The sequence below is a fragment of the Anguilla anguilla genome, chromosome 8 (genome assembly GCF_013347855.1).
Source record: "Anguilla anguilla isolate fAngAng1 chromosome 8, fAngAng1.pri, whole genome shotgun sequence".
Classification (NCBI taxonomy): Eukaryota; Metazoa; Chordata; class Actinopteri; order Anguilliformes; family Anguillidae; genus Anguilla; species Anguilla anguilla.
In genome coordinates, this window is record NC_049208.1 from 29190190 (window position 1) to 29262278 (window position 72089).

General features: G+C 42.8%; 2 protein-coding genes across 7 annotated transcripts in view; one reads left to right on the top strand and one right to left on the bottom strand.

Annotated features, from left to right (window-relative positions):
- Positions 1-998: 998 nt before the first annotated feature.
- On the bottom strand, positions 999-44566 carry rims3 (regulating synaptic membrane exocytosis 3). Its single transcript, XM_035430801.1, has 7 exons — positions 44326-44566; positions 33494-33776; positions 13765-13906; positions 12380-12492; positions 11470-11571; positions 11158-11297; positions 999-10960 (listed from the first exon to the last, which is right to left on the bottom strand). The coding sequence occupies exons 2-7, from the start codon at positions 33738-33740 to the stop codon at positions 10748-10750; spliced, it is 957 nt and encodes a 318-aa protein (XP_035286692.1). The 5' UTR covers positions 33741-33776; positions 44326-44566; the 3' UTR covers positions 999-10747.
- A 15375-nt stretch (positions 44567-59941) lies between these two features.
- The window catches only part of nfyc (nuclear transcription factor Y, gamma), a 26076-nt gene continuing 13928 nt past the window's right edge, over positions 59942-72089 (top strand). For 4 of the 6 annotated variants that reach the window (XM_035428436.1, XM_035428440.1, XM_035428438.1 and 1 more), the window contains exon 1: positions 59942-60085. The gene's annotated coding sequence lies outside the window, so the exon portion shown is untranslated. Of the gene's footprint in view, positions 60086-67957; positions 68201-72089 lie in introns of those variants that run through there. The other 2 variants (XM_035428439.1, XM_035428437.1) reach the window with 2 other exon arrangements.

Below are 72089 nucleotides of genomic sequence, written 5' to 3' on the forward strand. Positions count from 1 at the left end.
AGGCCCTCCAGCAGCTCTACTGCTGCTGCACACTGGCCGTCAACAAAGAGCTGTTGCCATAACATAGCTGTGATGTCATGGAAATGTTCTGCCATGAGTCAGACGCACTGGGTCAGAACATCGGGGGCACTAAAAGCAGTTTACTGTCTTCTGTCATCCCGCAGGTCATCTCTTTCAGCTAGAAGCGTGACTCATTTACTCACACTGTCTTTGTAGTCTATGGGCCTAATTAAGGATTGATTCATGATAAGGGCCAGAGGTGATGATGGGCAGCTTCACCATGAAAAATGCATTCTCCCTGATAATGATTGGGGGTGACCTCTGCTGCGAAAGAATAATCTATAAGGCATCTGCAAGGTCTCGAAAAGCACCTGGAAGCAAGCACTGAGCCGTCACTAGTGTACACACACACTCACTCTCTTCAGTGTCCTTTTTAAAGCCATTCGTTGTAAGCTTAACCTCTTAAAAAAGAAAAAGACATGCTGGGAAGAACAACACCCCCTTGTGGCTCATTGGTGCTATTGTGCGTTATCAGCTCTCTTGTTGCTTACTGCTTGTACTTTAAGGAAAGATGAGGTATGGTTGAAATTTAGATTTTGTTTTCTGCTTCTTTTTTCCTTGTGAAATATCAGCACAAAAATGAATGTAACTTTTTATTGTTCATGCTAATGTTATAATTAACTTGGATTCCATTTTCAGTGGCATTGGGTTTAAGTTTTTGGGCCTGTGTTTATGAATTATCTGTGGATAAGTTGCGATGTGTATTACTTTTTTGCTTTGGTATTTTTGCTTTCTTTTTCTTTTATATATTATATATTGTTTTATCAGTATGTATAAAAGGCTTGTCAATGTGGGGTAAAACAAAAAAAAAGAAATAAAATAGTTTTATTGATACCTGCTGGAGTCTTTAGGATTGTGGCTCTCTGTACCCAAACCTGAGTATGAAAGGTAGTTGATGAAATGGCATCACACATGAAAACAACAAAATATCAGCAAAGAACAGTGATTCAAATAGATCTTTATTGACTTTGTTTCCAGCTGTTCAAATGGCATGCAGATACAGGCTTCTGAATTGAAAAGTTATGTTTCTTTTTTTTCAGAGTTTGGTTTGCTTTTCTTATAAAACTACGTGCACCTTAAGTAATCAATTTTGCAGCGTACAAACCACAAAAATACCAGTTTTACATTTATCAAATACCGCACATAGAAAACATTTACAAAGCACAGGTATAAAAGTACAGCTTCACTGTCTGTTTAATGCATCCCTAATACTTTACACTTTCAAGCTCTTTTTAGTTCACACCAACTTGCTTTCTTTGTTTTTGACACAGGGATTCATTACAATGAATTGACAATCACAAACCAGACCATTAACAACAGAAAGAACAATGCAATTTAGTCCAAGTATCCGATCGTGATCTTACACATCAAAAAATAAAAATAAATAAAACAATTTGGGGACACAACCCCTCCATGGACAGAATATGACAGCAGGGAGTCATACTCCACAGATGCATTCACACCTGTTGCTTGCTAAACATGGACTAGATCAGCGGATCTCAACCCTGGTCCTGGAGAGCCTAAAGAAGATCCAACTTCACAGGTAACTACGAAGTTCTTGTAACATTGCTACAACATTGTTACAGCATCAGCAGTTTAGTGTAACCCTGCTGCCATTCTGTGGAAACATTGTGCCCATCAAGATCCTGACAAACATTTAAATGGACAAAAAGCAAACTCTTGCTTAGTTCTTGTGCTGCAACTAACAACAAAGACAAGAAACTGGAATGTGGACAACAAATGCTGACTCGGCATGATTCTTGCAAACTCCGAAAAGATGTGTCCATCTCGAGGACACTGCTACATGGACAGGCAGCGATACACTCTGCACGTTTTTAAACTGTTTACCCTTCTCTATTGAAAGGTGGATGGGCATTTGTTCATATATTGGCTGATTTGTTCTGATCAGCACATGAATTCTGAAATTACGTTCACAGTTAAAACAAGTTTTGAACAACTATGGTTCTGTCATTTGTTTTTGTGTCAGTGCTTAGAATATACAGACATGACATATGAGGTAACCTGGGCTCCTTTCTGGCAAAGGTCTGGTCACTGCACAGATTCAATCGATCCAAACTTGTTACAGTAAGAATTTATTGCCAAATAAAAACCCTGACAGTAGAGAGCAAGGAAGGCTAAATTTATGCTACAAAGAAATAATGCTTATATTTCTTTCAATGCTTACTGTAGATTTCCCAGAATATTCAATAGCTCGGAGCAGTAAATTCAATGCTTAAGATAAACAAATTATAATAAAGTACACTGTAACTTCATTCTTTTTAAATACTAAATATACTCATGACTATCTGAGTATTTTTACATTTCACCCTCAAAATGTAGACTTACACCAGTCATCCTCCTGGCCACCAACAGCAAGTCCTAAACTCATCAGCACTCAATTTCCCTGAATCCATTACTATTCCTGAAATGGAAACTTGTGACTCATTCTACTGATAGAGTTACAAGGGGACAGGAACACATTGTGATCCATTGTCGAGATGTCTGTAAAAATAAGAAAACCCCAAGGGGCAGCTCTGTTCATCTGAACATGTCCAGATGACCTGCGTGAGTTCTCTAGCAAGACTACAGATCAACTCGAAGAAAATAAATATGGCAACACTTTTTTGTGTGATGTTTAAGAAATACATTCAAGGACCTTACAGGTATAGATACCTCACTACAATACTTTAAGAAAAATATTATTTTTAAGTTCTCAAATGTGCAAAAGCAGAAGCACATTTTAGCAAAGTAAAGTAAGGCAATCAAAAATGCAACAAGCCCTCATTTTATAGAGAATTCCAAGCCAGAATTCCAACCTTAGAAATGCTGTGAAAGTATCTCCCAACACTCCTTTAAATCCATTATATCAATCTCTTTCCAGAAGTAAGAAGTAAATTTCAATATTGTTATATTAAGAAGTGCTATATGTGCAGATGTGAGTAACGTTGTCCAAGGATTTGATTCAAAGGCTCATAAAGAGGATTTAAAATGGCAGACATCAATAAAAGATAGGCAAGGTTATCAACATTCCATTCTAAAGCAGGAATAATTTTTACATGTCAAATTTTATACATTTCAATAAGAGCTCAGCAAATGGAAATACATTCACGTCCAATTCAAGCTAAGCTGCATCTCCGATCAAACAATAATGGAACCCAGTGAAGTCAATCAACGTTCCCACGCTAAGCTTTACCATGCTTGCCTCCTCGCCTCTTAAAAACAGGCAAGTAGCATTCTGTGGCATGCCAGGCAATGAACAAAACAGGGATTCAAACCCATTTGATTGTCAACCTTCAGGTTACCTTTTAAATAATGGGTTGCAGCAAAACATTGTGGGAACATGCCATGGGCCTACATAATGGTTTTTTTCTTCTGTTTTCCTCCCTCTCTTTATTGATTCAATCCCTTCTGAGAACTGGGGTCGTCCGCCAGTCTCAATGTCACCCAGTTACGCAAGTACAAACACACACACACACATACGCACACACACACACATACTCACAGATACACACACACACACATACACACATACGCACACATACACACACATACGCACACATACGCACACATACACACACACACACACACACACACACACATACGCACACATACACACACACACACACACATACACACACATACGCACACACACACACACACACATACGCACACAAAACTTGTTTATCCCTACTGATATACACAACATTTAAGCACACTCATTCCTTTGGGTCCCATCAAGCAGTCAATAAACAGGAAAGTCTTCAGACCAGACAGCCACATCTATCTTGTGCAGAGGTTGAGAAGTATATTTTTTATGGAACGTACAAAACCAGAACCCACAAACTGGCCACATTTACCAGCTACCTGTTTTTGTGCGTTTCTCAGGCATTTAACTCAAGCCCTGGACATTGTCCACTGTTTGTGCCAAAGCTTTTACTTTTTTTACCATTTGATAGTACGTGAAATTGAGCCATGAGCTTCTGCAAAAACATTTTAAAAATGAAGGTAAAGTTGCCTTCAAAATATGCTACCAACACCAAAATACAATGGCTGTACCCCACTGAGCCGTCAAGAGAAGATTACTACTTTCGGCACAACAGATAAACTTTTGAATTTCCGTTTATATCACAGATAATATTAGTCTGAAATTGCACAGTAGCCAGCGTGGGGGCTATTACTAAAATTCAGAGAAAAACAGAGATTGTAAAATTGATGACACCTCTTTACTATTGTATAGGCCACATTTAGTAGGAGTGCTGTCATCTTAAATTTGAAACCTGTTTTGTTTCTCCAAAATAAGAAACTCTGGTCTTACTACAAAGCTTGCCATTTTATTAAATAAAATATTTATAAAGCACTCATTCTTGATTTATTTATTCATATAGCTGGATTCCATTTTATTCACTTTATCCTCAGTCACTGTTGCCATCAGGCTTTCAAAACAGCGTCCACTCCTGAAATGGCATTAATGCTTTCATGACTAGCCCGTACTGACTTTATCATCCTGAAACTTGAGCCTGACGATGCCCATTACACTTGACACAACTCCATTTCTTTTTGGCTTAGAAAGCAGCCCCCACAGAAATTCAACCAAGGCCCTCTACACCTCTACACTCAAAAACCTGGTGAGCAATGGTTTTGCATTCACTCTCTGCTCTTTCAACCACTCGTAATCTGCAAGAACTATAATATTCTGTGGCTACTTCATGTACGGTACAAAGAAATGCACATACAAACAATCTCAAGTTCCCATACGTAAAAACCACATTTAAAAATATTAATATCTAATAGTCATTTTACATTGTGTACCAAGGAAAAAAACATTCAGCTGTGAATAAGGATTTTTTTTCAATACATGTATATAGTTTCCATTTAAAGATTATAGTTGAACAAGTCTTTTTTTATTTTAGTGTATTCCTCTCCTCTTTGCCCATAGACATTTCCTGGTCATGAAGGCGCTATTCATTTCCATCTTGTGCAAAAAATGAAAAAAGGTTGTTTTTTTTTTGTTTGTTTTTTTTTATAGTTCACCACTCTTCCATAGAGACTAAAACACCAAATAAACATGACTGTTCATTCCTAGCTGCTCCTTCACTGGAAGTGGACACCATGCAGAACACTGGAGATTTCCCATCCAACGCTGTGAAGGCCCATGAGCCTCTTGCAGGTTTGGAGGCCACCGCCTTTTTACACAGTAAAGGGGTGCCGGATGTCCGAGCAAAATCAGTATGTCTGTCGCTACAGGACCGGGCTCCTTTCCCTTGTTTTCAACCCTGTAAGTCCCCAGCATGGATCCTTCTGGAACTTAGTTGGTCTTCAGAACAGGGCGAAACATGGGCCTATCCAGGCTACATGAGCTTCACATCCATGACCCCAACGCGAGCCTTAAATATGTCAAAACAGTTAATTGTACAAACTAATACGGCATGAGGGGCACACTGCAAGGGACGCTGCCACCAAGCTAACTTAACATGTTGTCACAAGGCAACAGCGGCAGTGACATCACATTAAGTTAGCTGTATTTCAGATTCTGCCCAGTACATCAGGCTCAAGCCAGTGTCTGAAAGGGATTCTACTGCCAAAATGCTCAACTCATTTTGGTTTGTGGTTTAGCTTTGGCTTCAACAATGACAGACAAACCAAACTCAACTTGCAACTGTACCTACATCCAGTAAGATTATACTAGGATATCATATGCAATGTTATACCCAACCCTTTACTGTATATACTATCATGCCTTACATTTGAAGTTTTTACAGACGGGTTTACAATTCTCTCCTGAAAAGCATCCAAATCATATGTATGCTGTAGTAACATAAACAATTCTGTAAGCTTTAATCCTGACAAAAGACAGAAAAAGCCCCAAACTACAGGGGGCAGCAGAGTCCAAGGTAGAAAAGTTGGTGTCAGCCTGGGGGTACATGCACCCTTGGAAAGAAAAGAACAGACTCAACCCTCCTAGCTCCAAATAGTTCCTTGAAAAGTAGTTCCTGGGACTAAAAGTTCCAGGTAGTTTGGGTGGAAACGTGGCTATACTCTTCTCTGCGCTCTAGGAAAACATAGATTTTGAAAAAGTACCATCATAACCATAAATAAAAAACCGTATGTAAGTGGAGCCAAGCTTAATGTTCTAAAGGAGAGCTATCATCCCTCTAGCACCTCTTTTCCGGTCTGGAAACCACAAGCCGCATCTGGCCTGTGAAAACTGCCACCATGCTGATGCTAAAAGGGTATGAATGTCACCGAAAAGCGTTTTTTCTCCCGACAGTATCCTAAGAAACCAATGCTGAATTCTCTGGGGCAGTTTGCCCTTCCCCCTCGTCTCCCCTCCCCATTACCGTCGGCGCTGTGTGAAGCTACTGAAGCGACCGCGTTGCGTGTAGCAGTCCACCAGACAGGGAACGCTGGCCTCACAGCTACGTCCACAACACGTCCCCGTTAAAAGCTTTTTGGCCTGTCCGCGTATTCACAGGGGGAAGAGGCCCTTTCATGCTCAGCAAGCAAACGCTGTGAGAAATACGAAAAAAAGAGGTCGAAATGACTGACGACACGCAGAGGAAAACAAGCGCTTATGAGGGGCGGCATAGGTTTTCTCGGGTTAAGACTGCCGCAAAGGAAGGCTAGATGCAATGTTAGCATGTGACCAGGCTGTTAAGAGCGATCGCGTGTAAGTGTGGAATGTGGCACTTGTCGCTTTCTAAGTCTGTCCAAAAACCTCCCGGCTGGGAGTTAACGATGCAATGCAGGACATTAATCCTTAAAAGAACAGATTTACTTGGCCCAGCAGTTACTGTGACTTTCCTGATGAAACAGATAAATCTGCGTGAGAGAGAGGGAGAAAACGAATCCAAAATCCCTTGGGGGAAACACTGATTAGTATACTTTTTGAAAGCCTTCCCTTTCATCTTTAAGTGCCTCCCAGTATAGCCGTCCTCGCTGACTTTTCATGCACAACGTGCACGTACCTATGATTTGTTCTGAGACGTCATATGGAGCACATAGACCAATCAGAAGAGAACGTGTGCAACATGCCCTGCACTGACACCACCTTGTCTGGAAAGCAAACTTTCTTAACAATTTTTTTTGCCACTTAAGGGAACCAATTCTACCCGTAAAATAACTAAAATTATAATAGAAAATAGAAAGCATTTTTTAAAGTCATAAATAGAAAGAACAAACAAAAATATTTTGACTTCAAACTCCAGAAACAACTGAATCAACAGTGCTACCAATAATAATAAAAATAATTATAATTATAAACATAATATTCATAATCATATTTTAAAGTTACATTTGATGCAGTATCTGCATGCATAAAGAACATTTTCATTGTGCAGTTTACAATGTAAACACAAAAGTTCTTACTTTCTTATTTGAAATCTTCTATAAAAAAGGAATTCCAAGAAAATAAAACAGTAACAGAAAAATAAAAACACAACTGAGTAAATTTAGTGAGTGTGATACATGCTTTGACTGGTAAACAATGCAGTAACTCCGTGTATATTGGTCTCTACACGAGTCTGGGGGGACCCAAAAGGACTCTTCACTGTACCGGTGCAGTAGGGGAAACAATACCCAGAATGCACCTCTCACACCTAATCCCTGCTGGAGAACCAAACGCCCAATTAAATTAGTGCTGTACACTGTTGCAATGCTCTGGTGATGCAATATCATGATGCTAATGCTCCAGAAACCCTATGTGGTAGTGCGGCACTGGCTGTTCCCTGGGGTGCTCTCTGTGCGTAACAGAGTAGCAGACAGCAGATCAGGGGGAGGGTTTTCTCTTATCCGTCTTTCACATGGGCAAATTTCTGTGGCAGAATCCAACTCCTGTTCCTCAGCATGCAACAGTCCTAATTCTGCGCAGATAACTTTGGGCAATAATAAAAAAATAAAAACTACATGCTGTTTTTAAATTGCTGTTTTTATCCTTCGAGGGGTCTTTTGCAGGTACTCGCACAGTTTTTATAGACATGCTATGTTTCCAGTGAACTTCTGCTAGAATTTGTTCTTAACTGCCAGTGCTGCTGTTTGTATTTCACCCCAGGTGTCACGATGATGATGATCTGATGATTTGCTCCGGATTAGAATAACAAAAAAGAATGTACTGGAGAAGGGGTAGTTGACAGCGACAGAATGTCTGATGACATTAAAGTCTCAAGAGTACTGTCTTTGTAAATGCTGTACATTTATAATGCCTGCCACTATAGTTCTAGAGCAGAGATGCACCAGTCAATAGGACCCAGCACAGCAAAGTTCTTCAAACGGAACGAACGGCAGCATGGTTCAAAAATAAATTCACAAAGAAATGTGACCAAAAATTTTTCTGTAGATGTTCATATTTTGGGTCTCTCAGGAGAAGTATCCAAACAAAAGGGTGAGTTTCGCTTCAACATTGGAGGTCCTGAGCATCTCTTCAGTGACAGTAAGCAGCCTAGAATTAAATACACTAATCTGAGACCTTTCAAAAAACCCTCCTCCCCTTCTGTCTGCTCTAATGTTAGACAGTATTTGTATACATTTTCTTTCTTTTTCAACCTTGTTTAGCCTTGCTCAAAGAAAGCAAATCAAGCTCAGAAAATATACCAAAGATATATCTATTAGATAGAAAGAAAGAATTAAAATCTCCACTTATCAGCTGTATCATTCGAGAAAGCTGATGTTTCAGTCAAAGATGGTTTAACACACAATCTTAAGTCCCTCAGGTGTGTTGGGTTACATTCCTCTGTAGTTTTTTATATGAATATCTCTTTATTCTGGGCTCAGGAAGAGAAAATTGAAAGATCTCAGGATGTTGACCTTTATGTTATAAAACATCCTGAAGAAGATAGGAAGAGTAGGGAAACGCAGCCATATGACAGGGTAAACTGCGAGGCTGGTGGCGAGGAGGAGGATCCTGGGTCCTGGGTGGTGAGGTCCACTGTGGTTCTGTGTCTCAAAAAATAACCTTTCAAGACTACATTTCCCAGAGACCTTTGTGAAGCTTGAAGATCTTGAAGAAGTGGGCCAGTCTTTGTTCGCCAGCAGTGACGCATCTACAGTAACCATGTGCCCCCACGTTAACGTCAAATCTTCATTTTGACAGCAGCTGTCTGTGATGGATGCTGGTAGAATTGTATTTGTCTTACAATGCTATTGGTGGGAATAGCATTCTCTCAACTAATAACTTCTTGGAGCTCTGGAGTGTAACGGAATGTCTATATCCTGTGATTCTTTTCTCAGTGCAGATCATGGCCATTAAACAAGACTGGTAGAGTTAACATTAGCAAAATAAATAAAACATTATCTATAGTCTATCTTTATTTTTAAAGGCAAGCTAGAAATAGCACTTTTTTAAGTTTCAAGAAGGGTTGCAAGTAAAACGTGCAGAACGCAGCATATATACGAACATGAACACAAATAAATCTATTTACCTATCTATATATTTATAAGCTCTGTTCTCTGAAGTCAGTTTTACGCTACAGTACTTCACTCAACCATACTTAGGTGCATTTCAGAACTTGACCAGTGAAAGCTGATTTTGTTTTGTTGTTGTTTTCTTTTCTTTTTTTTTTGGCCGTTTAGGTGTCCTGCTCGTCGGTTGCTATTACGTTTCTTATGAAATCATCTTTCATATTTTGTACTTTTTTGCATTTCATTGAAGTCATCGACTCTGCTACATTTCCGTACGTCTTATTGAGTATAGCAATTCTTAATAATAGTAATAATAATAACAATAATAATTGCTTTGGTTTTAAAAAATAAAGTTTTTTTTAAATCGGGTTTGGCATAGACAGATTAGAAATATTTGAACGGAATAAGAAGTACATTGAAACTTCTTTTGTGGTTGTGTTTCTTTTCTCCAGAAGTGACATATACTAGTCACACAACCAGAAAGCCAAAGACAAATGGCTTCCTGGTTCGTCAGAGGGAGCGATTTGAGGAAGATACGAGAAAATGCTACATCTTCTGTTTAAAATTATTTTTAAAAGATGGAAGTAGGCTGGAGCACATTTAAGCTCATTGCTAAAACTGGCTGGGATGTTTGGCCAAATTTGCTTTGTCTCAGGTAAACGCTCCTTTCTCTGGCTGTGCGTGTGTGATGGTGTGCTTACAGTGTGACAGACAGACTGTTGGCCACCCCTCTCTCCCACACCCTCTCCCACAGTTGTTAATGTATCTCATAAATATTCCTTGTGTTCTTATATCTGCATACAGCACATAGTGATGCTACCATTAGAGGTTGGGGGAATTGTGGACCCCCCTCGGTTGATATCTGTCAGTCTCTCTCTTTCTCTCTGTGTATGTGTGTGTGTGTGTGTGTGTGTGTGTGTCTGTGTCTGTGTGTCTGTGTGTGTGTGTGTGTGTGTGTCTGTGTGTGTGTGTATGAGTGTGTGTGCTTGCATGTCCATGTTTCAGCATCCATCCTGTGATCACGCCATTTTTATGAGCAATCCGATTTCTGCCTGTTCTCTCCATGCTTCCTTTCCTATTGTGTGTGTACGAGCATGTGCGTGTGTGTGTGTTTGTGTGTGTGTCTGCACATGTGTTTATCACCCTGTGGATGTTTCAGACAGTTAAGAGAGACAGGCCGTGTATCTGTGCGTTTAGGTAGGTGCTGGTGTGGGGGAGGGTGTGCGGGCTTGTGGGCGTGTCCGGGTGGCAGGAAGGCGGAGTGTCTGTACAGTTCTGGTCCGGCAGGCCGGCTCTAGGTGCAGGACGGGCTGGTAGCGCTCTCCAGGGAGGACTGGGAGAGCCGGCGGGTCAGGGGCCCGATGGTGGGGTCGGCCAGCGAGGACGTGGGGAACAGCTTGTACCAGCCGCTGACTGTGGAGGACAGGTCCAGCTCCTCCAGCAGGATCTGCGCCATTCCCATGAAGCACTTGTGGTCCATGCGACCATAGTCACCCCACACAATCACCTGTCAGATCGGCAAAGTCCCATAATTATGAAGGGATTGAACCACCACCCAAGTCACTATGAAATGGCAATTTAATCATAGCCCTTCTTTGAAATAAGACATTTCTCTAGAGCTTTACCTGAGTCAGTGAATGACAGATAGATTGGCTGGCTAGATTATCTAATGACTGATTTAATGACTCTATGTGTCAGTCCTACCTGCAGGACTTTCCCCTGTGGGGTCTCGTCGAAGAGCAGAGCTTGCTGGTACACCGGATCTAGAGTCTTCTTCACCACTTTCGTCTTCTTCTTCGCCAGACAGGCCCCGTTCTCCAGCACGTATACCTTCACATACGTCGCTGCCAGGGCGAGGTGAGAGAACAGTTATGCATCGTTAATATAAAATAAGGGATAGACTCCCTGTAACCAAGGAACAGTGATGAGTGATGTGATTGGTCAAAGAAGGGGCTATCATTACATGTATCTTTGTTATGTGCTGTTGGTGCTGTGCCAGATGGCATCATGACATACCTGGGATGTTCTTTGACCCGGGTTTGGGGGTGAGCCCTCTCGCCTGGATGATCTCAACCTCCAGCTGGCCTCCCCTGTCTACCATCCCCACATGGACGTCCCCTGGAGGAGAGGGACGTGCTTGGTGAGTCAGGGGTTTGAGAAACATTGAATGCCCCGTTTGTGACAGAGGCACGCTCAGAAAACAGCCCCAGCATGCCCCAGCACAGAGTCTGTATGCTACAACACTTACTTGCTATGTTGCAATAGACATTCTTATCACTTTCCGTTACTCAGCCTAATGCTTAAGTTAAAACTTTACATTTTTGTCTGGACAATCTTTAGTGATTCAACCTAAAATAAAATTGTTCATTTGAATTTTTACAGACCTGACATGCAAATATTTTCAATATAGCTATCTTATCAATCAAGCTCAAAAAGTATTATTATTTTTAACTGGAAGGTATTATTTTACAGTTCCAGAACCGAACAGCAGATGACACTAGAGAGCTGGGAGCGCTTTTCTGAAAATGGCTAAAGTGATACGTCGAGGGAGCTTCTTTTCATTCTCTGTTTTTATTTGATATTCCTTCTTTCTTCCTCTCTTCCCAAATAGACCATGATGTGTTCCATCAACGCGTATGTGATTGAGCCATTTCAATGACTCACCTAATGATGGGATAGTTAGCCTTTACAAACCCCATAATGGAGCTATAATGTGCTGTCAATTACTGATTCACACTATCAGTCACAACCAAGACCATCTAAGCAATATATGTAATAACCCCATTATTGGTACAAATGAGTGAATGACCGATACACAATGGCTCCACTCATTTTGCGGCCAAGAGTAGGAAGCCTCACTCTCCCATCTCTCTCTCTCTCTACAATGTTCACAGCCCGGCTCCTGAGCAAGGAGGTGGCTACTCACCCATTGGCGGTGTGGCTAAGGTCTGTCGACCTACGATCTGGGCCGGGCCAAGGCCATCCAGGAAGTCACTGAACTGGCTCTCGGCTCCCAAGCGAGTGGTTGGAAAAATGAACCTGAGGGGGGACAGAAGAGTGTTCCATACATAACACAACAGAGAGTAAAGATGTACACCACGGTAATGTAGGGTGTCAGTGGAGCAAAGCTCTGTGGGATTATGGAGGTCTCACACCCTCCTCTTAAATGGTCACACTAAAAGCTTGTTTATCTACTTCCCCCAACCCCGCCCCTATCCACATTTGGCAGAGTTTACTTTTGAGCATTGCAGTGTTTTTTTTGCATTCTTGGTGCTGTTTATCCAGTGCTGTTATAAAGCAAGAATTTGCTGTATATATTATTCAGCATTGTAGACACAAATAATTTTTAAACTGATCTATAGAGGGTTATTACCCTGCAGTAAGCACTGCATGCATAGTTATTATACTGTCTAAATGCTAAATGTACAGTACAACAGTATACAATTTTATATATATATGTATATATATATATATATATAGTACAGGCGTCAGGTAATATATGCGTGTTTATTATTAAGTATACACAATTTGTGTTGCTGTTACACATAGTTGCTCTTTAACCGTAGTCAGGGGAAATGGTTTCTTTCGAGTTGCATTGAGTTCTTCCTGTAGTTTTAGTGCGATTTTACAATGGTTTACTTTGCTAGACACCACAAGATATTTGTCTACAGCCTCTTAATCCTCCTGGTCTTCTCTTGTTAACATTACTGCCCATCAGCTGGACCCTTCTGAGTGTGTACAGAACACTGTGCCAGGAAATCTTAAGCTTCTTTGCAATGTGGCACAAAAAATTTTTTTTTTGTCAAAATATTTACTTGGACACGCATATCTAAGCCTAATATTTGCTTCTTGAAGCTTTAGTGCCTATTTTACTTGCACTACAGGCTAAAGGTATTAGGCTACCTGGGGTTTAAAAAAAAAACTTAAGGTAGATAAGATTTCACTCAATTTAATTACCCCTCCCCTCCCTCCCACCCCTCCACCTCCCACTATGCAAAATTATTGGATAGACTTCCAATAATTCATTTTATTGTAATTAAAGCCAAAGGAGGCTATTTAGAGAGAAGTTGGGTCTAAGATTTGTTTTATGTAAAAGTCATCTTTTTGTGTTATTGTAGGTTGAAAGTGAAAATAAATGGTTTTACTTTGGTTCCTTATTCAATGAATGTGGAAACATAAGTTAAAAAAAAAAAAACGACAGGAGGCCTAATACTTTTGGCCTGTATTGTGTGTATGCGTATGTACTAGTGATGTTTTGGATTCTGTTTAGTTCTCTTTGTCATTCTTGATTTTCAGGGTTTTGAGACTCACGTTCCATCGGAGCTGTTGCTGTTGGTGCTGCCGTCAGTCGATTCTTTGCTACCTTGCCGTGTCACGCGATTCCTCATCTCCACGGCGATGCCTGTCTCCGTGCTTCGCCGAATGGTGCTCCTTAGCTTCTTTGTCCCACCATCTGTACCACGCAAGCAGCCATACACATAAACATGCAGACATGCAGACAGGGGCACACATACATGTTCAGGAATGGGCAAGGAGAGCCACACATACGTGAACATCCACACACATACACAAACACACACGCACAGACACACACACAAACACACACGCACAGACACACACACACACACATGCACAGACACACACACAAACATTGATCCACAGAGCAAGCCATGCAGAGTCATGCACAAAGAGAAAAAGAGAAAGCATTCACAGTTATGTCTCTGCATATAACAGCAGATTAACATTATTATCCAGGTTTCATACACAAGATCAATTGACACTACAGTACACTTCATACAAGCAATTTCATTTATTTATGGCCACATCACTCTGTTGAGCCAAAACAATTCTGAAAGCCAGGACACAAACTGAAACATGCAATATAAAAATGTAATTATAACAGAACAGACCACAGAACCCAACCAAAAATGGACATTGTAACCCCAGTTTACAGTCATCTTCATCTAAACACTGTGGACTGTGTCTGCTTTGTTCTTTGGTACTGATTTATGTAACATCATTACATACACAGAGCCGCCCATATAGACACTAAGCATTTGCACTTCTACGCATTTGATACAGCATGTACATTTGTATCTGCACCTCCTCAGCATACAAAGCTATCTGAGTCTACATCTGTATCTGTTCAGCAAACTAAACTGAATCTGTATCTATATTTGCTTTTGGATAGAAACCCGGACGCGGGTGTGGCATACACAGGAAGCTGTGTGAACAACAGAAATTGCCAATGATCAAGCTAGCCTAATGTATATTTAGGCTATAAAACTGCCATTTTCTGTTGTTTTAAATACAGATAGTGATCATTTTTTTCCACACAGGCTATTATATGTACCTGGTTTTACTCTTTCCACAAAGCGCTTTGTGGAGAGCTGAAACCGCGAGACTGTGGGCAGGCAGACAGAGGCAGCGGTCTGGCGGCTGACCACAGCAGCGGAGAGGAAAAATGAGACCAATGTGCTGACGCGCAGAGAAAGAGGCGTGCCGCTAGCCCCGGGAAGATCTCCTCACACACCCGCCAAAGGAGGCCGCCCCGAAGGAGACACGGGCCGTGCTTTAACATGGAGGGATGGCCTCCCAACCACCTCGTAAATTTATGCACAGAGCTGGCTCCCTGGCAGCCCAAGGACAGCGGGATTGTGGGATACGGTGAAGGCGCCGTTCCCCAGCTCCGGGAGGTTGAGGCTTTCTTTCATATAGGGTTTGAGCCGCAGTCGGCTCGAACCTGGAGCAGTTGCGGGGTGGGTTGCGGGCACCAGAGGTTTGCAGGTTAATGGGCTCGCCCCCACCGGCAGTGTGCTTCATATTCACGCTGTGCTGGGTGGCAGTGACCGCAGCTGCACGTGGCAGGACCGCGGCTGTGCGCTCGCATTAATGAGGTGTCTGCCACTCCGCTGAGCGCAAACGCATTGATTTGGCACGTGAGCCATGGGGGTCTTAAGCTCTTCCCAGTCTTCACTGTCTCTCCTTCTCCCTCTCTCCACTCCCTCTCCCCTTTCTTTCCCTCCCTCCTCTCTCACTCCCTCTCTCACTCCTCCTTCCCTCCCTCCTCTCTCCCTCTCTCTCATTTGCACACTGCAGCAATCCAGTTTCTTGCCTCCTGCCCGCTGTTGTTGCAGTGACGGCAGGATCTATCCGCACAAGGTTGGAGTGGGGGAGCAGCGGGGAGGCTGGGAGCGCACAAGGTTGGAGTGGGGGAGCAGCGGGGAGGCTGGGAGCGCATAAGGTTGCTCCTGGGCCCACAGATCTCCGCTGGGGCGGGGCGCTCTGCTAGGAGGCACAAGCATAAATACCAGGACTGTGGGTCCTCTGAGACACTTTGATAAAATATTAAAGGGCTCAGCATGGCGGGTGGTGGATGGGTATTGGGGGGTGGGGGGGGGTGGTCAGCAGGAGGGCGCACGGTCTAGTGAAATGTCACCTCGTCTGTCGCCTGCAGAGCTTTGGCTCCACACGTGACAGCGCCCTCCCGGGCAGGTCTGCCTGCTGTAGCTGCACCGTGGCCCTTGCCCTCCGCCTCCTTCCGCCCGCCCTCAGTGTTGAAGGGGGAGACAGGTGGCAGCCAGGGGAGGTGAATTTAGCCAAGTCTCAAAATTTGCTCACAGAAGAAGATGGCAAATTTGCAGACTTCCATGTGGCCTCATTTGACCACACAAGTGTAATTAGCTGCTCAGCACTGGTGACTATCTGTCACCATTCACTGTCTGACCGACCCGTGGTTGAACTGAAGCCATTGATTGGAGGGACCGTGAGTGGTCCGTTTGTACTAAGCAAAAGGTATATGTCACTGTGCCACAGATCTACTTCAAACAACAGGGGGAAAGGTTCTCTGTGTGACATTCAAAAAAAGGAAAAGGCTTAACCCTTGCTTTCTTGAGGATTGTAGTTCTCAAGTAGAATGTATTCAATTCAATTTAACTTTATTTGTATAGCCATTTTACAGAGACACTGTCACAAAAATGCTTTACAGTGGTACAAGTACATATAAAACTGAAAGCCACAATCTTCCAGTGAACATGAATAATGTTCTAAGCATGTGTTTTTTCCCCCAAATGATTCTGTTTGCTTACCATTACTGGTTGAAATTTTCCGAAATAAGCCATTTTGGCATAAACATACCCATTTGCATGACAATAATCACTTTTTTATGGGAAACTCCACAGGCATAGGAAACACATCATTTGGTACAGGGTCTAGGGGTGAAGGATCTCAGACAGAAAAACAACGAGCAGACAGTTTAGATTACCTGTCTAAAAATACAGCCGAGATGCCATTATCGCCGAACAAGGCTGTGGTAATCGGAAGAAAGTATTTTTGGGATGTCTAGCTCGTGGGTGGTTTGCTGACAGAACACACCATAAGCTGTCCCCCGGAGATGCACTTAATGCATTTAGGGGTCATAAGAAAGGATAGACATAAAATTTTCAAAAAATAAGAGCAGAAGATTAAAGCCTCCTTAAAATGGCAATGTCATTGTTTTTTTCAGAAAGGTTTATTGGTTTAAGCTAGATTATGATGTTTTTTATACATTACAATTTATGAATATCTCCATATACAGTATATTCATGAAGAGTAAAGTATATTCAAAACATAAACTAAAACCTGAAAACAATGTTTTTTTTGGCTGGACCCAACAGCGGGGCCAGCCCTATAAACGCGAATGTCTGTGACTGAGTGACCAATGAAGTTACACCATTGGTCAGCCGAGTTATGAAGTTACACCATTGGTCGGCTGGATGAAGTGTGTTAGGTCCAGCCATATACTAGGTTTTGACCTGGTCTTGTTTACAAAATTACTGTCAGTTGAGAGCCCACCACTTATGCAAAACACATAATTCTTATTTCGGGTTAAATAAATAATTTTCTTTTAAGATAAAACCTTCAAATGTAATTCAGTGCACGAATTTGCATATCACTGGATGCATGAGAGAGAGAGAGAGAGAGAGAGAGAGAGAGATTTTTTAATTTAAAGTTTTTGGAGTATAATAGAAGAGTAAATGTTGTTACTTTAGCTACTGCCAGTCTCTGAGGGGTATTTCTGGTATTGTTTGCTCTCTGTCCATCACCAGAACCCTTGAAGCTGCCAGGAGTCAAGGATTCATTAGAATCCTCATTTCACCAAGAGCCATTACACAGCCCGGCGGATTGCCATGACGATGAGAATTACAGCAGAAGAGCAAGGCAGGGAGGGAGGGAGGATAGGAAGACATGAGCACAATAGACAAGAGCAAGCGAGGGCGCTCCAAGATTCTATTTTTAAGCCTGTAGTCAGGAATATCTCCATGGCTGGGGAGGAGGCAGAGGCAGAGGCAGGGGTGCAGGGGGTGCATGTGGGGGGGAGGGGGGGGGGGTGGAGCGGCAGGGTGGAGCCCAGGGAAGCTGGTAGCCTAGCGGAGTGACAGGTTCCCCTGGAAACTGAGAACGAAGTGTACTGTCATCTTTCTCCTGCCCAAAACCAGGTTTATCTGAACTCTATCATATCTCCACCCCACCCCCAAAACACACACAAACAAACACACACACACACACACACACACACACACACAGAACAACACCAAAACCATATGTCACTCACTGATATTATCTTTCTGTTGGATTAAGTGAGCAGATTTAACCAATCTGCAAACTGAAGAATTTCTGTACCTAATCACAGGAAACTAAACCTGCAGACAGCTAAAAGTACATGCAACAAAATTGTCTGTGCCATATATATGAAATATTTGATATGTACAAAGCCATATCTGTTATTTGTTTTTGAGTGTGTTCCAGTTTAGTTCTGTAAGCATCACAATCCTGGACACATTTCTGCTAGTGAGCTGTCAATTGTTTTGGTACATTCGTTAGAAAAAGAACACAAAGAAATGATCTTTCTATTAGAGAACCCAACATTAATTCAAGAGTCCCCTTCGGCCATTCAATTAAGCTTCTGTGCCGTGCATAGTATTGGGGTTCTGGTTTCAGTAACGTCTAGCTATGGGAGACATGAGCTTAATTGAATTTTAAATAAAAATCCATAAAATTGACATGAGGTAGCCCAATAATACATCGCAGCAATAAAGAAACTCCCTGCGGAAATTACAAATGGGAAACTAGCAGGGAAAGCTTTGTCAGCAAATCTTCTGCAGTCTGCATGCACAACTCTTAGATAGGATACAGTATTACCACACACAGCATGATAGTTGAAATTGTATACTGCCCCTATATCATCGTGTGAAGCCAGTTTAATTTAAAATGACCCCATTATGTAGAATTGTAGTCTATTATCCCCCACTACATTTCTGCATGCCCAACTTATATCAGGCAAATTAATTAGAGTGAACCTAGTTATATCATTAAAATAAGTGCCACTAAGCTTCGAAATCAAGAAACAATTATTTTATTTAGTATCTCATATTGTCTACACGTCTCATTTCATTGGATGGCTGACTGCAGTTTCTTGATAACGTTTGTAGAACAGTTAATACTAATGATGTGAGACTGGGGCTTCTTAAAACAAAAAGTGTGGTGACTTATATTCTATGTGACTCACTGATGTGGACCAATTATTCTGTTCTACAGCATGAAGCAAATGCATTTGATTGGTTTGAGCCAAGGGGCCTGCTTTTGGTCCTCAACCTCAGCACTGGACATAGAGCTTTGTTTTCTGGTAGCGTGGCTACTGAATGTTAGTATTTTCGTGGTATTAAATGTATTTATTTATTTATTTATTTATTTTTGTAAATAGTGTGGGTGTGGGTGTCTGGTTTTTGAAATGAATAGTTTCAGAAATGGTGAGGACATTGTTTCAGGTTATACATTTATAAATATGTTGGAATGACTACTACAAGTATATACAGTACACCAGTCAGCCACAACATTAAAACCACCTGTCTAATATTGTGTAGGTCCCCCTCGTGCCGCCAAAACAGCTAATATTAGGTAGGTGGTTTTAATGTTGTGGCTGATCGGTATATAATAATTTCTCAACTGGCTTGCCAATATGCAGACAAATGTTCCGTATGCAATACAAAGAGTTTTGGCCATAGTCAAAGATGGCACTAGTGTACACTGTAACCTATGACCACAAAACCCCACCCACTTTAGCACACTGGTAGCCAGTTGAGAATCCTCCCCAAAACGCCATAATGTTATTCAGTCAAACACCCCACACATTGTTTAACATGGGGGCATTCAGGGTAGTCATTCCACCACATTCAACATCACATGTCATGTGTACAGTACAATAGCTATTTATATAGAGCCCATTGTCACATTTTTATTGCACTTTAAATTAAATTGCAGCTCATATATTATCTATAATCTACAGCATCAACTGGGTTTACACACAGAAGACAAGCACATTCTGCACCATATCGAGAGTGTTTTGAAGCCTAATATTTATTTTAACATGGTTCCTATTTCAGAATGCAATACTGTTTCTTGTATTGAATTTAGTTGTTCCAGCCAACAGCAGAAGTACTGGCCACAGATAAAGATGCTAACACATGCTTTCCTGAGTCTGCGGCCCAAACATGCCCCCCACCACAACCACCACCCCCACCAGTTCCCCATTCTCCAAGGACTGCCTTGTTTGGCTGCAGGTGGTGGGGGTTTGGGGGGGGCTGTGGATCTCTGCAGTGGTCCCTTCCTCACACATCCTCTATAATCCTCCGGCTCCACCAAGAGCTTACTCCACACCCGTTACCATGGCAATGCTGCCTGCATTGCACCAAGATCCCCCACCGACGAACTCCCGTTGCATTCCTTTCCCCCGTCTCTCCTCTCTCTCTATCTTTCTCTCTCCTTCGGTCTTCGCTCTCCCTTTTCCTCCCTCACTCCTGTCATTTGCACACCGGCTGTTTGTAGCCTATCTTCAGCACATCATCAGATTGTGAAGCCTGGTCTGAATGTCTGGTATCTGTTACCGGGGATGACAAGATTAAGATGGACTTGATAGGAGGTAATGATGTGAGAGCATGTGCAGTTTAAATGCATTGTCCATAAAGGTTTAATGTACTATCACATGCCTGCGAGAGCAGTTCCGTCTGCATGACATTGATCTTCATATCTTTATAAATACAACCCCAGCCACAACTGAACTGCACTCATGTCCCTCAAAAAAATAAAAAGAAATAAGAAGAAGAAGAAGAAGATAAACTTATCAGTACAAACATCTGCATTCACAGAAGATGTTGTGGAATATTGATGTGGCCTCCAATGGTCTTGGCTTGTGCCTAATGCAGGCTTTCTTTATTTAAGCTGTTTTTAGAAAGTGACAAAATCTACATGATTACCACAGACCATGGATAGGACAGAATAGCTCATTTAGTCACACACATCTAAGGGCATCCCTTTTAGCTTAAAGGGAATTTAGAGATTCTATAGATCATTTCTGAACTGAAAGACAATCATCTCAAATTACAGCAGCAGCAATTTATGTGGATTAATGAGGAGCATATTTGCAGTCGCAGACAAAATCAGCTTCTATTGGCATATGGTAATGTCTGCTAAATATTCCACTTATACCCTCTGCATTGAGGAGCTAGTTTAGCTGAAGAAGCACATTGACTTTTTTTGGCCATGCTAATGCAGCACCTAAAATAATACAATTATATAACAGGGAGGCTACGAGCACTTATGCACAGTGTATTGCTATAAATAATCTCTCTCTCATTGCTTGGTGTTAATTAAAGTTTTCCCCCCTTGACTCCGCAGTGAGTAATAGGGTTCCCAGGGGACGGTGGGGGTTTAAAAATGAAACAGACTTCCAGTCTCCCTGAAAGCACAATGTGGCCCTGAAATGAAATGAGCTTGCACAAATTATTTATCGTAAATATATATATGCCTGTGTGTGTGTGCATGTGTGTATGCATGTGTGTGTCTGTTATACTGTGAGCTGGGGTGTTATGTAACACCATGTTGAAATAAACACCAACACCCATATACATGCACTACATACAATTTATTGTAACATACTTATAAGTAATTAGTACACAGTTCGGGAAATATTTATAGATAATCTACAAAGTCTTACAATGCGTGTATCAAATAAAAATAAATAAATGTGTATGTTATCCAGAATAGCAATAATGTGAGAATAAAACAAAAGTAATAACAAAGCTAATTCAGGTGTTGTTACTCACCAAATGAAAAGACAAATGTACTCATATGCAGTAATCTACTTCATCATTCTAAAATTGTTCTGTGAATTGAAATGCTAGGCTTTAGATTTTTTTAATGAGGCAGTTGAAATACGAATAGAAAAAAATTAAATCTCCCCCTTATTTGGTGTGATATTAACTGCTGTTTTCAAACGCAAAGAATCTAGAGGTCTCTCCAAGCATGCTCATTGGCTGTCTCTGCAGCGCAATATTCTACCAAGCCTAGCAACAGTAACTAAGCAGGCGCTAGTGGCAGCAATTCATATTGCTGAGCAGTTCAGGCCCTTCCAAATTTGGAAATAGGTGCAACTGAAAGATGGCTCCTTTTAGCATTCCACATGGGCAGAGAGAATTTGGGCAGAGGGAAACAGACCATTACCATTTCTAAGATTTGATTAGAGATGTGTGGTGATTGTGGTGATTGTGGTGTGTGTATGTGTTGGTGGTGGTGGTGATGGTGGTGTGTGTGTGCATTTGTATGGGTTGTGCTGATGATGATGGTAGTGTGTGTATGAGTGTTTGCATGTGTTGGTGGTGGTGGAGATGGTGGTGTGTGTGTATGTGTGTGTGTGTGTGTGTGTATGTATGTGTGTGAGTGGGTTGGTGATGGTTGTGATGATGGTGGTGTGTATGTGCTTGTGTGTGGATTGGTGGTGGTGATAATGGTGTGTGTGTGTGCGTGTGTGTGTGTGGTTTGGTGCTGTTGATGGTGGGTGTGTGTGTGTGTTTTAGTGGTGGTGATGGTGGTGGTGTGTGTGTGTGTGTAGGTTGGCAGTGATGGCGGTGATGGTGGTTTGTGTTTGTGTGTGTGTGGGTCAGTGTGTGTGTGTGTGTGTGTGTGGATTGGTGGTGGTGATGATGATGTGTGTGTGTAGGCGGGTTGGTGGTGGTGATGGTCGAGTGGGTGTGTGTGTGCATGTGTGTGTGTGTACATGTGAGTGTGTGTGCGTGCGTGCTTGAGTGAGCATATGTGTGTGTGTGTGTGCGTGTTCATGCGTGTGTGTGTGCATATGCGTGCGTAAGTACATGTGTGTGTGTGTGTTTGGAGGTTGGGGCAGGGGGGCCCGGGCTCCCTGTCCTTCATCCTTCTGATTTACACCACAAACCCTTTCATCTTCTTCAAAGATAAGGGCAGAACGAGGACAAGCCACATAAAATTGGCCGCTTTATGGCCAAGCAGAATGCAGTGCTCTGTGCTGAGAGCATCGCATGCTGCTAGTCTGGGCTCCATGTGCTATGGCAGCCATGGCTTGGCAGACCCTGCCTCCATCACTCCCTGAGTACTGCCTTTGTGTGCGCAGGGATCAGATAATCACCACCCAGACCCCATCCTAATTCCTGTGTTTACACGCCGACTCTAATGCGCCGCCTTGAAGCTAGGCCAGGCTAACCCTCACCAGGCATGGACGCCCACCCCCCCCCCCCCCCACCCCAAAAAAGCTCTGCTCCAGGCGCCAGGGGATGGGGGCATCAAGTGCCCATCTTCCTCCAACATCAGAGGCGCCCAATTAGACCTTTAGAGCAAAGAGAACTTCTCAGCACATTAATCCGCTAAACTGACAGGTGCACAAACAGCGGGAACACTGTCCTGAACCTGGGAGCTGGTCTGCAGAATCTAAACAGATTAGCTAAACTTCAGGTCGCGCTGCGCTCTTTTATAAGCGCTGAGCGCTGTGGAACTATGTAAACCTCTGGAGGAACACGTAATTCATTATTACTGCCGCGGCTGTCGAGAGACACGCAAGTGTCACACAGGCATTGCGTAACATCGCGGGGACTGAGCGAAGGGATCTATCTGGGGGCCTATGTGCGTATGTATGAGTGTACACGTGTGTGTTTTCATGCGTCTGAGTGCGGATGTGCGTGCTGGGGGCCTATGTGCGTATGTATGAGTGTACACGTGTGTGTTTTCATGCGTTTGAGTGCGGATGTGTGTGCTGGGGAAAGGTAGCGCTTCACTGGTTCCCTGTTTCCCCCGCTGGCCCGCTATCATCGTCAGTCTGACGTTCGTCTTGTAGGGCACAGGAGGGAGAAAACTGCCTGTTTCGCATGCCTGCACTCTCTGCTCTCTCAATATTATGATATTTCACGGAATGAACAAAAGGATGCCCTCGCTGTCAGCTGTTTCTAAGTAAAACAGGCATCTCACTGGTATCATTTTGACTAAAAGCTTTTTCGAGGTTCATTTATGTAATGATATGGTAGTGTGGAGATGCATGTAGAATTTGTCAGTTAACCTGAGGAAATACAGTTCCTTTCTATTGGAGCTGTTCATCTCTTAAACTTAGAAGCCATGAATAAAAATAAAACTGTGAGAAAATTCTCAGCAGAATTGGCAGATTAAAAATAAGCCGTAAAATTCCCCGCTCTGTGAGAATGAATGTGCCGGAGCTGTTTGCAGTCCCTGGATTTGGCAGTGTCCTCTGCAGGCACACAGCACATATGCCAGCCTGCGTGTGCTTGTGTTCCACGGGCTTAATGCGTGCCGTTCTGCTGCAGAACGAACAACGCTCATATGCCACTCCCACCCCCCCTCCCCCCCCCCCCCCCCCCCCGCAGCACTGCAGAGAGAGAGAGAGGAACGCTGGTCCTGCAGAATTGACTCAGCTCAGCAGCATAGAGCAGCAGTGTGGAGCAGTGGTCAGAGCAGCAGTGTGGAGACATGACAGCCAGGAGCAGTGTGCAGGGAATTGAGCCTTTCAGCACAGGGGAGAGGCTGGATCAATGCATCAAGGCAGCATAGGCCTGTCGAGTCACTATGCTGTCATGCCTGCCCTTTATGGGAGATAGTGCCATTAAACCAGCTACAAGCACACCCGAGGGGGTGGAGCTACAGTGTGGCGTCAATCACTGCCCCCCCTTTTGACCAAAGACTCTCAACGCTCTTCATGGAAAAACACTGTGATTTGTTCATATTTGTTCAGTGAGCCATTGATAGCCTGTGACTATTAAATCTATTATTACATTAAGCCCATTGGTGATATTACTGTAATGGCCGTGCTCTGCAGGGATACTTTCCTGAGAACGCTGTGCTGTTCAGAGTCTGATTAAACTAGTCAGAGCCACTCAGTATCAAAAGACAACTGGATGCATCACTTCTGTAGACATGCTTTGTGGATCTTACTCCAACACACACGCACACACACACACACACACACACACAATGTGCAGGATGATGAAGCCATCACTCCTTTGGCATGTATGTTACTGACATACAGGGGGGTTGTAATGCCCAAACTAATCACATTAGTCCAGGTCCACAGAGAGTTCTTCACTCATCATGCAGAAATCAATGAAGCTCCCCTGGCATGAAACAAGCTTGCATTTAACGCATGTCAGTAATTACATGCTGTATATGAATGAACTATTAATATAAATGAGCTGCCGCAGGTCATGTCTTTATGGTGCGAGTCGGGGGTAAATGACGGAGGGACACAAGGAGAGAAAGAGAGAGTGGGAGACAGAACACAAGAGGATGACCCAGACGGACAGAGCCAAGTGATGTTGTTGTCGGTAGGGCTGGTGCACATACTGTCTTTCATCAGAATGACCTATCTAGCCACTGAGGAGATCGGTGGGATCAAGGTCTCGAGAGTGGGCAGCTCTGCTCAGAAGCAGAGATCACCACCTGTGTTAGGCATGGGCTCCTACGCCTGCTTGGCTGTGTGTGTACACAATCCCCACAAGCCCTTTGATGCCATAAAGTTGATGAAGGGGAGGGGAGCAGCAATTTAGTCATGCCAGCAATGTGACACGATGCAATTTTCTGCGGCTTTAAAACATCTCTTTGATGCAGTCCAGCACTTTTCTCTTCAATAGGAGCTGGCAGATTAGCTAATAGCCCCGATTTGTCTACGATAGGGGAGTGGGGATTGTTCTGCGTAATTTCTAGTCCATAGCCTGTCGCAGCAGCCATTAGCCATATCACGTATGCATCACAGCCTGTTGACTGTTTCAACTGAAATCAATACGTTTTCATCCAATGGGTTGCCTAGGAAGGCAAGGGAGAGAAACCATGGAATTTCATTTCAGTTAATTTAGTCATTTCATGATTGTGTCACCAATGTTAAGTTATGCAGAAAACAGCTTTTGCTTACAAGCTTCACAGTAAAGCAATGAGAAGTCAGTTGGAAATTGTTAGCATCCCAGCGTATATATTTAATTCTCCAACTTTGCTTCATATTATAGGTGTTATAGATATTAAGCTATTATATGATATATTGGACAAATTGGAGCTATTATAGGATACACCAGATCTACATCTACATCTGTTAACCACCTGCTAAAAGCCAGTAAAGATAGCTATACTATCCACCAATCAGTCAATCAAATGTCATATGAAATTCACAGGGATTATCACTTTGAAAGTCACAGCGCAAACCGCGAACAGTTCAAGTGTCTGTATACTTTACCTTGAAGAAATAGCTTAAGCAGTAGATAACTACTACTACTACTGAAAAAATAGTCCCATGCAGTGCTCTCACACATATTTTACATTTGGTAAACATTGTAAAAAAAATAGACAAAACAGACAATTTAAACAAGTTAAATAAGGGTAAGCAGCCAATAACATTGATCTGTTAGAGGTAAAACGTCTAGCTCGATGTCCTTCTGAACTCTCTTAATGTGAAACAGTCCGATTGGTGCAAGATTTCCACAGTTCATCGGATGCGGTTTGCAAATCCAGCATGGGGACCTCAGCTACTTATTCACAGTACTATTGAGAGTGAGTCTGCTGGAGGATCGGAGAGGCTGAGCTTTCGCACTCTCAGCCATCATCCCTGTACTTCAGCTGAGTTTGCACAGCTGTAGAGATGTATGAGCTTCACATAGAGTAGGCAGAAATCTTACCTTCTTACCTTCATTGGTCCAAATCTTTTATTTATTTAGCTTGATAAACCATTTGCAGTGGAAACATTATGGCACATTGTGCATTACTGTATCATAGTATCAAATACACCAAAGCAGTGTAAAGCTATGTCAGTAATATCTTTTGCCATTTCTCTGAAGGATTCAAATACATTCCAATAGGAAAAAATAGTAGCCACTTGGCAACTCTGCTGTCAGTAATTTGCCAGTGAAAATCTGTGTTTTTTAAATCAGTTGGTAAAATGAGAAAATGCTGAATGATTTTGTGAAAAATAATGTGTATGTACGTTCAATGTTGAAAATTTGATACACATATTGGAATGGATTATTAACTGAAATAAGAGCAAAGGAATTTCAAATGTCTTTGCAACTTGGCTTCATGTTCAAGGCAAGTAAATGTATGACGAACAGCTGTTCATGTATTCTGGTTGAGGATCTTTAGTACAGAATGCTGAATGTATTTTAATAGAACATATTTCAAGAATGTGTCCTTCTTCTCCCTGACTTCTCTTGAACTGAAAGGGATGTGAGTTTATCCAAGCATCAAGGCATCATGCAAGTGCTGCGGAGATCTTGAAGCATTTTATCCATCTGTGAATTCGATGCTCCTTGATGTTCCACGCTTTGAAGACAGAACATTTCATGTTTATGATTCATTCTGCTTTGGTTCATTTCTTCATCTTGTTGTTGTTGTTCCATGGACTATATTTAGGCACTGCAACACTTTTGCGCCAAAGTGAATTCTCTCAACCAATCAGATGTTTCTCTGCTAACCCTCTCATTTATAAAAAAGAAATGAGGTATGGGAGGGGCAGTACAGTGCAGGAGGGAAGGGTTGTATGACTGTTTCTGTACTGAAATGGTTTGGATACTCTTGAGAAATATTATGCGGAGAAAGTCAGGCTGAAATTGAGGAACAAACACGCATGCACACACACACACACACATATGTGCTGTGTGTGCCCACAGAAAAGTATGTATCTTTCTGACATACTGGCTTTCTGGCTCTCTAATCAGGAACACTGCACACACAGTGCACAGCATCATTCACTGCAGATCGCCATATCCTGGTGGAACAGGAATTATGCATTCTGCTCACTCACCCCTCAGTCCCCTCAGGCTAAAAATACACCTGTCTTGATGGAGAGCAGAAAATGTGCCACACGAGAATGTACCTGCAGACACAGCAGAGTCTTCCGAATGTTGCATCACGCCTGACTGTCTGCGCAGTTCGGCACAGCGAACTGTCAAAGCCACGTCGCCGTGGTGACGTACAGCTGTGAAACAGCTGTTTTTTACATGAGGAAATGCACAGGCAGGGTCGATGGCGAGCGAATGTCTCCTGCTGTTCAGCTTCATCAGCTTTTAAGGACCCAGAGAAAATTCAACCGACTGCCTACACGGCATCTTAAAACCTTACCGTGCCTGACTCCATTAACTCCTTTCAGTGATTTAGTGTGAAGTAGACCACATGGCCCACTGCAGTATGTTTTTATTAACACAAACAAAGATGGTAATTTGTAATCATTTACGGAATAAAGATGACTATACAAACGGTTTTGTATGTTCTTGATGAAACGTGAATAGCTGAGGTTAACAGAAGATTCTATAAATCTGAGACATCCACAGACAAATTCCAAATGAACACATTATATCCAAATATTGATTCAAATTCTACAGTCAATTCTACTTGGTTATTTAACTCCATATTAAATATTAATAACTTTCTAAATGCCATTTCCTTCACACATCTAGTGACAAATGTGGATAAAAGATTTTTCTATAAAGTGGACATGGACAAGGATGGCTCTCGATGGTCATGTTTGTTTATCCTATATCCTTTACACTTAAGGAAAATGCAACCATTCAATACATCATGGATGGATTCAACATCAAATAAGTTATTTCAGTATTTAAAACCAGCAGCAACTAATAATATAAACACTATTAGTGTCAAACATCCACAAAGGATAAAAATATGCTCAATGTAAAAATCAGTGTGCAAAACAGAGTTGATCGAATACTAACCATTTTGCAGTGTGCAATTATGGTCCTGTTCTAAGACCCTAGATCATTTTCAAAGTCTACTTGCATGATCTGAGAATCTGTCATTAATGAATGACCATTCTTTAACTTTTCATCTTTCCAAAATAGACAGCCACCACAGAGTACATTGTATGTAATGCACTGTTCTAGCGCTACCATGGTGGGCCTGCTCTAACAACGATTACTATTCACACTAAATGACCGGCTGAGCTCAGCAGTACTAAATATAATATCCTTTACTGTGTTTTTGAAGAATAATGGCTGACCTTGATCTTCCCTCTCTATGCAGTAAAAAGCACATGGGAAGGCTGAAAAAGTGCCTGGGAAGCTTGATAGCTGACTCACAGGAAGATTCATATGTAAAAAGGAGCAGTTTGAGACTGAGTCACCTCATCAGTAGCGCAGAGAGAGAATGATGCAGCGCACACACTCCCACACACACACGTGTGCGGACACACGCAAATACATCTACCTAATCATCTTCACGTGCACAGGTGGAATTTTGTCTGCACACACACATGTACATGCACGCACACACATGCACACGCACACACGCACACACACACACACAGTAAAATGATACAGTAAAGTAAACCCCCAGCCCCTTTTCAAAAGATTGAAAGCAGTCTGAAAAAAGTCAGTGGTTGTTAGTCATGACTGTTGTGTTCTAAGTATAGGTAACATAAGGGATTATGGTTTATGATATTACTCACTCTCAAGCTGTCATGCACACACACACACAGACACACAGACACGACACACACATAAACACACACACACACACAGGTGAAATGTTACAGATTTCACCAGGAGGGTTTCAGAGGGTTGAGTTAACTCACACTATATTCCCGCATTGTTCGCAGTGTTAAACTTAATTGTGCAAAATTTTGATCCCTTGAGCTACGCACTTTTACTTCAATTTTCCATTATTATCCTGGGGAGGGTACACTCTAGGGCATATTGCTCACTGAGTAATGTACCAATGTAAATGTTTTCCATAAGATAATAATTCCAGATTTTGACCACACCTCCATTTTAAAGAAGGTGGATTCCATCAAGTGCATGGAGTACCAAAGCTCCATCATCTCTCTTTTGCAGCAACAGAAAGAAAAGCAAATATGCTAAGACACAACAGTAAGGCTTGCACCAGCCAGGGAAAGACCATCTCAATTTATCTATGCATTGGTTGATTTTCATACTTGGAACTTGGCAGTAAAAAAATAAGAAGAATGAGAGCAAGTTGAAGTTGATGCTCAATTTTACAATCTTACTTTTCTTGCAGAGCAAAAATTATTGCTATCACATTAAAAAATGCTGTACAAGAGGTTCTAACATTATCCCCAAGTTACACATTGCCTCACTGTGGTGCCAAAAGATAATTCTGCCAGTTTGGACATATTCAATTTCAGGACCAATTACAACACGTGGAGCTATTCATGAAATAGCATCATCTTTAATTTACCAGCTTCTTACTTTACCCACAGCAAAATAAAAGCTATTGCCGAAAATAAAGTAGCAGTTTTTGGATTGCTAATGAAGGAGTTACTGACACAGCAGCCAACCTTCCTTTTTCACAGAGGAAGATTTAAGGAGGCCCATACGCTACGTGAGCCAGGCACAAATTCTGCCGAGTGATGTGTAAATGATGTGCACATGCACCACAGGTGGCTTTTTAACGAACACTCCACACTGTTTCCACACGTGAGGGTGCCTAATTTCAATGAAGAAACGTGTCACAACCTAATCATCGAAGATGGAGACTGATACAGCGTTGAACAAATTCCCCTTTATATTTAAGAATCCCTTTACACCTCCCTTTAGAAAATTGAGTACCAAAGCAAGAGAAAATGAAAAAGAAAACCAAAATTAGTGGTGATATGGCAGGAATATGACACGTTTTTGCAGAAGAAAACCTGAACGGTTCCACCCTTTTTTATTCACGCATAATTCTGATTGGGAAACAACAACATTTTCTGGACACTTCAACACCACAGTTACGCTTAGGTAATGCGCAGAGTCCATCAAAATCAGAAGAGGCTGACTGATGGAGAAGAATCAGAATACAGACACCTGTCAATCAATGGATTGACACACAAGTTGTCTGGGCCGTCACTATTTCTTATTCATGAGTGACGTCGATCGGCGGAGTCCATGTACTCCCACAGACTGCATGGAAGTCCCATTTAAATGCCACTTCTGCAGCCTCAATGGCTCTCAATATCAGGTACTCTTGCCCTGAATTGCAATTGCTCACTCTCAATGTGAGTAATGCTTTAATTGATACCCTTTGCAGAGGCGAAAGTAGAATGACTGTAATTCTGCTGAGATTGTTTTTTTTTTTGTAATTGTGCTGAATACTCCTTTGACTGATTATTTCTGTGAGCGGGCGGCACTCTAAAAAGGTAGCCGGTCATAAAAACACATAGAGCCTGCGATTTTCCGGAGAGCAGCTTTGATTGGCCTCTCCACGTCCCTCCCTCGAGTCGAGGCGTCTAAAATTAGGCATTCCTGCCAGTTTGTTTTCTGCCCCCTCCCTTACTACTGACTGCAAACAGAGAAATCCTTGAATTTAAATATTGAAGGCTCTTTGTCAGCTGTGCACTAAACAGTGCGACGGGGGAGGGGAGCGGGGTGGCGGGTGGTTTGTTGGGCGGGAGGGACGGCGGCCTGTTGTGCGCTGACCCCGCCCAATCCGCAGAGCCCAGGGCCACTGCCAGGGACCCCAGCCAATGGGGCAACGGCTCCCTCCCCGCTGTGGCAGGCCGCTGCGTGCAGTTGGCCGCACGGCTCCTCCATATGGCCATGATGTCACTGCTGGCAGAGCCGCGAGGGTGAGGTTATAGTCTGCTCTCTTTCACTCTCTCATCCTCACCTCTATGCTGCTCTATTTCACCCTTTCATCCTCTCCTTACCCCCATGCTACTCTCTTTCACCCTCTCATCCTCTTCTTTCCTCAATGCTACTCTAACTCTCTGTCTCTTGGCTCATTTCTATCACTCTTCTCTCCTTCTCTTCTAGTCCTTTAAATCCTTGGAGAACCGTTTTCACAAAGCAAAGATCAAGGTTTACTGTCAACGACAGTTTACAGTTTGTCATGTTTAAGGGCCTTAACCATGACAAAGAGAGAACAGGTGATCACCAGAGGGATATGGGCTCAAATTTTAAATGCCATGGTTGTGCAAGTCAATGTGGTGTGCTGGCATCGCTCCATTCAAGATGAATCTGTGTAATAGACAAAACTAAATAGCAATAAAATTAAATAATGGTGAAGCTCTGGAATAGGAGCACCTGGACAATATAACACTGCCTTCGACGGGTGTGTGCGGCTGCAGCAGAGAGGGGGAGGGGAAAACAGAGAGTGAACCAGGACGACTTAAACTGCACAATGATTCCCCGACCCCACACACACACACACACACACACACACACACTTGAGCGTGGCTGCAGTTTGGCACTCCTGGCCCCCTAGTCATCCCTGGTCATGAAGAAGGACAGCAGCGTCTCTCTGAAAAGGTCAGGCTATTTGTAAGGGAAGGGATGGCGAGTGGAGGTGACTGAATCAGGGCATTTTAGCAGGGTTGTGTCTAGCGTCTGAAGGGGTAGGATGTGGGGAAGCTCATTTCAGCTCATTTTCACTTTAAACCTCCAGTCTCCTGCTATCACGTCTCTGTGGGTCACTGAGACATGTTAAATGAAACAATCCATCTGTTACCCTGCTCTCCAGAACCATTTTGAAACTGACAGAGACTTGCACATACATAGTGATCAAAAATGGCGCATACATAGTAATCATAAACCGCACTGTTCCAGTACCAGGTGTAAGTAGGACCCCCCCGCCCCCCAAGTCAGTGACACAGTTGAGTCCCAGTCAATGCGCAGCACTTCTAACACAATTGATGTACTGCCATGGTCCCATGCCACTGACTGTGGCCTTCGGATGTCTGGTAGCTAGAGAAACCATCAGCCCACCAGAGGCCTGTGCAAAAGACTACACAATCAGGAAAAAGAATCAAGAAAATGTACTGCCTCCAACTCCCATATAAACCCAATCCACATCCTTAATTAGCTGAACTACAAAATCAATGAGCTCTATCAGGCTGCAAAGTCAGATGGGATACGGCCATTCCAGTATAAAACCAGAATATCCGCATTTCCACAGCAATAATTATTAGCTTTGGCAAATTCTGTTATTCAGGGTAGCTTAACTTGCTCACATATTGCACATACTACGCTGTGGACCCTGTGGCCTCTGGGACCTGGGAAACCTAGCCCTAAACCACAAGCCCAGCTCTGCCCACACCGCCACCCCTGCGCCGTGTTTCAAAGACCTCTTCATCCGTATGAAGGACAGGAAGGTGACGGGAGAGAGCGACAGAATGGGGCAGGGAAGAGACAAAGGGAGAGAAGGGGAGAGAGCATGAGGAGGGTACGCAATCATTTAGAGAGGTGAGCGATAGGGATGACAACAGAGTCAGAGTGACCTGGCAAATAGTAGCTGCACAACAGGGAGGATAGAGTGATGGAGGGAGAAGACGAGGCTGTATATGAAGGGAGAGCAGCAGCCATCCTCTCCAATCTTTCCTGGCTAATCGAAAGCAGGGCAATCGAAACACGGCAATGATGACAGGGAGAAGCAAGATAAGCAAGTGAGAGAGAGAAAGAGAAAGTGTGAGAGAAACAAGAGAATCAGAGAGAGAGGTACATGTCATACTGACCTGACCAGTTGAACAGTTAAAGGAGAAGAGCATGTAATGAAGGTCAGAGAAAGAGATGGGAAAAATAGATCGGAGTGAGGAGAGAGACAGAGCTGAGAAAAGGTGCAAAGAGACACAGACTTGAGAGGTTAAGGTGTTCAGTGAAGAGTACAGAGCATGTGATGGAGGGAGGGAGAGAGAGAGGTGGAAAAAGGAGAGCAGGTAAAGCAGAAGAAGGGAGAAAGAGAGAGAGAGAAAGAAGTGGCCTCTGACCTTGCTGGTTGAGCTGTAGGGTGCTCTTGCTCCACTGGGACAGTCCCACGATGGCCACCATCTTGGCTCCGAGGCTGGAGCGGCGCTTCTTGTTTCCCGCCAGGCTGGCAGAGTCGGAGGCCCCCCCGGGACTCTTCTCCAGGCTGTACATGGCCCCGCTGATGCTGGAGCTGCGCACCACGTTCCGGGCGGCTGCTGCGCTCATGCCCCCCGGGCTGGGCACCTCCACCGAACTGCTGAGCATCATGGTCCCGACGGGCCTCTGGGCTGGGCTGGGCTGGGGCTAAAGGGTGAGACAGAGAGTTCTAGAGGGTAACCATTCATCAGTAGAGCGTATGCATCCCAGAGGGAATCTGAAAACCAGAAAACCAAAAATCACCCGATATGGGGCAAAACTGGAAAGCTACTCCCTGACCACTGTAAAAGGCAGACATGTGAAACTCCTAGAAAACAGAGGGGAAATAAACAAAGCTTATGAATTAAGATATTCTTCAGTTTATTGAATATAGTCAAATGCTAACAGTTCTTGTAAACTAAGAGCTTCACTTCAGAGCATGATATTCCCACTTGAGTCACCTACCATTTACAAAAAAGTGAGTTACAACAGTGACAGTCCCAGAGAAACAATGACAGAAAAATAATCACAACATTTACACGCTTATTTCTGGAGAAGGAGTGCAGGGTGCCAGAGTCATGAGTAAGTCCAGGTGACTTCTGAACCATGACCTACAGTGTCTTTACTTTTACTTGGCCGCAAAAAGTAGACAGCAGATTAATTTTCCAGGGCCAAACGTCGGAACGCAGCATTATTCACTGATGACATCCTGCAGATCCAGGGCACCGTCACAGAGAGGAACGTCACCGAGTTCAGGGCACAGGAGAGGGGGTGGTGAGGAGAGAGTGTGAAGAAGAATTCTTCATGCCCCCCCCCCCCCCACCTGCTCATGGAAAATCTGCAGGATTGGAACTGTGGCCTATATAGTGGATGATTGTTGCCTTATTTTCAAGTAGGCTGTGTTCATTTTTAGTTCAGCGAAAACCGATTAGTTCACCGGTAAGCTCACCGATAACTAAATAATCTGTAAATGAGATTTCATTAGAACATTCAATATTTTGACAAATTATACATTTTCTTCAGTAACCCACTGGCTTTGTATGGGAACTGTTTGATTTTGTTCTAGTCCTTTCATTTCAAACACTGCAGATTTTCTAAGATTGCATCCTTAGCGATAGTGCTAAGACAATGTGCTTTTGTCAAATTTTGACAGTGTTTTTATCAGTGGAGACCGTAATTAGTTTCAGTTTAATACTCACCATTTTGCACTAGCAATATTATCTGTGTGTATCTGTGAGGACACACGTCAGCAGCTCTAAATGGTCACGGTTCAGCTCTGTTTGAGCTGTCTCACTACAGGCATAAAAACACGTGTTCTTTTGACGGCTGTCAAAAGAACAGCATGGGCAGCATGGGTGTGCATTGTACTGTATGAAGTGCATCACATCCATCCCTGTAACAGTAACCATCCTCTGTGTTTGAAGTACCACGGCCCATACAAAAACCATGGTGCAGCTTGAATGTGTATTGAATTGTGTGGATTCAGCTGTGTGGAGATCTCTCGTTATACTGTTCTCTGATGTCAATGCGGTTGCTGTACATCATCTCTCTGGGGTGGAGATAACTTCTTTATTTTTATTTGGGGGCAATATACACATGCACGCACACAAGCACACACAAAGTAAAGGAGCAAACATGATCGCAACATTCACGAGTGTGTCAGAAAACAGGGTTCAGAGATTCTTCTCCATGTTGGGTGCGGTTATCCATCAAGTTTCAACCCCCCATGTTTTTTTTCAACAAATGTGACAAGAGCTGTCTAAGTGATGCACTCTCTGCTGTGACAAATGAATAAGAATGATGAGGGAGAGATGGGGAGAGAGATAAAGAGGCAGAGAACCAAACTGTTTAACTTCCCCCAACAACAGTACATGCACTTCCTCACTCTCTCCTTGGAGACTTCTGCATCTCACACAGAGAGCAAACAGACATCCAGAGAGAGAGAGAGAGAGAGAGAGAGAGAGGAAGCGAGGGAATGAGCTAGAAGAATAATTGTATTATGGTCAGAGTAGAAAAAGAGCAAGAGGGACTGTGGGGGGAGGGGCTTATGCCAGCCCCTTCCCGATCCCTTGCCACGGGGCCTGATCATGACACTGCTGGTCTGCTCAGCACCAAAAACCCTGGCTGTTTTTCCAGGAGGGGGGAGCGCGGTGTCTGCCGAGCCACGGAGGAGCGTGCCGATGATTCATCTCCATCTCTGCCCCGCCGCCCCATGTCACGATGCACCTTGTCTATTGTTCGTCCCCTCACGTGGCCCACCTCACCTTCCCTTTCCCCCCCGAGCCGGTTGCTGCCTTACTAGGGCCCTTCTGCAGGGTAACCCCAGGAAGAACCTCGCCTACTCTGGCAGAACAGTGACCTCAAAACCATGGTAAAATTATTGCTATAACTGGGGCGTTGGAATGAGAGGTCTGTGCCAAACTGTAAGGAGCTGACAGGACAGGGATGAAGGGCAGGTGGTGCTGCTGTTCTGCAGTCATCCCTGCACTGCTACAGTATTCTCTATAGCATGACTCAGTGACTTATGGCCTGATTCAAACAGCGAGGATAAACAACCATCCAAAGGACCTCAACACTGCAGCAGATATGAACACCAATCTGCTAAACCTCAACACTGCCCCAGGTATGAGTACCAATCTGGTGAACCTCAACACTGCAGCAGGTACGAACACCAATCTGCTAAATCTCACCACTGCAGCAGGAATAAGTACCAATCTACTGAACCTCAACACTGCAGCAGGTATGAGCGCAAATCTGCTGAACCTCAACACTGCAGCAGGTATGAGCACCAATCTGCTGAACCTCAACACTGCAGCAGGTATGAGCACCAATCTGCTGAACCTCAACAGACTTGGTAGGGTCCTTCCTTGTCTAAGCACTTGTCTAAGCACTACTAGGACACTACATGGCATTCAGGACTTGCTAGCCCTTTGTGTGTGTGTGTGTGTGTGTGTGTCTGGTGGTGGGGGGGGGGGGGTGGTTTGGGTGAGGGGTTAAACTCCATTCTGGTTGGTTAACATGGGGAGAGAGGGATTTTAACCCCCACCCCAGCGGCTCCATTATGGAAGCAGCCTGCTGGAACACAGCCGGATGTGAGGAGTGATGGAGAGCCACTGCTCTGGAGCCAGCGGAGCGCAGCCTGAGTCTGTCTGAGTGGGTCTGTGCGTGCCAGGGGGCGTGCGCTTGGCTGGATGTATGACATGAGGTGATTGTTATGCACGTGAAAACACTGAGTGCAATTGTGTGTGTGTGTCAGGCGGAGTACTGTGCAACACACCAAGGAAAAGAAACAAGAAATGCAATGTACTTCCTGCGAAGCTTGCCATGGTGGAATCCACTACAAAACATCTGTGTGTGCGTGCGTACGTGTCTTCGTGTTTTTTCCGTATCTGCCTATTTTGTGTGTGTTTCAACTCCTAGTAAGGGAGTGCATTTAACAGACAAACTGTGATGGAAATGCAACGTCCAAGTAGGCAGAGCAAGAAGATGCAAGCACTGCCTAATTTCAACAGGACAAAAACAACTAGGTTAAAAACAGGAGAAATGACTCCTACAGTTATATACCTCCACCCTGCATCACTCCCATAAGTTACCTGACAGACAATACATTTCTTACTCTTCTCCCCAGGTTATTGTGTATTTTTCCCTCACAAACAACTGCCTCAGACTCACTGCTACATCACTGGACTTACTCCATTTGTCTCCAGGAGAGTTTAACCTATATCCTGCCTTTCAGAGTGCTTCAAAATGGCAAACCAGCTGGGAAGTAAGCAGGGTTAAAATAGTCTGGAAGCAGTAGCTTTTCAACTTCTGGTCCCTCTCCTTTCTGTCTGATCAAATTGCTTATGATGAGTTGCCCATGCTGACTTTGGTGAGGTAGTCTGACACAGCTCTGCTCGTAATCAAGAGCTTGTGGGTTTAGTGTTCCCAGATAATGTCATCTGTACTCTGGGGCGAGGTGCATAACCTGAATTGTTTAATTAAGATGAGCCGTTTTGCAGAATAAGTTACATATAATCTTTGTAATTTTCTCTCTCTCTCAGAATTACTGTACCTCACCATCAACTCAACATTCACAATCAACTCAGCAGTATGAAGTCAACCAGCATTACTGCATTACAGCCATTCCAAACTGCAAGTACAGCTTCGCAAACCACTAAATAAGTGAAGCTGCTGTACCATATGCTGCCAGTCACAAGCCTGTGTGAAACAGAAAAGACTTTATTCTCCAAAGCAAATCTTTGAGTAGCCGCCCACTCTCTCCTCGACCTTACACTCACCACAATCCATCATTTCATCATCGGCCGAACCAACAGCACAGATTGCGACTGCAAAAATATACGGATCTCAGTCTTTGATTAGTGGGCTCAGATTAGTTCCAATGTTGTACCAGATCAGAGTCATTTCAATGTTGATCTCATCTCTCAACACAATATGGAACGGATAGGATGTTCTAAATATAACCTATACGAAGGCATACACATATCCCCCTCCCCTGAACTGGTCCGTACTGGCATGTGGAACTAGGTTATATGGGCAGTCATGGACTGGACACAAAGTCATCCTGACCAATGTCCCAATTTGCGCACAATGAATTGTAGCCCCTCAGTCTGAAGAAGGGAGTTGTCTCAACAACTCACTGTGAAGTCTTTTTTTCAATAGTTATTTCAAGTTCAACTCCAGGATCAGAGAAATAGGACACATCTCTAAACATCTCACAAATAACTGAAAATGTCATAAAGGATTAGCATAAGTCCTGTGAGTATTTCAGTCTAGACTAGTTTTGGTGGTGTAACATTGTGGTAGGCCTGTTCAGTGATGCAAGCCAGCCTATTGCATAGCCCCAACATTGTACACTATCACAGCAGTTCTATCTGATTTATAAACCAATACCTCTCTTTTGTGTGTGCTGTGAGCCATACTAGGCATGTCTTTTTCATGCCCTCACAAGCAGGGCTGTATTGAAGCATTCAGGGTTGTATGTATAATAGTGTGCTCTCCACGTATGTCACCACAGGAGTGGTGAGCATGGTTAAAGGGGCTGCTGGCGGCTCTTCCTGTTCAGGTACTGTTCTAGCGCATGGATGGGCCCTATGAATTCTGTCTGGGATCAAATTCCAATTTGTGAAAGTGCCGCTAGCCCTACAGGGCAACACACAGTTGCACAACTAGGGTTTGGGATGGATCTGTTGGCTGGGATACACTGGCATCCCATTGCTCTCTAGCAAGCCCTACAGGTCATTCAGGCACAAGAGGTCTTCTTGCTAAGGTTACACATGGAGTGTCTTTCCCCAACTCATGTCTTTGCAAGCTTGGCTTACGGACAACGGTGAGAAAAGAAGCGACTGATAACATCACATGCTTCAGAGGCAAGTGCATGCTCGTCTACACTCTCCAGGATTGGCTGCAGCGCTTGGAGAACGAGCGCAGCTGTATATGATGACATAATATACGCAGTATGTTACAAATTCAGTACCAAATGTATTCACAGCTTTTCTTTTGTACCCAAACCAATGTCAAACATTTCATACCTCTTCAAATTTAAGTTTCAGGTACAAACCGTAAAGGCCTGTGAACAGCAGCACAGGCACATTTCTACCTCTGGGCAATGTAAACTAACCTCCCAATTTCAGCTTATGTTTGATGTGAAGCATACTGAGAAATTGGAAGGGCCATCTAGTGGCTGAGTAGGAACCATGAGACAGCACTTAGAAATTTTTGGTTCACTTCATTTATGTGAGGTTAACTGCTATGGTTAAGGAACTGGGCTTAAGGCCAAAAACTGTAGGTTTGATTCCTAGATGCTGCACAGCCATTGTGCCCTGAAGCAAGGCAATTAATCTAAATTATTTTAAAGCTCATCAAGCTGTACAATCAGACAACTTTGAACTTTGTGAGCTTGGTAAGTCCGTGGATCACAAGAAACTCATTTTAATAGAACACGACTGGTACTGACAGCTGTACTAAAATAAGTGACAAAGATGCACATACCTATAAAATAACATATGAAGAATCAAGAAGCTCATTCTAAAAATTGCTCCTCTTGTTCCACCACATTCATTTGAACAGTGTTATTTTTGCTTCATGATGGAGGAGGCCAAATCATGCTGCATCTTCACGCATGAGGCATACTATTAGTTAAGCGGGATATTCTGTGTAAGATATGTACACATGCTTTACACTGAGAAAGTGCTATGCTTCCTTATTATGCAGGGCTAATGCTGACTTCCTGAATAAAGACGTGTTTTAATGAGGAATCTTTAACAGTCGTGCTACAGCTAAGGGAAGCGCGTGAACTTTTAGCTCACAGTATCAGAGAACTGCAGGAGACTGTGTCCATCCTCATCCAACCAGCTGGCACACAGGGAACAGGCCAAAAGCAAACTTCAACGTTATGTTCCACAGTCCATGATACTGTGGCCTTATTCCTCTGAATCCTGGGTTACAAGCAAGGCCAGAGTACTCTAGGGCCAAATACTCTGGGCCCTACAGTGAAAGGTGCTGTCATATCCCACGGTACTGAGGCTTTGAATTAATGGCTCGCTTTGATCCAAGCATATGACCGCTTTGGTTATTGTCCTGCATCTCCTCTTATGATAATACAGATGGGGTGGTGTAGTCCCCCCCCATCCCCCCAACCCCACAGAGGCGGAGATGGACCGACCTAATTACTATGATAAACATCTATTTTGCTTTATTTTCATTTTCATTTCAAAGAAGCTCTAGCTGGCCAGCTGTAGATTATGACTGTTATCTCTTAGGAAGCAGGCTGATTCATTTCCATGAGCAAGCCCTTATCCCCCCCACGCCAGCCCAGCACCCAGGCCCCCCATTGCATCCCTCCACTTCAGCTATGTAAGTACAGCTTTTGGCTGTGGGGGGGAGGGGGGCGCTGTTGATGAAGTTTCACTTATGAGAGAGAATTTCTCTTCCACATCACCATCTCCTGGTCTTACTCCTCACTAATGGGCCTAACCAGTGATATGGCACAGAACAGGGATCAGAGCAGCAGTGTGGAGCAGTGGTCAGAGCAGGAGTGTGGATCAGTGATCAGAACAGCAGTGTGGATCAGGGATCAGAGCAGCAGTGTGGAGCAGTGATCAGAGCAGGAGTGTGGATCAGGGATCAGAACAGCAGTGTGGATCAGGGATCAGAGCAGCAGTGTGGAGCAGTGATCAGAGCAGGAGTGTGGATCAGTGATCAGAGTAGCAGTGTGGAGCAGTGGTCAGAGCAGCAGTGTGGAGCAGTGTAGATGCAGATGTGGAGCAGTGGTCTTGAATCAGGGTGCAACTCATAATTAATCCTTTGAAGCAACTGGTCTCAAACCAAACCCAATCCATGCATGTCTTTTCATGTTTTACATTTGTGTTCTATTCTCATCCACTTCTGAATGCAAAACTAAGAACCACAACCAACTTTATTTGGTTTTAAATGGCTTGCTGGCCCAATGGAGGGTTTTTGCATTGTGGCATTTCTGGAGGTGAGACTGATTATATATGTCAGTTTCTTTACCCATTTAGACACCAAAACTGTTTTGCATATTTTAAGACTAACTGACATCACTGATTACTTTAGAAAGTGAAAGTATGCAATGTACTTCATGTAGTTCAAGACAACCAGGTTTAAATAATTCATTAAATTAGCTTTGGCCTGATCCTCTCTTCCAACCTCAAATAAAAAAATGTCAGCTTAGATATTTCAGGACACAAATGAATTGACCTTGGTTGGACCACCCAGACAGTAGCTAGATGCCTACTGCCTTTGCTTGTGTTTGTTCTCGCACTATCACCTGTCTTTCTCACTCTCTCAGTCTCCAGAAACCAAGTGATGTGTCATGTTCAGCACTCAAATCTCAGCTGCTACATCGCAGTGATATCACAGCCAGGGAGAGATTGATATCTGTCACAACGCAGTTTGTACACATGTGGGTGCATGTGTGTGTATACATGTGGGTGCGTGTGTGTGCATATGTGTGTTTGTGTGTGTGTCTCACAGTACAGTATGTGCGTGTGTGTGTTGGCTTTTGATTGCTGTATGAATTATTGACCGGAGGGAAAACAACAGGTGGTAATCAGAAACTTTCAGGTTTCAAGACCATTCCTGAGGCCAGGTCTGAGAAGTCACTACCACAAAGCCAAATACAGAGCAGTACATGGAGGTGGTAACACAGGGCCATTGTTCATCCTATAAAAATAATGATGAAAGGCAAGCAACAAAGACCTGGGGAGACTGGCGATGACATAAACACAGGTCCTTACAGTTTGCAAATGAGAAACGTTATGGTATGTCGTATGGTAGCAGAATATCTACACACATGCTAGCCCATGCTAGCATAAAATGGAGCATTGCTCTTTTTCTTTTTTAGTTAATTTGAAAAATATTAATTGTGAGGCTGTTCCTGTTCACAGTTTATGTAGTTGGGAGAAACAGAAAACCATGGTACAGTAAATAATAAAACATCAGTGACCCACTCCATGTCTCAAGCCTCTGGTGCCATCTCTTGTGTTAATTCTGCACTAGACAACAGATCCCTTTACCCACACCCAATCATACTCCAAACCATTGAGACTAAATGTATATTCTTTTCCTGCCTCATTTGTGAAGCACCACATTTTAAACACCCTGTCCACTGTCTTAAGGACTGCTTCACACTGTACCATTCCCCTCCCGACTGTTGGGGAAATTTAACATTAAACCTATACACCTGTAACATGCCTGTGGATTTCTCTGCCCTGACATCCACATGTTGGCCACATAGGAGAACCCTGACGAGTCCTATGAATAGTTTTCTTCCATTGCCCTCCAATGACAGCTAGTCTAGTTTGAAAGGGAGGTGTTAACAGCAGAAGAGGAGACTGCATTTAACCATGCTGTGCTTCAGTAAAGCAAGGAGAAACACGGCCTGGTTCTGTCCTTTGGCCAAGCTGGTGGGTACATTTGAGTCGCAGGCCTGCCTCGCCCATAGTGCACATGCACCAATACTGCAACAAGTTCACTAAGACTGAGGCAAAAAAGCACCTTTTGCGTTGGGTTGACTGACTAGTTCACATTAGCTGTTTGCACATATGTTGAAGAATCCACTATTTCAGGTTGTCCGACCTAGCCATTATTACTTGAGACAGAATACAAAAAGCCTACCAGAGATTCTGAAATCAATTAACTGTGCATGTACAAAAAGGTGCATATGACATCCCAACCCGCCCTTTGAACATAGATCAGCGAAGGATAACAGGTCAGAGTAATGTCAGGACACTAGTAGCCTAATGGCGCTACTGAACAAGCATCAAAAGAAAGCTCATACTAGTATATCAATGACCTAATTTTACCATGTTTTATTGACAACTACCTATGGAAAATGGACAACTACAATTCACAATACTATATGCGTCCAATAAAAATAAAAGCTAGCTATAGTAGGCAACCTAGTTTGTAAGAATTGATTATCGGTGAGTCAATGTATGGATTGAACGCTGGCCTATATTTTTATGTAATCACTAAAATCAGAAATGATATCATCTCTTAGACTTGAAAAAAAGGACCTTGTAAAACATTTATTTGAATGCATTTCATGCATTTCCACGTATCATTTTGAGACATTTTCCTGTATACTCAACTCGCGTGACTTCTGACATATGCCAGCAACTAATTGCTCCCTCTTCCAAAAAAAGTGCGAGTGACTAAAATAAGCTGCGGCTAAAGGGTGCTGAAATATTGAATATGTTTGCAGACTTCGGTAGTTCCTGTGACCATTGCGCCGGATAATTATCTGTCAATAAAAATATACTTCTCGAACTGCATGAATAATTCTGAACTGGAACAGATACAATAGAATGTTATAAAATTCATGGAATATTGAGATTTCTACAGAACAAGTGCATGGCAATGTATTTCACAATACGGCACTTCGGCATACTTTCAATGCATGATGCTAATCCACACATTGGTTGAAAAACCTGCTACAGCGGCATGTATTCCACCATTTCAGTTTAGTTGCTACATATAGCGAACCAAAAAGGTTGGAAGTTAACCAGACAATGACTGTCAAACAGCACAGCAAGTGCGTTCATTTGCACGTAAGGTGTGTACATTGATAGAGAAACGCAGGAAAAGACAGAACCGAACGATGCTTGGTACACAGCAACAGCGGTAAGGCAGACCTGAATACAAAATATTCCCTATCCTAATCTATAGGCTGCTATAGTGCTCCAGAAGGCTTATACTGCCAAACGTACTATATCGATACCAAGACCTTTGCAAAATATGAACTCATAAAGCTACCTTTGACACAGGTGTAATGACTTCACGAAAATTACATTGTAAATACCTTTCAGAAAAAATCCAGTGAACACTATAAACCTATAGAAATATATATATATTTTAAAACATCATTGGCGATTAGCGGAAGGTTTTGGTCGATTTTATTTTGTTGCAGTAGGCTATTCAATCTGTGATTCATTCTCGTTCACCATTTAAATCTAATCATGGTTGCAACTGATATAATAAAAATAGTAATAATAATAACAACAATAACTAAAACAACAACAATAATAATAATAATTATTATTATTATTATAAATGTTGTTGTTGTTATAATTATTATTATTATGTTTGTGCATTTGTGTGTGCATTCAAATTTTACGTTCAAGCTATTATTATATTAGTCTACAATAATATCACAAAGCTTATTAGCCATATCACTTAAAAGCGATGCACTTACCGGTAAGAGCAAGCAGCGGCTGAAGCGCGGAGTAGGTCAGAAGTTGTCAAATTATTATTTGTTTTTGTTTTATCACTGAAAATGTCATTGTTTGTTTTATTGTGGCTTGTTGGTATTGTGGACGTTTCCTTTCCGAGTTCGTCTCGCTGGTCTGTATCCACCGAAGAGCGGCACAGATCGGAGCAATAGGCGGTATTGGCTCGAGGAGCGCTGTACTGTACTGAAGTGAGCTCGAGCCAGAGCCTTCCCCTAGCTAACTCATCTCCATGGTTACACACCTGACCCAGTTATTCCCATAGGGCAGCCAGTATGGGATAATAAGAGAGAGCAGTGATTAGGAGCCTTAATTAACTTAAAAACCCCAGCACAGATACATGCATGTGAATATTAATTTACATGTAGTTGCTTCCCTAATTTTTAAATAAAACTTGGATTATCCTTGTCTTATTCTTCATGTCCAGAATCACCCTAATAACATCCCGGGCAGCTGTTGTCTGTTCAGGTGAACCCCTTTATGCATATCATGTCTGTATGTTCCAGCCAATTGATATATTAACAGAGAAGACTTAATTTACTTTCAACACTACTAATGCAGGGGCTCCTCTGTTGACTGTAGTATTGTTTATGAAATCTGTTTAATATCTGCTCAGGCATGTGCATGAATTTGCTTGTATATGTAATGTATATGATTATGATTTGTGACCTTAGCCTATTTAATGCGCAACATGAACATACAACACATATGTAGGTCGGATGATGGATTAAGGAGATGTGGACCGATTGACAGACATAAACTTTGAAAGTGAAATTTACTTGTGGTAGAGCCACTTGGGATTTAGAGCTGAGAACATGCCACCACAATAGTGCGAAAGCACATTCCACCCACTCCTTCTGGGAGCCTCACTTGACAGGCAGTGATCAGTCGGGTCAAGATGCTATTTGTTTGTTTGCTTTTTTGTGGTTTATATGCCATTCAACCCATCCCTGTTATACACTGCCTCCCCAAACACACACATGCACACACACACAAAGCACTCCCTGAGGCACCAGCTCTGCAGATGAAACTCACAAGCAAAGATGAATGCCTGTGGCTCCATCTCCTCAGGTTGCCTCACCCCTAGCCCCCACCCCGTCGTGATTCTCAGGCTAGTGTGCTCCATTACAGGTGCTATAAATAATCTTTTTGGTTCACAACAAACTGGCAACATGCCTCTGTCTGATTTCAAGCGCCAAGCTTGGCATTCACGTTGATGCATTGTCATTGATACATAGATTAACAGTGACACACAGCCGGGACCCAATAACTCTCTTGATGGTCGTTACAGTGACAAAATATGTAATAAGTATAACTCTGAGTGCCCTCTGGCTCACTTAGCTATGTGCAGTCTCAAGGGAACATGATTGATTTCAAACAGTGACACTACTGAAGTGTCAGTACCACTTACCTGCCTTTTATGATATACCAGTTGCTTCAACCCAGCTGGACACATCTTGCCAGCAGTCCAGTAGAGGCAGGGGATAACTTTGATTGGTCTTAGATGTCTGTCTATTCTAAAGGAAAATTCTAAAGGTAGTGTGTTGCCAGCCATTCTTGCCCGAGACTTAAATACAGGTCCTGCTGAGTGGCTGATCTTGTTAAGACGTTGCTCTAACGCATGGATGGGCCCCCTCATCTGGCATTGAATCCAGGCAGCCAGTGCTGGGTGGTGATTTAAAAATGCCTATATTGTAGATGTGGGAGTGAATAGCTATATCTCCAGCTCAGTTGAGTGTAGCTGCTGTCTTATACAACAGACCGCATCAATGTATGACTCATTAACACCTATGACAAGAACACCTAATGCTTACATTGGTGAAAAGGTCATACCTTTGCACTAGACCAGTGTTACTTTTTAAATCTTTCAGAGGAGCCACTCTTGAACAAGACCATCACTCAAAGACCCACACAGTCTGTAGATATTGCTTAAATTTGTTCTTTATTATCACGGTCATTAGAGATGGCATTCAGTCACAATGCAATAAAATTAGCCTGTTATAGCCAATACCCAAGTCCTCATATTCTGTCTCATATTCCTTAAGCAATAAATGGAACTCCTAATGATGAAGTGTCCTTGAAACCATAAAACTGATGAGACATGTTCTGTAGCTACTGATTTCTCGGATTTAAGGCCAGTGGTTGGAGAGCTGAACAGACAGGGTGGAAAACTTCCCTTTAAACAGATCATTGGTCTTAACCTATTTTCATTTATTTACCTTGAGTAACAACCTTGATCAACAGTTCAGACTAACATCACAATCACAACTGGACAGGCTTATCACATGGAGACTGGGTACAGTATGTCACTTACTGTCCTATAAATTAGGGTTTCCTTTTCTATTCCGCCCTCTTTGCTGCTCTCTTTGGCTCTGTTCCAATCCAAAAAAATTATTGCTTCTTCATGCTCACTCTCCCTCAACAAGTCACAAAACGAGGCTTGGCGAGCCACATGTGGTTCGAGAGCCATGTAATGAGTATCCGGTCACCAGACAATATAACTGCTGACTTGGTGCCTGGTTGCTTTTGTTCCTGACCCTGAATCACTCGCTATTGTTCTGTTCATCGATTGTCCCCTGCGCCCAGAAATTCTGCAGAGAATAAGGAGAAGGACAAGGGCAGTACCTGGATTCAGAGAGAGCGAGAGAGAAACTGAATATTAGCTGCAACTTCATCCAAACAGTTCCAGACCTTCAGTTCAGTGTCATTCAGCTTTATACAATACCACTGAGGTACTGTATCTCTGTATTCTCCATCCATTTATATTCCACCAGTGGAATATATGGTGGAATAGGTCAGGTTGAGCAAGCAGCTCCATCACCTTTTGCATAGTTATGGCCTGGAATCATGGAGTCAGTGCTGGCTGTGGCCAGTAGCCATTAGCACATGATTATATGGTTATAGCACTGACCTGTCGGTGGAGAAGTACCTACTCCCTCAGCGTGCAGCTCCTCATACATAATCCTGTGCCAACTACATAAATGACTGGCAACCTGTACTTTTCCTTGCAGTGAATGGCAATCTACGCTCTATTGTGTGGGTGATAACGATTATAGTAGGAGGGAAATGTGATCTCATCTGTTGTGGAAGTGGAAAACGTTATATTTTTTAATTATGAATATTTAGTCACTCACACATAGAACCACTGACAGATGGGTAATTTTATTCAATTGTAACATTACTTCATACAAGACCTAATTTAAGCTTATTAGTTTGTATTAGGCATGATGGAATGAATATAGGTTACCAGACGCAGCCATTTATATATTAATGCCATAAAACCTAATTTCATTTGCTGTGTGTTAATCTTGCCTTATATGCCTTGTGTTCGTTGTTGCACAGTTTGATTTGTATTTGATTTGACCTGATTTCCTCTGCTGTTTTAGGACATGTAGTGTAGTGGATGGAAATGGGATTTTTCCATCGTATGAAATGAATAAAATGCTCATTAGCTATATACAGTACAATGTATTTGGTGCCATAGTTAACTATATACATACACATTTGGATGTATTCCTTTTATATCACATATACAAGAGACAATGCTAAAGACGTAATGCACATCTTATGGTCTTCAAGACCATAAATTAAGCTAAGGCCTCAGGGTTGTTTTCTTTGAAATTTACTGTACAACACTGTATGGATGCTTCTCGGTCTATCTGGATTAAAGTTTACCCTAATTCTCTTCCTCTGATTCTGCCAATAGCAATCCCAATGAGTCCCAAAAGTCTGAGCAATTCAACTGGTCCAAGGACATTTTAAATAAATTGTATATGGAAAAAATGCAAAAATATCTGCATGGTTTTTTTTAAATCATCTACCCCTTGAAGAAATAGTTGAAGTATCCTGCCCTAAATCTTACCTCTTCTAGGACATTGTGCTTATTCCAGTTACATAATATTTCAATGTATCGCAGTGATTTTTGGGAAGTGAAGAGTTAGAGCAGTGGGCAGGAGATGGATGGGAAATGAAAACAAGATAATTTCCATGTTATTACTTTATTTATTTTACAAGTTTCTCTAGCAAGTCAGTCTGAATTTATATTGGCACTCGTTGCTGTTTCTTCTAACTTCTGACGATAAAACGTGAGCTAACCCTGCTTTGGCAATATTATTCCTGTGATTCTGTGGCTGGCCAGTCCATGTGTGTCTCACAGGAAGTGCATGTGGAGAAAAAATCAGCTGTGCAGTGCAGTCCAGTTCCTAAGGCCAAATGACTTGGTAATCAAAATGGAGAAAGGCCAGGAGAGGCCATTGGCTGTTGATGTGTGATGTATACAGAGAGAAAATGCTTTATGTGCCCAGTAGGATGACACATTGCTGAGTTGCATTGGTCAACATGGATTATCCATTTCTGTATTGCAGTGTCTTACATGTGCTGTAGCATTCAGGACTGTGCAGCCAGCACAGTCTGTTAGTATACTGCACTGACCTAAATGCATCCTACACAACTGAGGTGGTATTCTATGATGTCCTACATGTGCACTATAGTACGGTCTTTTGGTGTACAGTATAGAGACTCTTTCCGCCCCACACATGCAAACCATCTCCAAATTCAGGGGCCATGCTAACCTGTTTCATACCCACATGGCACAAGATGAGATGTCCAGGGTAGGAGACTATCAACGCAAGCCACTCACATGACACAACAGAAGCAAAAGGGAACCTATATGCAGAAAATGGCAAACCAGGGGACACACAATGGAAAGGTTTCAGTAATCGATGCAGCAGACCAATAAAGTGAATAGAATACTAATAATGAGTTTCCCTGCGATTACGTATGGTTCATTTACCACTCCCTGTCATCATGGCTGTTCTGGTTGTTCATTCCTGATAAGAATCCCCAAAACAATTGAATACATTGCATTTCTATTCATGACATCCTATTTTAGTTGATTTTAGTACTTTTTAGAATGGTGTCGTCCATTTACGCAACATCATGCATACATTACAGCTCCTCCTTTTGGAAGTAAATTACTTTTTTTGCTAAATGTGAACATGGAAGAAACATTAAAATCAAATCCAAATCCTAGGGGTAAATACTTCTGACAAGGATAAACTGAAAGGTGCATACAAATTAAGAATGGCACACCTCATTCAGAGCAAATAAGCCAGTTCACATTATGGATGAGCCAGAAATAAACATTCAATTGTAACGTTGGTGTCCATTTAAAAAAAAAAAAAATGCTTTAAAAAAGCAACAAGCAGCTCTGCATACTTATAAATACACTCTTTGGCTATGGAATACTCATGTGATCACAGACTGATTAACCATAGAATAAAATTATTTTTTATTACTACTGTAGATAAAAACCAGACAGAATAAGGGCGTTTTGTGTTTCCTGATCATTGCTGTAAGTTTCTATGCCTTGCATCAGTAAGTCTATGCAAATATCTGGTTCTACATTTTCCAAAGTAATATGCAGTTTTTACATGACCCACAGCTATGCTCTACATTATTTTGTTTTTACACAGGAGGGAAATCAACATGGGTTCTTTTTTTTTTTTTTGCGAGAGGATGGTGATCTGATAAATTTACTGCACTATTACAAAATATATATGCACATATCAACCTACAATATCAAAGTATGAAATTAAAAGCAGACCCACTAGGCTATAAATACACCAATACACCATATTTCTCAGGTCCCTCTTGGATTCTGGGATTGGGTGAAAGACGGTGTGGCATTAGCCACCCTGAAGCAGCTAAATGCCATTCACCTGTGCTAATGTTTGTTTGTCTTGTTTTAGGGCCATGTTGTGCTGCTACCAGCCAGAGAGGGGCTTTATCCTGTGAATTGGCCCATATTTGTGGAGATGCAGAAGTGCCACACAAAGATTCAACATATGCTGGACAATGAGGCACGATCCTTCAAAATGAGACTTTTTTTTGCATGCTGCTGTTCATTCCCAGATTACTTGATTACTTGTGCAGGCTGAAGCTTTGCTAAAAGAGGCAGAATGTACTAGGGACTCGCAGTAAGTAAACTCCCTACAGAGATTCTTGGGCCTTGAGAACTCAGCCGCCAAGAAACTAACAAGGAGGATGACGGTTGTCTTGTTAATTGGAACGCTTGCACGGAGCATTGCTGGGATTTCCACATGCTCTCCCCAGACTCCACTCCAGAGTTCTTCTCTGGGTACAAAAAATACAGAAAGAAAGAAAAAAAAAGAAAGGATAAGAAAAGGAAGCATTCTAGTGAGAAAATGGACTTAGACCTCACTGACAAACAGCCATCAACCCTGAAGAGGAATAGCAGTAGTAAATAAATTTTTATTTCATTTTTTGATCTCTCAAAGGCAAGAAAATAATAATGTGGAAAAACTGAGAGAAAACAAAATAACACAGTATTTTTCATGTATAAACTAGAGTGGGGAAATAAATAGTATTGTAGGTTTTAAAACCAAGAGGAGGTACACTCATGTAGTTCATACACTGATTACTTTGATTGATGAGTATGAACCCCCGTAATGAAGTCTTGCATGTATGTCCAAAGATAAAATCATTAAGGTAAGTCTCCCAGAGCGTGAAATCAGCTGAACAGCGTGACCTCACATTCCTCCCCCCCTCACTCCAATTATTTCATATGATTGCCAATTTATGCTTGACTTGTCTCTCCGCAGCAACTCTCCAGGAGTGTGAAATTTTCAGTGAAAGCTTAAGCATAACACGGCGGCAACGTGATGTACGCACACGCTACAGTGATGTAGAGCTGCCCCAGCATCGCCAGGCAGACTGGAGGCTGGCCATGGGCATATTTCATTTTCTAAGGCAAACACTGTTGCAGAGGCAGCAAAGCTGTTGATGAAACATACCGTATGTGTAGCTGCTGCCAGTACGGTTGGCGTTAGCCATCAGCTCTGCCAAACTGGACTCTCATCATGTCTCACATCGTATCTGCATCCATCAGGTTTCCTCATGATGTGTAAATCATAAGATGCAAATCAGCTAATTAGAGATTTGCTAGAAAGAGCTCAAAGAGCCATAAGGAGTATATTTACATTTACATCTAGCACATTCCCTTGTCCAGACCAACGTACACAAGTGTGTACATAAAGGTTTAGACAGCAAGGGCTTATGCAAAGTAATCACAACAGATAGTAGTAGTCAATAGATAAATCTAGGACATAAGTTAAGTGCTGAAGTTGCAAGAGGGAGATTGAGGATATAGTGCCTCAAGTTGCAATTCAGATTAAGGTTATAGTGTTAGGTGTAGCGTAGGTAGGGCTAGTAAACCCATGATAAATGCCCCACTTTCAGCACTATGCAGTGTCAACAGGTGCACATTCAATCTGTGGAAAAAATTGTGATTCTGCTGTCCCGACTGTTGTATGGAGCTCTTTCTACCACTGGAGCCAAGAGCAGAGCAGAGAAGAGATGATGTCTATAGGAGGAACACTTTGGAGAATGGATGGTAAGAAAACCAGAAGATGTGGAGAACAGTAGTTTAAATCTCTAGGCAATGTTTCAAATTCAGTGCCTATTTTATGAATAAATGTCATTTTTATCCGTATTTGGGAACACCCAGCTTTTGCAGTAATTGCCATAGGGTGATTAATGAGCACAGTGATTCAGAACCTGTGCTGAGTTGATTCTCTAGCAAAGCCAAGCACGGACTTTGGACAAGGTAGGGACCTTTGTGGAGCTCTCTGGGTGCCAGTGGTGCACACTGAAATCTGTAGCAAACACTATAACTGGGCCTTGAATGTGAAATTGAGGTAATTAAGCTTTGAAATAGCCATGGGTATGTGAATGTGCATGCAAATGCGAGTGCAAGTAAGCATGTGTGTGTGTGTTTGTGTGAGCTATTAGCTCCCTCACCAGGAGACAGAAATGTTCCAAAAATAGCCTTTGTTTGCATATGTCCTCCCCTCTGAGTTCTCAGATGACAGACTCTGGAGCTCACTGCCGTTCCTGTCTGGAAAACAGAACCAGGAGAACACACAGACACACACACACACACACACACACACAAACACACACATATACATGCACCGCGCACATGCCCATACACACATACACATACACACACATACATACAAACACCCACATGCACACAAATAACACATCACAGCTGTCATCATGTCCTGCTACTGTCATTTTCATTAATGAATCATCCCATTTTACAGGGCCTTATCATATATTTTTTTTAATCACAGCCTGCATTTTTCACACAGTACAGGACTGACTCCATCACCCATAAGGCAAATCAGGCTGGGTTCCCCTGAGGCAACCTGAGACAGAAATCATGAGCATGATTGACTTCCATTTCATTTTTTTCCCATTTCACATCAGATGTAAAGCAGTCTTTTTCTGTGCCAAAAATGGCATTTCAAATTGCAAACTCCTAATACATGAATCAGCAACTATTCTGGAGTCTGGGCAAATTCATCCAAGTGTATTCAGTTTTGACCAGTGTATTTCAGGCTGAGGTGTCAGCAGTTCTGTCCCCTATCAAATTATTGATAGCATAATTGTTGAGATCATTAGTATCATATTATTCCTAAACATTTGGTAAGGATCAGCATTACAGGTGAAATTTTTTGCAACTGCAGTTAAACTTCGCAAGGGGAGGGACAGGTTGTAGTCCAGTACATTATCTTACAGTATATACTTTAATATTCCAAGTGTGCCACATATCTTTCATGCTTCACATTAAACTGAGCAATGATAGATAACATTTTTAGAAGAATTTGCAAAGGCTTGAGTCTATAAAACAGTACAGAGGACTTGTTTGAGAGGGTTTTCACTCCATGTAACTGTTCTCCACAAACCATTCAGCCAGACGAGAGACAAACTTGAAAGAAATGCCACAAACCAAAAAGATAAAACAACAGGTTCTTCAAGTTGCCCATTACACTAGAGAATTTGTTCACTGATGGTGACTTCAATTTGCCCTGGTAATGATCTTTAAGGTGCCCACTACAGTGCAGTCACCCAATGAGAATCAAGGGCTAATGCCCTTCCCGTGCTCCTGTCAGGAGTATCTCTGTAAGAGAGTGACAATTTTTGCCTGTTTCCACCCCAAGTCCTCTTAAAACTTGACCACTCAGAGACCCCTTACCCTCATGAAGCACACTTACTTTTAGTCTGACTTCATCAGATAACAGACATACCATTAGCCTCTTCTTTCACATTGAAAGACAAAAAAGTGCCCAAAAGCAATGATGAATTTCAATGATGAAAGCTGAGTTCAGCGTTGGCCCCCCCAAGCCTTCCCATCGACCTTCGCCACTTAAAGGAGTAGCATTCATAACAGACTTACACTGAGATGTAAGAGGTTATAAACTACAACAAATGGAATGCACTTCCCTTGAAATAAGATATCAAAAGATAGTGTTTTCCAGGTGACCACGATAAAGAAAACCTTGTGGTAACCCTCTCCTTGGCCTTCTCCAATCATGCCACAGCTTCCTCTCTTGCCATAGTCACAAAGAATAGTCAGGCCGGCATTTTCCTTTCTGGCTATACCAAAGTACGGACAAAGCCACAAATGTTGCAAATGCAGGAGCATTAAGTCGGTGACCAGTCACGTTCCATTCACCACAAATGAGGTAAGGTTTTTGAGATATCACTTTGTTGTCTGGAGCGGTGCAGGCTTAGTTGAAGTGGACATTTGGCAGCATAAACCCTCACTGATATTTGACCACTTGGGTTCTGAAGGTTCTTGAATATGCCAGTGTGGAATGCAAATGTTCAAACCTTAATGTCAGGGGGAGGAGTTAGGGGCTGGCTCGAATCTCAGCAATAAGGAAACCATGAAGGCACATCCTACTGAAGGCTTCCTCTGGTGGGTTCACTGGCAGATTGTGTCAATAGCGCCACCTACTGTATGGACATATACTGGATTTGCATGCGTGAGGACAGCTTATCTGTATTCACAGACATAGGGACCCTAGTGCATGAGTGAACGATACATTTCACAACAGCAAATCTGAACACTCTAAGAACTGAGGTGACTAAGAAGTACGGTGGCTGTGCATGAATGGAAAATGGAGAATAGCATTCAGTCGGCAGCCAAATGCAAGTCACGTCATACAAAGCTCTGGGTGCTGGCTGAGTCTTATATGTGCACACCTGCACATTTCTGCCATGTGATCTCCAGTACGCGACTGCCGGCTCGCTGTGAGAGAGACAGATGCGGTGTGCAGCTGTCTGCTTCTTCATCTTATAGTGCATTTACAGGCAGTCTGGGAGAGCCAAGCTGAACCCAAGTTCAAACCCAGGTCAGGGTCTCTGCATCCGCCAAGGCCAGAGATGTGTTATGTATTTGTGTTTCAAAACAAAAAAATGCTTTATTCATATTTATTTTTATCCAATTAAATCAATACAATGAGCATGCAAAATACAGAGATAAAGCATAAATCATAAGTGTATTGTGAAGAAATAATAATCATTGTTGTTTCTAATTTTTAAAAATAAACAGCGTCCAGATGTAGCTCCAAAAACAAAGTAGCGCTGTACAGCAGTACTTGAACAAAACAAAAAAAATAATAGTCATAAAAAGTGAGCGATTAGTCCAGTCTTGTTCTGGCTAAATTTGATCACAGATACCATCAATGGAACCTGCAGGCAGGGCTTCTCCTACAACATTGCCATGTAGACCAAAGCACAGATCCCTCCCAAATTCTTCATAAAACCACCGCATTCCCTTGGATCTAGCTCTGATAAAGGGAAAGAAATGAGAGAAAGACAAAAGAAAGAAGAGTGTAAGAGTCAGGAAGAGGAAAGAGGGAAGGAAGAAAAGAGTCAGGCAAAGAGAGGCAATAGTGTAAGCAACTGTATAATTGAAAAGTCACCAAATAACAGTTTCTTTCTGATGAATTAGTTAATGTTTTCCTTTTAAGTGTGTCTAATCTGTATCTCGTATCTTTATCATGTCGAATATAATGCTAATCTGTTGCATTGTTTGCCCATGTTTACTTCGTTGCATTTTAACAGGGAAAAAGAGAGAGAGAGAGAGAGAGAGAGAGAGAGCAACAGTACCACAGCCTGCTAAGTGCTCACTTTCCATTTTGACCTGTTGACCTGTATCTTCTCACTCTCTCCCAGATGATGCCCCTGAGCTCAGTCACGTGACATGTCTACGGTCCAGACTGAGTGCTTTTGGTCACACTAATGTCGTTTCTCTGGACGCAGTAGGTCAGTGTGGGGACTGGAGGGAGCCATCTCCCCGCTGCAGCCTCACAGGTGAGATGAAGAGAGGCTTTCTCTTTCACCAGCTCTTGAAAACAGGGTCAGAGTTTCACTGGAGTGCAGAGCTGGGCAAGTGATGGACTGCATGTATTTGTACTTAAATATTTGCAGGTGCAAAGTTAGAAATTTGGATACTGGGTAACTTTCTTTGCTGTTTAGCAACTGACTTTCCAGCTTCTAAATCCTCATTTTATCTGATAACCATTTTGAATACCACAAACACCTCCTCTTTTCTAAGACAAGGGAGTGGCTATAGTCATAAAAGTGACTTGTATGGTAGCCTACCTTAACAGATATTGTGTGGTTTGAAGCATCTTATCAGTTGAGCACAACCCCTGGACAAGATATTTCTCTCTCAGTTTAGCACATACAACAAGAGGTAATGAGTACCGTACCTTATAGTCTGAGGTATGACTCGGCTTCTTAAAACATTGTTAGGTACTAATGAGAGAGTGACTGAGCAATGGTCGTACAACATGTATATCTTATTTCTGTATAGAAAGAAGAAACATGGCTAAAATAATTGACTGTGACTGTACTCATTAGTAGCAATATTTCAGCAGTCAAGCTGTTAGTAATGGTAATGACTCAGGTTTTGAACGTGGTAGGAAACAAGAGCCTTAAGACAACCGGTTTTTCTTCACTAGTTGTAGGCTCTCCCTTCCACAGAAAAAAATACATGCTACAGGGTCCTGTAGTTGTTTTCAGAAAGATTCCATTTGCTAGTATCACTAGTAAAAAACAGAGGCAGTAATAATTGATATGAAGGACTATATCGCTGCTCAGTATGCCAGCATACCAACAATGTGATAGTCTGATAGACATTTTCTGTGTGGGATTACATTCCTTATTTCTCTGTGTACTGTAGTATTTCAGTTGTACAATGGTTGCATCTGAGATATTTCCACATCAAGTTGATCCAGACTGACAGGGATAGAAATAACCTTTTTTTGTTTGTTTGTTTGACACATACTGTAGCAGTTCTCGGGAAATGAGCAGTTCTCAGGAAATGAGCTAATGTTCTAAATGCAGATAAACATATTTGTGTTTCAGCATTACTCTAAATGTCTTAAATATCATTAAATATTCCCAAGAAACATGTGCTCACTGGTTCAAGCACAGTGTGCAAGTTTATTGTGTGTTCATCATAATTGTCACAATCATAGTCATAGTAGTCTAATTATAATATGTTTGGAAACATTGTCTTAAGGATTTATGAAGTATAAAAAAGGATTAATTTGCAGCTCTCCAGGACCTAAGTTTTTATTAAACCACATCCCAGCCTTTCCCTATCATGGTCTCTGGGTTTTTCAGAAATAATGACCCTTTGCATTTGCTATCTCTCTGCGTGTCTCTTTCTCTCTCTCTCTCTGATGCTTACACACACACACACACACACAATTTGTATTTTCTGTTGTATATTTGAACAAAAGAAGACAGAAGCAAGGAACTCTGAGAACTATGAATATCTCTGGCATGATGACTCACTAACTAATGATGCCTTGAGGAGGGACTCTCCTTATGTTTCAGAAAGCCAATTTAATAATTTGTATTGAAAAACATACATTCTGAAGTATGATAGGTAGGTTGTAGAGAATGTAATGCAGACTGCTTTCCCAAGGTCATTTCCCCACAGAGGTGAGATAATGGCTGTGGTTAAGGGTGATCACTGAAGTCAGGCATACGCTGCTTTTCAAATCAATATCACACATGTTTTCTCCATAGAGCCTATGGCAACTGTTCTCTTTCGAAATTACCCTTAAGCACAGTTAGTAAGCGATGGAACGAGATGAACAAGCCATACCGCACGACTATGAGTGGACAACATATCCCATTGCCTTTACTGCCATCTTGCGGTTGATATTCAACTTCAGTCAATCGTCACCTGGGTAAATTGAATGCTGCTGCCACAATGTGCTATTATGGTTTTTCAATAACACCTATTTAAAGTAACGTGGGTAATCGTATTTAATGAAAAATGAAATGTTTGCATGATGTTTCATAGTTGGCATAAACTGCACAGGTAAGGGGAAATAACAAAAAAGAACATGCTTTTTTAGCAATAAAACACCCGAAGATTGCCACATTTTATACCTTGCCTAAAATTCGTAAGAACCCGTTAAATCCTCGTGGACGCCCCATTACTGCGGGTATTGATGCGCTTACTTCATCACTTGTCCACTTTTGTTGACTTTTTCATTAGATCACTGGTCGAAAAATTACTTCCTTCGTAAAAGATTCTGATATGATTTCCATTGTCACTTCCTAACGAAAACCTTTTGGCTACTTTTGACGTAGAGAGCTTGTACACAAATATTCCGCATGATGGGGGCATTCAGGCTTTGGGAACATGTTCTCCTTACACGTGATTCTAACATAGCTACTGCCTTCTAGATCATGCATTACTAGGCTATTCTGGCAGAGATTGTTCTTACTCATAATTATTTCATGTTCCAATCTGATTTTTTTCTGCAAATTAAAGGGACTGCTATGGGTTCGCCTATGGCGCCCAATTACGCGAACCTCTACGTAGGTCTTATTGAAGAAAATTTCATTCTTAATCCCATCACAAATGCTTTCTTACCACACATGGAAAGGAGATGTCCATCGCTTCAGGCTTTCTATGTCTTTTTGAATTCCTGTTCTGACCATCTGAAATTTACGATGGGATTTGATGAAAAAAGAAAATCTGCTTTTTGGACCTATTGATAACTCGAGAAGATGACGCGCTGTAGGCCTACACCGATCTTTACAAAAAAACCTACAAATCGCAATATCTTTTAAAAGCTGATAGTTGTCATCCATTGCCTCTAATCTTTTCCAAATGAAACATCCCAAAAAGAAGTAGGCCTATACTGTTTTTGTGATCAAATAGAATAGCCTATTCGAAATGTTCAGAACAGTAGGCTATTCGTTGTAAGCACTGGCATATTTTAAAATCAGATAGTAGTTTACATAGCCTAACCTTTTTTTCAGACCCCCCTCTAGTGGTTTTTAAACGTGGAACTAACTTAAAAGATCGTTTGGTCAAATCCGACCTTGCACCATTGCCTTCCCCTGCCACAGCCGTTGTTGGCTCCTATTCCTTTTGGGAACTAGCCTACAAGTGTGGTGCCTGTGTACAGTGCAATTGCACACAGAAATGTCAATTTTTTAAACATCCTCAGACTGGCCAAAAAAAAAAAAAAATCCCAGTAAAAGGTAGGCTACAATAACATGTTCTACAAAGGGAGTAATCTATTTGATTACGTGTCCTTGTTCGAAATCGTATGTAGGAAAAACTAAAAGTGAGGATAGCTGAGCATCGCAGCACAATCAGATGCAAAAACCTCACTTATCCAGTAGCAGCCTATTTTGCGGACGCTAATCAGAATCAGAATCAGAATCAGAATCAGAATCAGAATCAGAATCGTATTTTATTGCCAAGTACGTTTACACATACGAGGAATTTGGTTTGGTCAACACACCGAGGCAGCCATCTGCGGCGCCAACTTATTAGATGAGAAATGAGAGAACAGGAGGAAGGAGGAGGAAAAAAACAGTCCTTTCAATGAAACGAGAGGGCACTCGTTTCATTGAAACGAAGAAAAAACTCAGCACATAGCAACATCATAAACACATTACAAACATTACAAACATTACAACAAAACTCGAAGACTTGCACATGTGGTAGGGGGTAGGGTGTCGGGGAGGGGAAGTGTCCCTAGTGTCCCTAATCACCCTATCTTCCCTTTTGGAAAAAAATAAAATAAAAAATTGAAATCCAGACAAATAGCCCTGCGTTAAAAAAATAAAATAATAATACATTTATAATTCCTCCTTTACAAAAGATAGGAATTAAAGGGTTGTGGTTTCCTATGGGATGATTGCTTGAAATTTAACGTGATGACTTTGTTTGCCTAGTAGGCTATGTAACCTGGTTCTGTCTTTGTTTTATGCTCTATTGAGGTTCCTGCTGTTGTCCAAATGTAGCCTATGCGCAGAATATAAAATGCATATTATGTGTAAATTAGTGATTCTTATTAATTAATTCCTATTGAATAGATCCTAAACATTGAATGTCTATTTTTGTAATGCTTATTTTTGTAAAGTGAAAATAATTGAATTGATTGTGTGTTCTTTCACACCTCTATGTGTAGATTTATGTTTAAACACCACGTGATCTTGATTGTCTCACAGGTGCATCCAATTTGTCAGTAACTTATATGTATGCTGTGTGAGGACTGCTGTGCTAAATCCCTGACTAAGGCAGCTTGCTGCCGAAACGTTGGAGATAAAAATCTGAATTGGAGTTTTTTAATAATTTTTTTTTTTAAGTTTTATTAACTGCACTGTAACACGAGAAAAACTACTACTGCAACGTGAGGCGCGGCCATCTTATTCAATGTACACGTCACCATGTTAACGCAACACTGCTTCCGCTCTGAGAAGAAGTTGTCAAAGGGCAGCCATCTTGTTTCCCGTTGCTGTTTAAATAAAATAAATAATAGGGTGAGCTGGACTTCACTGCGAAACCGTAATTCAGAACCGGTGAGTGTAAATATGTTATATTGTTGATTACTGTTTATCTGTTAAAACAGTGTGTTGTCGTAATTATGAGATCATAGCCCCGTTTCAATAAGTGAAAAAATTTCGTCCAATTGTCGATTGTTTTGGAAGATGAACATAGGCGCCATTTCCCTCCCCGCTCTCTGAAGCGCTTATTGGTGGCCAGCAACACGGAATAGAGGCAGTCGTGAAACTGGAACGCTAAACCCGCCATGTTGGCTCATAATAAAGTGTTGCATGTTTAACCATTGGCCATTTGGTCGAGCCCGAATGGCGTCAGTTTCAGAACGATCTGAACTCTTGAAACCTTGATTGGTGGAATCTGGTCCGAGGTTTGATTGGTCTGAAGGACAGATCCAAACTAAGTCTTTATTGGTTAGAGCGCCTTTCCACAGTTTTTGCAAATGTTTTTAGGGAAACTTCCTTTTGATAATCACTATGCGTGTTGTTTTATCGTTTCTCTCCTACTATATGACTCGTTTGAAATAGCTGTCCATCTGCTTTCCTTGTCTCCGGCGCCTTTTTCCATTGAACTAATGACGTTACAATACACTCGCCAGCTATTCAATTGCTGCAGCGAGCTAGCTAGCTAACAAACTACAAACTCCGGAGGTCATGCATTGTCAAGTTGTCCAGTTTAGCATCTAATGCGAGACACTGCGCAACATGGCCAATATAGGCCAGTTATCCATCTAACTACAGCATCAGAGAAAGCAAGAAGAAACCTGTTATTGTGTGGCAGAGGCGAATTTTACAGCAACCGAGCCGTAAATGGGATTGCTGCTATGTTCACGAGATGATACGCCTTTTTACATAACGTCGTTATTTATTTGCCATCTCATAATTAGCTTACTTAGCTGGTTATCCCACGTTCTCAGTACCGATTAACTACATGTGCTCGCAAGCAGCGATCGCTAAATGTATGGTAACGTTAGCCTAACTAGCTAGGTGGTAACCGGCAGTTGACTTTCAGTGTGGTCCGACTTTGCATTGTGGACAAAACCTCATTGTTCTCGCCCATAGCTTGCTAAACTATCTAACAACATTATCTGTCCGCCAAAAGCCAATATTAGCTGGCCAGTGATTTTTTTAAACTGGAAAATTGCAAGCCAATGAAATGATGAGAAGAGGAAAGAAAGCTTAGCTTTTCACCTAGGTAATTATTAGCTGGCTACTAATGTAGACCTAGAGTATCCTGGAACATGTTGGCTAACTAACGCTGAAAATCTCGACTTGTTTTTAGCACTTATAGACAAGTATTAATAAACAAAGGTGAGTTAATGTATGCAATCATGACATTGTCACGCTAGGGAAGTCGAATTAAAAATATTGTGCAATGTATGAGCTTAATAAGCAAATGCGATAAAATTGGCTGTTGGGACACCACGGGAAGTAACAATCCTGCTGTCCGGTGTAATCAGTTCAACACCTAACGGAGCAAGATTAATGGCACCCGTTTGCAATGCTGTTCAGACATGGTCATTTGTGGACAGTGGTGGCTTAAATTTTTTTTGCAATGTTCTATGCCATTTCTGTTCTTCCTTTAGTATCCCCTTAATTTAGGTATATTCTAGAGCGGCCTTACCTGAATGATTGTGAATAGGAGCAGCCCTCAGCACTTGGGACATATGTATTAGATTCCCCCTTCACCTGTGTCCTTCATTATATGTTCAGTCAAGGTGGATGGTTGATTCATATGAAAAGGGAGCGTTTCTTCCCGGTCTAATCATCCAGCTCTACAAGTGTATGTTTCAGGTGGTCTCAGAAATCCTAGTTGTTGAACATCTTTATTTAGCTCAAAGTGTTTGTACTGTAGCATTTTCATGCTACATATATCCAAAAACACATTTGCTTAAGGGAGCTATAGGATTCTCTTCAATAGGATCTTCAGCCCAGATCAGTTTGAATTGCCTCTGATCTGCATTCTATTAGGCTAACATTTGTCTTTTACTTTGAATTATTAGTAAATGCTAGCATTATACAATTTTTTTCCCTCTTAAACTCAGTTTAACAGGTTAATTTTAGTGATTGCTGAACAATTGAAGAAATGGAATAGAATATTCTGGCCATATCGGTTAGAGCTCCCTCTGGCCTGTATTCAGTCAACATATGAGATGACAATGCAGCATAGTGGTTGGAGAACTGGGCTTGTACCTCTGAGGTTGGAGGTTCAATTAACAGTTTTGGCACTGCCATTGTACCCTTAAGGCTTAAGCAGGGTACTTAACCAGGATTGCTTCAGTAAATATTCAGCTGTGTAATTGCATTGTATGTAAAATAATGTATGTTGTGTAAGTCTCTCTGAAAAAGAGCAGCTGTTGTAAATGCATAAATACAAGTAACATATAAAATCGAGGTGCTTTGCTGTTGCTTTACACCCATAATTGGTGCCTATAACAGCCTAAGATTCTGTTCACTGAGCATAGGCACAAGGTCATTGAGAATTTCGATGTAGGTGTTGATGGAACAATGCATAATCTACAATAAAAGGGCTCTAAGAGCATTAATATAAAGCAGTGCCATTTTGCAGGAGATCCAGCCAGGAAGCGACCATAGTGCTCAATTCAAATAATTACCAGTATGTCAAGTGGATCTCGTCCAATGTTTCCAGAGCCTTCTTGTTTTTCCCACTAATATTAATCGAAGGCCATGCACACTAAGTAAAAATGAAAATATGATGGAAATACAGCCTTTGAGGTAAATCAGTTCAGTCAGTGAACAAAAACAGAAATATTAAAACCAAGAGGCCTGGGTAGCTACACCAAATGTAGCCTAGTTTGTGTAGACTGATAACATACAGCAAAAAAATACATGTCCCGCTAGCAGATATAATTAATACCAAATAGTAATCCAAAAGGCCTCATTCAGTCTTCAAAGATGAGGACAAAGAAATATGTGTGAGATTATGTTATGGTGAAAAAGTGAAAATGTTAACTGAATGAGTTGATGTTTGCAAGACTCTGTGTAAATTGGTTATGAATTAAAGTGGTCCTTTGTTTCTTTAATCTGTTTTATATGCGTGAGAAGTCCTGGGAAATTTGGCATATAATTTTCAGGGTTTAGTAAGGTTTGCTTGGTGCTAGGACTTCCGTCTGGCCCTGCAGAGGTTTGGCACACTTAATTATTAACCTCTGTGTCTAGCAGTAACACTCGAACAAATTTTAATAGGCTGTCTTACAGTCCCTACAGTCTGCAGAGTTCTGTGGTTTTCAAAGCTAGCATTTAGTTATGTGTAGATTTGTTTATTTCGCTCCTAGGTTAATGCAGCCAGGCCTGGAGATACCAGATGTTAGCCTACTGTATGTTCTTTGGAGAAATAAAACCTGCATTCATTATACGTGAATGAATATGATTGTTAAGGCTGTAAATGGTTCTATTAAAACAAATGGGCATTTTGAATGGCAGTACAATTTGAATTGAACACACACAAACAAACAAACAGAAAATGGTAGTTTAACAATATTATATATGTGTATATATATATATATATATATATATATATATGTGTGTGTATATAGCTAAATTGAATTGTGTAAATTGTCTTACTATAGCTACAACATGGAAGTTCCCGTATCTACAGAGCTACCTTCAACTGCTCTTCGTTTTTATATCGGTGTTCTCAGGTGCCAACAGATTCACCTGAACAAATTCCTTGCGTCTTGCGTGGAGGTTAGGGGTGGATTACCCTGTGCTTTAAGGACACAGCTGAACATCTCTAGTGATGCAGGGACCAGAACTCGTTCTTTAGCTTTGGGACAGAAAATGTATTTTGTCAACAAGATTCATTTGTGAAAAAGCACCTAGGTAATGAATTTCCACTGTGGTGGATTGCTTGTGTCATTATTTGTCTTGTGAACTGCATTGCAATGCTATCTATTTCCATTCCTGGAATAGACTGTGTTGCTGATATTGCAGCTATGCCATGTGGGATTTCCTAGTCCACTACAGCACAACACGTACCTTTGTCCCACATTGTTCTATATTGTTTGTATGCACTTGCACTGCTTTTTTTTCTCCTTAAAATGGGGATGATTTAGCTATTTATTCTTGGAGAGGATGACATTGAAGCTTGCACGCGTGCCCGTGCGCACGCATACGTGATTCTGTGTACGTGTGCCTCTCTCTAAGAGGTACAGTGTGTCTGTGAGCCCGTGTGTACGTTGGCTGCCTGGCGAAAGTCACGTAAAGGTGTGCGTTTCCACGGTGACCTTGTCTGTTGCCGTCGGAGGTGTTCTGGGCGGCATGGGGTAGAGAGAGCGAAATGGAGAAGGAAAGCAGTGGCCATGACGCCCAGGTTGCTGGCACACGGTCTCCGTTCATCGCGTTTCTCTAGTGATTAACGCCACCCTACCTGAGCCAGCGCACTTTTTCCAAAATAAAGAATGTTTTGTTTCTTCGTCCTGCGCGTGTTCCACATCCCCCATTCCCTTTTCTGTCTCTGGCGGGATCCCAGTGCAGTCCCACTGACAGGGAACGCTCCGTCCCTCATCCACCTGGATTCCTCACTAATTTGCTGCTAGCTGTTTTTGGTTTCTGCCTGCTTGCCAGAAAGTTTGTGTATAAATGCATCTAGCTAGCTTGCTAATGCATGTTCAAAATGTAATGAACTTACTGGTTCGTTTTCAGTTTCCTGGTTGAGAATGTTGAATATATGTTTAGTTGGCTTGCTGATTTTATGAAATGACAGAACCACCCTGGGCAGAGTGAGTGAGAGTGCCTCAAAGCAACATTTTTATGAAAATCCACCTTGTGATGCGGGCAACCATGAGGGGGAGATTGGATTCCTCCCTCCCTCTCCCCCTTTCCTGATCAGTGCAGTAATGGAGGAGGTTGCTGTTTTTTCCAGTCGAAGCAGTGGGGATCTACAGCGATATGGGGACTTAGCCTCAGGTCATTTCATCTGAAAGCTACTTATCTGCCCATCTCTTTGTTTCCCACTTTCTCATTCTTTAACTCTCTTTCTTTTTCGGTTCATTAGGTTACATTGTCACGAGTTACAGCTGTATGTGCTTTGCAAAGCTAGCAAAGTCTCAATAAAGACAGCAAAGCCAAGGTGGTGCATTCATGCTAACATTAATGATGGCAACGAAAGAAACATTATGATTTCATACTGTTAATCCAAAAGCATAGATCTTCTATACTGCACTGTAATTGGTTGTGCAGTCTGTGCCCTATCGTTTTCCCTCTCCTGGATTTTCTAAACCTCGTCTTCACGATGATTATTTGACTGAGAAGTTTGTAATGAAGTGTAATGAGTGGGGTCAGCTTTACCTCAGCTCGTCAGTAGCAAGAGAAATTTTTATCTGGTGCTCTGGGTACTTTTATAACTTCAGTAGGTGAACCTGGGACTTCTAAGTAATGGCTATTCGTTTAGAACAGTGGTAACCAACCATGTTCCTTGGAGTCTACCATGCTGTAGGTTTTCATTTCAAAACTAATTTGGTGCAATTGACTCTACTAATTAGCAGCTCAACAAGATCTCTGGCTGTTGAATGAGGAGTGCTTTGTTGGGATTGGAGTGAACCAACAGTATGGTAGATCGCCAGGAACTGGGTTTGTTACCACTGATTTAGAGAATAGCCAGGAGAAAGTAAGGTTGCTCTTTTGAAGGGTGTGTCCTTTGAATATTTTCATGTTTTCTCATGAAACCACAGTAAGGAAAGCATCATTACCACCCTGCACACTCCATCACCTCCCCATTCACCCCCCTGGCTTTCGGTTGCTGTTATTAGGTGGTGTTGTTTAGAAACGTGTTTATGAGCAGTTGACTACTGCCGTGAGGCCCTGTTGCTCCAGAAAAGACCGTCATTAGCCGTGTGTTCCACTGACCTGCCTCAGCTGTAGGGCGGCCCTTCCGTTTCCCAAATCCGTCCAGGCCGCTGGTATTTTGTCTGACCCCAGATGCCATGGATAGGTTTTCCCTGAGCCCAGGCAATTAAAGCGCAAGTACACATTGGAATATACACATTGTATACATACATACATACATGCATACATACATACATACATATACATATACATATACATACGCATGGTGTTTGGAAGACGCCCCTGAGTTCAGCAGAATTCAAGAAAATGAATTTGTTACTGAGCAGACAAGGTTATCTTGGCACTCTTGGGTGGCTTTACCCTGCAAATATGGAAATGTTGGTTGGGGAGGATGAGGAGGAGGAGGGCGGGGGGGCTGAGTGATACATCCTGTTGACTTGTGCATGAGGCTTCCATTTGCCACCATGACACTTTCTGAACTATGATCCCATCCCAATCTGTAACCCCTTCTGCTTTCTTACATCTAAACAAAATAAACATGTAGGCTACAAAGAGAGCTTAAAAACATTCGTATAAAATAAAATGTGTTTGGCAGGATGATTTTGTTTATAATTATTCCTGTGCTTGAATCTTTGCTTTAAAATAGCATCTTATTGTGATTACTAATGCCCCTGCCTAATACTGTCTTTAGACTAGTGGTAGCTATTCTGGACAAGACTTTCCAAACCAGATCCTATGTGAATAACCGTATAGTTGTGCTTGCTTAGCGTAGTTTCCAATGAGATGCGTACAAGATGACCCCAGTTTCAGAACCGAACGGAAGCGGAAGGCAACCGTTTTTGCCGGGGGCAACAGGACACCAGCAGGAAAATTGGAAATCAGTTGTTGATTTTGCAGGTGCACTGTTACTGTGTTGCTGAGCTGCAGGTTGTTGAATAACTTGAACTGAAAAATAGTCCATGTCATGAATAAGCCCACATTTTATTTGAAATACATTTCTGAGCTTTACCACAAATTCAGGAAATAAAACTGCAGGAATGCACAAAATAAAGAAAAAAAATAATATGCACGTGGTGATAGGTTACTCTGCAAGGGTGAAAGTTACTGGCAAATGCTTTTAAATTGTGAGTACATGCGTGTGTTTGTGTGCCTTTGGTGTGTGTGAGGTCGAGCTCTCACTCTTTTTGCCTTTCCACTTTAAATCATGCGGCTGGAACATGCGGCAGCAGGATGGCAGTTCTGTCAGCCAATCACTGGGAACAGGGCTGTCTGCGTCATGAATCTGCCAGCCAGTCAGGAGCAGCTAGGGGCGGGCCTGGGAAAGACATTTACTTTGACATTGTAAATAAGCAGGGAACAGTTGCCTTTTTTTCCTTTCCATCTCGCCATGGAAAAAAGGGAGCGAACATTGAAAGAGAGAGGGAAGAGTCCGGCAGACTGAGGAAGTTTCCACCCTCCCAGCATGCTTTTCTACTACTTTCTTTTCTTTTGTCCCTTCTGCTTTCTCTCTTTTCCTCTTCTCTTTCCCTGACCCCTATCCTGCAGCTCAAGGTAACTTAAAACAGGAAGTTGGCTTTCGGTGAAAGGGGGTTGGGTGGAGACAATGGGGACGAGGGGGAAGTGGCATGGGCTGACGGACAGGAGGCGCAGCCATTAGGAGAGGACAGCTCCGCACTCCCATAGGCCGGGCAGCGGAGGAGGGGGGAGGGGGAGGGGTGGAGGCTATACGAGGGAGGCGGGGAGCTGGTATCGTGTAGCAGGCTAGATTGATTACTTTTGAATGTTAAAGGGAAAGACGGCAGGAGATTTTTGTCTGGGACTTGGAGTGCCGCTGAGCTGCCGGAGCTTTACCCGCTCCCTTTTTTTTCCCTTGTCCCCGTGCGCTGAGGCAGGGGTCAGCTGAAAGACAAACGCGGGTGGGGGGGGGTCGGGAGGGGGTGGCGCTCGTCTGTGGGAAGGGGGGCGTGCTGCTCCGGCGGATCTGAGAGACTCAGGCAGAGGAGAAACGGGAGAGGGGTGTGTGTTTAGGGAAGGGGTGTGTGTTTGGAGGGGGGGGCGGTGGGAGAGCCGGAGGAGACGGGGTAGTGGAGGGGGGAGGAGTAGGAGGAAGAGGGGGGTGAACATTCGCTTCGGCTGCAAGCTTTTCAAGCCAGCGGACCTGCTGCTCCACACCGCCTTTTGTCTACTCCTGGGACCGAGGCCTGGAGAAGAGAGGAGGAAGGGACTCTCTTTCTCTCCCTCTCTCTCTCCCTCTTTTTCTCCCGCTTCTCAAGGAGATCTGTACAGCCTCTGTTCCCCCAGCCTACAGCACAGCATGAAGGGCACAGGGTAAGTGTGACTCCTCACAAAGCAGAGCGTGAGAGAGAGAGAACGAGAGGAGAAGAGAGAGTGAGAGAGAGAGAGAGAGGGAGGGTGGGAGCGAGAGACAGAGAGAGACAGAGAGACACCAGAGATCCTGTCCGTTTGTGCCTGTTCCAAGTTGACTTAGTCCTTTCTCAATCTCTGTACTTTCTCCGATGTTGGGAAGGGCAAAGCCTTCTTGGTCTTCCTGAAGCCAGCTCCTTGTTTTCTGCTCTCTTCCTGAGCAGAAAACCCCAGCGCTGCTCGAGGCTGGTGGCAGTGTCCTTCACTCGCTGCCCCGACGCAGTGTCACGCGTAGAAAACGCTTGCAGGAGGAAAAAGTGTGTTTGTGCGCGTTTGCGTGCGCGCGCAGGGTTGATGGGGGGGTCAGATTTCAAGCGAAAAAAGGTTTTAATTTCCCCCCGAGTGTATTGAATGTGATTGGTGTGTATAATTAATGCCCTCGGCCTTGGGTGTGTTGACTGACAGTAGAAGTTGTAGAAGAGCTCTGTGAACTCCGTACTACCTGAGGGTAGTTTTACTGCTCATCTGGAGGCACCGTAGTGCCGCTCCTGACTCCATTTCTGTGTGCCATTGTTTTTCACTCTAGGGTATGACTCCATTAGTGTACATGCGACTACTGGTTTTGACTGTTACTGTTTGACTCCATTACTCTGTATGACTTCTGGTTGACTTACTGTACACGATTGCTGATTCTGATTCCTTTCGCTGTGTATAAATGCTGGTTGACTCCTACTGTACATGACTCCTGGCTTTTGACTTCATTTCTGCATATGCTTGTATTATTTGGTCCATCGTAGACCAAGGTCCTTTATATTTTCTGATATTCTGGGTCGTAGAGGACAAATTTAGCCTTTGTCCGCCTCAAGTAAGGCCTGTCCCATGGCACACAGCGGCAACTTTGTTTGGTTTGTGAGCGTGCGGAGACAGATTTGAGACCCATTCGGTCGAGTGCTGCGTGTTTGTTTGTTTGTTTGTTTGTTTGTTTGTTTAGGTGTATTTTGTTGTGTCTGTTGAGGCCGTGGCCTCCGGTCGTGACGTGGGGGAAGGGGGGGAGGGTGCTGTAAGGTGACTGTGACAGGACACCCGGTTCCCAGTCTCCCAGTTTGCTCTTAATTGAAAGTTTCCATCGGTGCCTCTGACAATATGAAGTCCCGCCGGGCAGAGAGGCCCTAAAAATAGCTCTGCCTTTGAGTCCGCGCTGCCAAATCCCAGGGCACAACTCCGTCTGCATAAGATTTGAATATCATTTCAGCCTCAGTACTGTACTGCGTGCTCAGTGAAAAAAAAGTCATTGAACACTCAAACGCACACAAGCACACACACACAACACACATAAACACACACACACGGGCACGTACAAACACAAGGCTTGCGTGCACACACACAGGCGATAGAGAAAAGGGCTCTGGAGTGCCCCCTCCTCGTTTGTGCCCAAAAGCTTCGCCTGTATCCCAGAGACGCGTTTGCCCTCACTTCACTTCGCAGGTGCTGCCTTTCGGCTCACGTTTTGTTTCGCGTCACGGACCCCTCGTTCCGTTGGGGACGGCGGTAAGCGCCGCGGCCTGGTGTAACGTGAAGGTCACGGCGACGCAAGCATGGCGCTTGCTGCCGATGGGTCGCGCCGTGAGAGAGGGAGAGAGGAGGATGGCAGGACAGGTCCTTCCTTTCTGTTTGCATGCTTTGGAAAGAGAGATGGTGTGAGGATAATGGTGGTGCTGCCCTGTTCTCTCCAGACTTTGTGGGTGCGTGCATGTTTGTGTGTGTGTGTGTGTGTGTGTGTGTGTGTGTGTGTGTGAGAGAGACAGAGAGAGAGATTATTGTGTTGGGGTCCCACAGTGCTGCAGTATAAGTTGGGAAAACTTCCTCTTTCTCTCTTTGCCAGTATAATTGAAATGCACGTATTGGCATGAGTAGTCTGAAGTTATTACCAAAGCAAACGTGTATTTACATGCAGCATGTCATTTAAATCCCCAAAAGTTGGCCTATTTCAGGGCAAAGTGTAATGTTCTTGGGAATAAATAGTATAGAATTCACTCTCACTCTCACGCTCACTGACCCCACCCCCCCATTCCCCTTCTCTGTTGAATGACCTTGAGAGATCAGTCCTGCTTCCTGGAGTTAGGTTAGTTGGAACCAGAACCAAGGGCAAAGTTTGCCACGACGAAAGGGACCAACAAGTCCCCAGCCAGAAGTAGGGAGGTCTAGAACCTAATCTCTTTGCTTTTAAAATGAGCACAGGTTCGACTTTGGGCCCCATTAGACCAGGAAGTTATTTATCGGTTAATTTGTAATATGTTAGAGAGTGCCGGGCCTTGTTTTTGTTTTGCTTGAGTAGATCATTAACTAGCACACAGAAACGCATTCCGTTTGCTCTTAGCTTAATTCCACTGTGTGTGTGTCAACTTTAAAAACTTGGTTGAAGCTTTGTCTGGGTGTATGCACAGGTGTATGTTTTTACAGCATTACCCTGGGCTGCAGTGCCCTGACAATAATAATGTACGTGTTGGCTCTTTTGATGAAGGTGCCCTTCCCTCAGTATTGTAACCGCTATGACAACAACAGCATTCCTCAAAGTGTTTCATCCTTGAATGCCCTTTTGCCATTGGCCAGCTACCCTGGATTGTTAGCTTTTAACTTATTCTTTCCGTAGCTTTGGAGGTTTACATTTGTGGCACTTGTTCGCAGGGGGAAAGGGAGCTCCTTTTTATCCCAATTTTAAAAATTGGCTCTAGAGATGTCTAGGTTTTTGGGAGTCCGAAACCCAGCTGAGGAGCACATGCGTACTCGTGCTCGTCTTGGTCGTACGCAGGGAAATCCTGAGAATCATTTTGTCGAGTTTTCGGAAGACTTTCTTCCACGAAACGCATGTGCTGTATACCTCAGCTTCAAGAGCGTATCCTTTGTGCACGCTCCACTTTCACACCACCCAAGCACAATGAGCTGTGCTGCTGCTGTGTAGAGCAGCACCACTTTGCTAAAAGAGCATCACAACGTAGAACTGAGTGTTTGATCTGAGCCCATTGCTACAACAAATGCTTTGTCTGTACACACACATGCAATCACAACACACGCATTTTCACACACATTCACACACACACACACACACACACACACACACTTTCCCTCTTTCCCAGCTCTTGTCAGTCTTTCTCAGAGGCTGATCCTCTCTTGAGGGTTTTTATCAGATGGAGATCTCCATTACTCTCTCTCACTATCTGCAGAGCATCCAGGACAAATGGAAATGGGATTTTGGGAGGGAGGGCAGGAGGGAGGGAAGAAAAGAAAAGGAGCGGACAGGAGAGTAACCGATCCAAATAGCTGCTGGCGCACCTTGTTTAGCCGCGGCTGTTTTGTCCCTGCATCCCGAGGCTAGAGTGATATCTTGTCCGTTTGGGATGAGCACAGGCGAGGGCAGAAGAGGTCCCTGGCAGGGAAGCGTGACTTGAGGGAGGTCCTAAAGCCAGCAGTTGAAAGTGAGAGTGAGGGGAGCTAGTCAGACTAGGGCCTCAGAGTCTCGCATTGAACGGAGCTTCGGGCTCAGGTTGTCGCTGCTGCCAGCGCTTTCAGGTCTTCAGTTACACCCTCCCCCTCCCCCCGCCCCCACCTCCCCCATCATTGCCAGCACTGTTAGAGGGGGATGGCCTAATGGAGCACTCTGGGAGCAGTGATGGTGTCAGCAAGCCGCCCCCCCCCCTGCTGTCCCGCAGTAGGGTTTCCTGAAGGTTCGGTGAGATTTAGGCCGTCTTCTCGACTCTGCAGAACGCTCCGGAGATTCCCGTGCCTGATTCGTGAGGGGTGAGACCTCTCGCACACCGAGAACCGAGCCAATGAACTACTCCCGGTGTCGCCTCCC

What these genes read in the sequence shown, in the direction of transcription:
- rims3 (XM_035430801.1), bottom strand. Translation starts at nt 33,740, where the DNA reads ATGATGCTCAGCAGTTCGGTGGAGGTGCCCAGCCCGGGGGGCATGAGC. An exon ending in CGGGTCAAAGAACATCCCAG is followed by an intron (nt 11,298 to 11,469) that starts GTATGTCATGAT and finishes TCGCCCTGGCAG; the next exon opens with CGACGTATGTGAAGGTATAC. An exon ending in CACAGGGGAAAGTCCTGCAG is followed by an intron (nt 10,961 to 11,157) that starts GTAGGACTGACA and finishes CCGATCTGACAG; the next exon opens with GTGATTGTGTGGGGTGACTA.